Source organism: Arachis hypogaea, chromosome 15 (genome assembly GCF_003086295.3).
Source record: "Arachis hypogaea cultivar Tifrunner chromosome 15, arahy.Tifrunner.gnm2.J5K5, whole genome shotgun sequence".
NCBI classification, from domain to species: Eukaryota; Viridiplantae; Streptophyta; class Magnoliopsida; order Fabales; family Fabaceae; genus Arachis; species Arachis hypogaea.
The window spans coordinates 1,900,236-1,956,143 of NC_092050.1; the positions used below are offsets into that span (position 1 = coordinate 1,900,236).

Here is a 55,908-nt window from a genome sequence, read left to right on the forward strand (position 1 = left end):
TTTGCCTAAACACACGCACGTAATTTGTCGGCGCAGAGTGCATATGCAAGAATCTACATCTAATTTCCCTTTCTTAAGTTTTGAAGAAGGTTCCAATGAACATAATACAACACAAACAATTGGTTTAACCAAAACAAAGTTCTTAAACCATCTGCTGAACTAATAAAAATACTATATCCCATATACTATATACTCCAAGTGTGATGGAACACCATATTCTCATATTGGCAGTGACATAACTAGCATTCTAGCAACTAGCTATTGCTTTATAAACTATAATTGAATTTTTTAATTAAAATTATTATTATTCTATATGGTGGCGACATATGGTCAAAAATTAGACTAATCACTATATTGTTAGTATTTGACCAATTGTCCATTTATTTGATTCTTCACCAATATGAAAAAACTACACGTTTGTGGCTATGTGGCATATGCTTATGTACCTTACTAACCAATGTCCACATCTTTTTATATGAGACTACTGGAGAATATTGTGTGGTCCTTGATAAAAAAAAAAATATACATGGCTTTCATCATGCATGTTTCTTTACAGCAAGAAAATGAAAGGGGAATGAAATTAAAATTGGGCAATTCTTACACACACATAGATATTAACAAAGACTGAAGAGTCCACCAATGGATTGAATTGGATGGCATTTGCTCCGCATGAAATCTACTTAACTCCACACCCTTGATCCCTCATCTTCAAATAGCCATTATGAAGATGCCACGTGGCATGTCAAATATCCAATCTGCATTAGCAGCCTTAAATACTAAATAGTGGTCTCTTAACCTTTTTTTTTCTTTTAAGTTGCAATCCCATTAAAATAAATTCTATTTCTAAAAATATGATTAATTCGACTTAAAATTTATAGTTATTTTTTCTATTGTGAAATTTTTTACTCCTTGCAATTATGATAAAAACCTTTTAGAAAGACAAGTTTATCTATCACTACTTGATCAATAATAATAATAATAGTTTCTATAAGTATAAATTTAATTATTCTCATTTTCTTTCTCCTAATAATAAAGTAAAATATCCTTGCTACTTGTCATTTTCATATTTTCTTGAAAAAATAAAAAATAGTAGTGAGATATGAGAGGACAACTATGCCCTTCTGATGCTGATCAATTCCAATTATCAAATAAACCCATACTTCTGTAGCCTTAGAAGAAGCTACAAGTTTGTCCAAAACAAGGGGTAGTAACAAGAACCCATACACAAAAACAAGATGAAGACACATTACTTTTATTTTTCACTATATTTCTTTTATTTCCTGCCATACATATTCACATAGCCTTTTGTTTTTTCGGATTCAATTCCACCTCTTATTTTTATGTGTTCCATACTTCTTCTTGGAACGTCCCCTATCATAATCCTCAAGAACAAAAAACCCCACATATATAAAAACTCACTTCTTCTCTTCAAATTTCTCTTTAACACCTTTCTTTGTATAGAGAGAGAGAGAGTGGGGAAAGGGAAAGAGTAACAATGGCAACTTGCACTCTCTACTCCACACAATGTTTCAACACAATCTCATCAACCCCATCATCAAAAACACATTTAGGATTCCACCAAAGACAAGTAGTGTTCTACACAACAACCAATAACAAAAGAAGCAGCAACAAGAGAAGCGGAAACAACAATACCGGCCGCTATGTAATAACATGCGCGGCCGGGGACACGGTGGTGATTGGTCTTGCCGCAGACTCAGGCTGCGGCAAGAGTACCTTCATGAGAAGGCTAACAAGTGTGTTCGGGGGCGCGGCCGAGCCGCCCAAGGGCGGAAACCCGGACTCGAACACACTTATTAGTGACACAACCACCGTGATATGCTTGGATGATTACCATTCATTGGATAGAACCGGAAGAAAAGAGAAGGGTGTGACTGCACTTGATCCAAGAGCCAATGATTTTGACCTCATGTATGAACAAGTTAAGGCTCTTAAGGAAGGAATTGCAGTTGAGAAACCTATTTACAACCATGTCACTGGTCTCTTGGATCCACCAGAAGTCATCAAACCTCCCAAAATCTTGGTCATTGAAGGTTTGCATCCAATGTAAGTACATATCCTTTCATCATTTCTAGTTATAATTTCTTATTTTTTCTTATAAATTAGTAATATTTTATTGAAAGTTAGTTCAATGTCTTAGTGCACATGTATATGTTACAGTTGTTTGATATTTTCCCAATAAAGCAAGGTGTTTGTGTGAAGAATATAAGATTAAATTGGGACACGGGTCGTTATGCTGAATGATACCTTATCTATCTCTAGATAGATTGTATGGCGCTCAGGAATTTTGATAGAAAACTTTCTAACCTTCCAAGATATGGTGGGTCCTTGGCATGCATGCCTACGTGGATTTTATGTATATAACTCTCTGGAGTAATTAATACAGTTAGGCATAAAATTTTGAAAGTTTGAATAGTATTTTCTGTTACTGAGATTATCTTTTTTATTAATTTAATATTAATATTAATTAATTATAATAGAAATATATAAAAAATATATAGGATTACTATAAAATATTTTTTTATTAGTTTTTTTATTTAAAAATTTTTAAATAAATAAAATTAAAAAATTAAATAACATTTTATAATTAATTTTATATATTTTATGTATTTTTATTATAATTAATTATCATTAATATTAAATTAATAAAAAAATAATCTAAATAATACTTTCAATTTTTTAACGTCATACATGCCTAAGGCTAATAAAATATCTGAGTAATATATCAGTTATTGTAAATAAAACTATATTAAATTTATGAAAATGATACAATAAATATTTCTTTTCTTTGCTTTCAATTTTTTTTAAAATATGATTCAATTCAAATAGATCAAATAAACAATAAAAGTTTTAGTATAACTCGAGAATCTCTCTTATATAGGTTTAATTATTTTGTTAATCTTTATCGTTTTATTGAATTTTTAATTAGATCTTTATATTTTTTTAATTGAATCTCGTAACTATTATTTTTTTTAATTAAATTTTTATCGTGACAAAATTTTGTAGTTTTAGCAGAATATTATGTTACCAAATTAAAAATACCCTCAATTTTTTTTTTCTAAATCCCTAGTCGTCTCTCTCTTTTATTTTTATAAAGACAAAATTAACCCTCTCATTCCACTTCTTCCACCTGTTTGTCTTTCTCCTCTACTCCCGCTTCTTCTTCTTACACCATCACTCCTCTCACCTTTGCGGCACCCCTCCTTCCCCTTTCCCTTCCTTCCTCTCCAATTCTACTTCTGACGAACTCTCTTTTCACCTCTCGAGCTCAACCTTGATGATGAACACAAGGACCGGCCACCAATAGAACCTTCTTAATCAAAGTGAAGCCATCGGTCCCAACCACATCAATTTTCTCATCACCAACGCGCTTCCAATTAAAGTATTAAACCAAAAGAGCAATGATCAAACTTATTTCTCTAACAGTCAACCCTTTACTGGAGCACGCCTTTCTCCCCAACTCAAATGCAATCAACTTTTTCAATTTCCTTTTTCTCTCAAACCTTTCCGACTTGAAGCTCGTTGCTTCATCCCAATTTTCGGGGTCTGGTGACTGGCCCAACCATTGATGAGGACTATGGTATCTTTTGAGATTTTATAGTCTCCTATGGTGCACTCTTCGGCAGAGGAGTGAGGTAGCAGCAAGGATGTCTTTACTTTTATTGTAGTCATGAGTCCGTCGCTTCGATTTCTTCCTCCCAAAATGTCTGTCATTCCATCCTCATCAATCATTCCATCTCTCCGGCGTTAGAAACTTTTTCTCCGACTATTATCATCTACTCCTGTAGTCTCCTCTCCATCACCGCGTGATCGTCATCAAGCAATCATCTACGTAGTTATTAAAATAATCATCCACATTCCTAGTGAATTGAACATCCAGTACATTTATAAGGTGGAGAGAGTCGAACGCATAAAAACAGAAAAGAAGATCCGATGAAAGAGCAATCACACAACGACAACTTCGACTAGAGGAAAATGCGAATCTGTTTCATGGACTTCAAACCCGAATACGCAGCGGCCAAAGATGGAAAAAGAGAAAGAGTCAAATTGGTAAGAGAAAGGCAGCATCAATCTCAAACCCAATGAGATAGAGAGGATAATGGCGGATACTTAGTTGATGCATGTAAGGGTGTTAAAGAGAGGGATATATATACCATGACTCCATGAGAGAGAGAGAGAGAGAGTGATGATGACAATATCGGTGCATGCCTTGAAGGGAAAACGTGCTGCAAACTAACGGAATTGAATTATTTTCTGACCGTATACTCTCAACAATAACTAAAAAAATAGAGTTTAGAATAAACGAGGACGCACGGGCTGCTGCGACGCGACGTGTAAGTGGTATGTTAAGAGGCTGGGTGGCGTCGGAGGTAGGATGGGCAGCATTGGTTGGGCGGTGTCGGATTGGAAAGCGGAAAAGTGCAACGACGTAGGATGACTCTGATCGGAGATTGAAAATATGAGAGGTTAGCGTGATATTGAAATAAGTGTGCTAACTGTAATTTGATTTAAATACAAATTTTTATTTTTTAAATTTTAAAATATGAAATTAAAAATAATTAATTGATATATGATTTAAATTTTAATTTTTTTTATTCTATTGTTCACGTTGTTTAGTATTTTTATTATTTTTTTATATTTTTTTAAATGATTATATTATGACAAAGTAATTATATTAAAAATTAATTATGACTAAAATTTTAATTTTAAATTTGTATTGATTATGATAAAAATTCTGTAATAAAAAAAAGAATTTATTGATAGAGAGATAGTCGTGATGAAAAAAGAGGATGAAAAAATGACGAAAGACTGTAAGAATAAAAGAAAAAAAAATAAAAATAAATTAATAAATTTATACTTCATAAATATGTTTTAGTGTTTATTTTTAATATAGACTTAATTAAAAAATTTAATATAATATAAAAATTTAATTAAAAATTTAATAAAATTATAATAACCCATTTAATAATTGGATATGTTGTTATATATATGTAGGTTTGATGCTCGGGTCAGAGATCTCTTGGACTTCAGCATCTACTTAGACATTAGTAATGAGGTTAAATTCGCATGGAAAATTCAGGTAAGATTCCCTGGCCTTAACTTATTATATTATATATAATTCTACCTTATAATAAAATAAGTGCTATAGCTTATAATTAATGATTAATTATGTGACATATATTTCAGAGAGACATGGCAGAGCGTGGACACAGTCTTGAAAGCATCAAGGCTAGCATTGAAGCAAGGAAGCCTGATTTTGATGCTTATATTGGTATTACATTGAAAATTTCATATTCTCAGAGATACAAAATTGTGTCTAAATATATAAATTTTATTTTATGATAAATATAAAATTAATAATTAAAAATTATTAAATAATTTTTAATTATTAATTTTATATAAAAATAATTTCATAAAATTTTTTACCTATTTTATTTTCTAGACAAAAAAAGATACCGCTTTATTTGGGTAGACAATTATTTAACAAAGGACAGAATATTAGTCATTGATCATTATGTTTTATGCATACAGATCCTCAAAAGCAATATGCAGATGCAGTGATAGAAGTGTTGCCAACTCAGCTGATCCCAGATGACAATGAAGGGAAGATTCTAAGAGTGAGGCTGATACAGAAAGAAGGGATTAAACACTTTAGCCCTGTTTATTTGTTTGATGATGGTTCCACCATTTCTTGGATTCCATGTGGAAGGAAGCTTACATGCTCTTACCCTGGCATCAAATTCTTCTATGGACCTGATACTTACTTTGGAAATGAGGTATACACATATATACTTATTATTCACTAATCTTTCAAAACTTCAATATATCTTTAGTAAAAACTTTATATGAAAATATTGTTTTCGTGTGAAGTTAATGGTTAAGAGTTGAAAATTCATATACAGTTGACTTTACGTGAAGTTAATACCTAAGAGCCGTTAGATGATTTGACTAAATTTTTATCTAACGACTCTCAAATATCAACTTCACATGAAGTCGAGTTTACCTAAATTTTCACCTGCTTAAGAATTATTAGATTAAATTATCATCACTAATGATTTTTAACCATCAATTTCCCCTAATGCCCTGAGTTGTGACCAAAACTTTATAATGGTCTTTCATAATGAATTTTGTTCATCATCTAACAGTCAATCATTAAGTAATTAGTTAATTAATTAAACTTTTGATGAACAGGTGTCAGTTGTAGAAATGGATGGTCAATTTGACAGATTAGATGAACTAATATATGTAGAGAGCCATCTAAGCAACCTGTCAACAAAGTTCTATGGAGAAGTGACTCAACAGATGTTGAAGCATGCTGACTTCCCTGGAAGCAACAATGGTACTGGTCTCTTCCAAACCATTGTTGGTCTCAAGATTAGAGACTTATATGAACAGATCATAACCTCCAAGGCTGAGACTCCTGTTGGAGCAGCTAAGGCTTAGATCCATTTCATATATATACAGCCATTGAATTTGATGATATCATGAGATGAAATCAATCATTTTCTTCTTCTTCTTTTAATCAATGTTGGCTTCTTGTTTTGGTGAGAGCTTCTTCATAATGTAAAACACTCTTCTGTATGTATCTATCTCTATATATATATGTATGTACAATTATCTTATCTCTTGTAACTCATAATATCCAGAAAATAAAAAAAGTTAAAAACAAAAGGAGCTGAGATTTTTCAGTTATATATGTTGATATGATACTTGATATCCAGTGTACATTATTCATATATATCATACATTATTGGTTTCATTTTTCACATAAACTATGCTTTGACTCAATAAGTAAGTACAAATAACATATGAAAAAATGTCAAATTAAGTTCTTTAGAATCATGGATCTTTAAATTACTAAAATCCACATGTGATTTGAGTAAAATAAGTCTCAAGAACTTAACAAAAGTAAAGAAAAGGTACTAAACTAGGGATGAGCACGGGTTGGAGTAGTTTGGATTTAGGGGGAAATTAGAACTGAACCAATTGAATTATAATTGATTTGGTTTGGTTGGAATTTACGATTTTTTGTATATGTATTTGAATAAAACCAAATCGATTAAGAACAGATTGGTTCGAGTAATTAAGTATCTAATGAAACAAAAATTCATAAAAAAAAATAAAAAAATAATTTTTATTTTAAAAATTTTCCGGTACAATAAACATATAAAATCAATAAAAATAATCTAAACCTATTAAACATCAAATATATTAAAATCTAAATACATTAAATACGGTGGGAATAGTTGTTAGTGTTAGGATAGTGAAAAACTCAAAATTATTAAAAGACATATATATTTTTTAAATTTTTATTTTTTCTTAATTAATATATGATCGGATCCAAAAGTTGATTCGGATTTCACACCTAGAACCGTTACCGAACCAATTACTAGAAAGAAACATTGATTTAGTTAGAATCAAAACCAATTACTCATTAATTCCAAAATCAATTTAATTAATTCAGTTCATGTTTAGTGAGATAATCGGGTATCCACTACCGCGCTCCCTCTAGACTAGACATGGGGAGCAATATCACCCTGCAAGAGAGTCTCAATTCCAGGAGGAGGAGAAGACCACACCTGAAGATCATTCGCACTCTTGGAAGCAAGCTTGGCCAAGTAACCGGCAGCCATATTCGCCGACCGGAAAACATGGCGAAGCTGAACGTTCCACGGCCGTCGAAGCAGCCTCCGAATCTCCTTTACAAGAAGATCCACTTCACCAGACCTCATCACCACACCATCATCAGACTCAGAACACTGAAAGAGACAATGCGCTCGAACACAACCCGTTTCGCAGCATAGACTTCGATGCCCCTGGTCCCAAAGCAAGAACAAGGCCCATTCTCAAGGCACCAAGCTCCACTTCAAGAACATTGGTGGAATCACTGCGAATTGAAAACCCTAGCAGCCATTGACCTGTTTCAGATCTAAGCAATCCTCCACAGCCACTCATGGCATTGGTTTCGACGACGCTACCATCTACGTTGAGTTTCACCCAGCCTGGACTAGGTGGCCACCAATTTAACTCGGATTTCGCTCCTCTTCTGCTAACCTTTGAAGAAGATAGTAAGAACTTTGTTATCTCCTCAAAACTTGTTTTCTCTTTGTTACTCTCCTCTGTATCTGTTTCTGTCTCGTCATCGGAAGTTTCCGATGTGCTTTCGCTCATATCATCATAATCATCATTCTCTTCCTCTTCCTCCTCGTCCTTCTCGTCCTTCTCGTCATCATCACCAGTAGTCCTGACAGAATCTGTCAGAACTACTAGTGATGATGACGACGGCACAGGTGAGGCAAATAAATCAGTGAAGCCTCTGTAGTAAGGACTGCAGGTGTAATATGAATTGGAAGGTGAGGTTGGTGCGGTGGTGACACCCTTGGTGGCGAGTTTAGTGGTCGGAGTACGAGCACAAGTACGGAAACGAGAACGAAGACGAAGACGACGAAGAGGAGTTGCAGTAGAAGATGCTTCAAGGGGATCATCTTCAACATGAAGACGTTCATGGATGTCACGTGAATCGAGGTTCACCGATAAGGAACCTGTAGAACCACCGCCGTTATTATTATTGGTGGTGGTTTTACTGCAAATTCTTTTGAAGCAAAGCATGTGATTCATGTTTTGAAGAAGAATTTGGCAGATAGAGGATGATATAGAGGATTATTGCTTTCTAGTGTCTCCCTAAATAGTAGCTATCGATTCCCCAAGAACAAGGAAAAGCGTTCATATCCATGCTATGCAATTGGAAACGGAACTTCCACACACAACGTTACAAGCTAGGTAGAAACTTATTCTAATGAATTAATTGTGTTTTATATCAGTATGATCCCTTTAAGTGGAAATTTAGGTGCAGTCAACTTCACGTGAAGTTAATAACTATAAACTGTTAAATGATTTGACTGATTCGACTGCACTTGAGATTTGATCGTCGATTTATTATTATTTTTAGTTTAGATTTTAAAAATATTAATAAAATAAAATCTTAAATATTAAATAAATAATATACGACAAGAATATTTATTTGTTGTGAATATACAAGAGATTTTCTCTTTGAGCATTACAATGAATCAACATGTCATTCCAATTATCACAGTTTCCTGTAGAGAATGTCAAAAAAAATTACATTCGTTCATTCCAATGTTAGGTATCTTAGACTTCAACCCAAAATTTTGAAATATGTTTGATTGGAGTTATAAATTAAATAAGTTTCATGCTATATAATAAAATGTGTCATTAATATAGATATAAATGTCTTTTTCCTGTAAACACTTTAGCTGTTTCCTTGATTCCTATACTTAGTACGTACATAGCTTGTGTTTTATAGTTGGGTGAATTTAGAATCCACAAGACTTCTCTAGTGAAACTGTGAAAGTATTATTCAAGTCGATTCAATGATCTTAATCTATACTATATACAATGAAAATATATGAGAAACTTTGATATAGAACTTTTTCTTTTTAAATATTTTTATTATATATAATCTATAAAAAGATTATTTTGTTAATTATAAAAGTTAAATACATGACTTATTAGTTTTAATTTAATATATTTATTGATTAATATCAAATTTATTATTGTTATTATTATTTAATTTATAAAAAATAATTAACAAACATATTAGTATTTTTTTTATCTCTAATCGTTAACTCACTAGTTTGTTCTAATTGATTATTCTTTAGCTTATCGAGATGAGGAATATCATGGAAGACAAAAAAATATTTTTTAATATGATTAAGTCCTGCAACAAAGAAATCCGATCCCAAAGTTCCAGCCGCCCCTAAACTAAAGTTCTTAATTAACACGAGCATGTAATTGTTATAAAAGCAACAATAAATGAACTAAAATTTTTGTTTTTTATTTATTATCTATAATAACAAACGTTTTGGGTGTACTACTAGCATTGCGGGTTCAAATTCAATTGACATATGTGACTACCTTCACCTTCTATTGCTTTGCAAGATGGAACTTCAAACTTTATTCTAAAGATTCCCAATGGCAACAAAGAAAAATAAAAACAATTTGGATCCAAGATGATCAACGTGTGGCTACGTGCAAATAAAAAGTTTGTAGAAAAATCTTTGATCAAATAAGATAAAGAAGCTCAAGTTGTATGGTGGTTTTGGAGGAATATGAACATGCATGATCAAATTATCAAAGATAACCAAATTGTTGATTATGAATGCAAGAAGTGTGTTCAAATATATATGGTTGATGACATGAATGAATGCAACTTATGTGTTTACATGCATATTGTACCAAGTTAAAATTTGTATGTTCACATGAATATGTTGTGCATATTCTTGTTAACTTGTTCACATTAGTTGCCTATATAAAAGCAAAAGTTTAGTACTTCAAAGGGTGCAACTTCACAATGTAAGGCTATAGAATGAAAAAGCATGATAATGAGTTAGAAAACTTCACCATTAAAAACTTATAGATTATTTTGGGGGATTGCTACTTTCTCTTTTGGTTTTGGTTAAAAAAAAAATTGTGTAGACCTTTTTATATTAACTTTATATTGGTAACAAATATTTTATTTTTGTTTACTTCTCCTTGAGAATTGAAAAATATGCATCTTGATTTAGTATTGCAAAGTATTTTATATATACCTAAAATTTAGGATAATGTTTTTTTTTTTGTCACTAGGATAATTTGAGTATTTTATCATCATTTTAATATTTTATTCGAGATTGTAATTTAGGTAGAGTTATTACTTATAGTGTATTAAAACAAATCACGTCAATTTTCTTGTGTCAATCTTATTATTCTACTCTAACATACTATTATGTTTATCTCTTAACAAAGTTTATAAAGTTTGAAGATGACTATATCTACGAATTGTGTAATTACCTACCATTGATAAAGAGACTCTTGACGGTTGTAGCCTTGAAGAGAAGAGCATTTACCATTTTACTTTGACAGAGAGGTGCAATACAACTTTATGTGGTTCTTATCATGGATGGTCAATGCTAAATCCATTTAGGAAGACAAATTTATAGTTTGGAATGTGGTGATAAATTCAGGTCCTATCAATTACCGTGATTTTATATCATATATGAAGTTTGTAGTTTGGCTTTTTACAAGTAAAATAACAAGTATTTGTACAAAATTTCAAGCACATCTGCATCAAGTGTTATATTTTAGAAGAGAATAACCGAATAATAATTATAGGAGTTTGATAAAAAAACAAATTCAAAGCCCGTTTTGATAATCACTTCAATCCTTTAACAACTTTATCACCATCTCTCTAATGTCTATCTTTAAAGATTGGAGTCTATGTATTGATAAGAATGAAAAAAAAATGAATAGTCTGTGTAAAGAGTATCAAGTGGTTGAAAAAAAAAAGAAAAAAAAGTGATTATCTGAATTTCTTTATTGATTGATTATATGAGTTTACAATATTTATAGTACAATCTTCTTTGGCAATAAATTCAATACCAGAAAAACAGAAAAGAGCAGATAATAAGATTCTAACTAATTTTTAACTCATCCGTTAGGCATTATCAGTATGTAATTTATCAGGTTCTTGTAAGATACATGAACTGAATTGCTTAACACATCAACAAACCTTAACTTTTTTTGGTGACTAAACCTTAACTAGAAACAAGATTTTTAATAACAAAAAAATTATATATATAATATAACAAAAATATTACTTGTACATTAAAAATGGTGACCATTTAAACATTTAGGTTCTTGTCTTTTTTGGCTTTTGTTTGTGTTTACCAATTATGGTTGGAATAAATACAAAATATTAAATATAATAAATATATAAAATTATAAACACTAAAAATATGTGGTTGAACAGTATGATTCTTATTTTAAATCTAATACTCTGTTTAGATACCTTATACATGATTGAGCTTGATGCATTTTTCAGACAGTGGCTACTTAATATTAGGTTGAAGTAATTATATTAGTTGTCATTATTTGAAAAAAGTATTTATTTGAAAAAAATAATAAGATTCCTTCATTAACAAAATATGTGGTTTTGTCATTTATTAATTATAAATGTTAATTAATGCATATAAATACATTTTGAAATGAGTTAGAGAGAAGAATAATTTAAAATTCATTCTCTTATGGGAAAATGAATTTTCTCATTTTTAATAACTAAAAATTCTTGTTAAAATCCATTGAATGTTAAATTTTATTCTAAAAAATTATCCAAACACATTATTTTGTCATTAAAAACTTTATTTAATTATTCTACTAATCTTTATAATTTTACTAAATTTACTATTAGATTCCTATACTATTTTTGTTTTTAGTTAAGTTTTTATATTATTTTTAATTTTATAATTAAATTATTTTTATGTTAAAAATATTAAAATTAATAGAATATTTCTACTAAAAATATATGGTCAAAGATCTAATTAGATTCTTACTTATAAATACTTTCAATTTATAAAGAAATATTCTGTTAAAGCTAATATTTTTTATACTCGAAAAGATCTAATCACAAAATTAAAAATAATGTAAAAATTTAATTAAAAAAATTATAAGAACCCATAAAATTATAAAGACTAACAAAATAATTAAATCTAAAAATTTAAATACTGTAAAAAATTATTATTTTTTCTCTTTAATTATCAACCTTCTACGTACCAAAAAGTGAATTTAGATAAAACTATTTAAATAATATAAAATTATTTTATTTTACATTTATTAATTATAAATATTATGTATATAAAATTATAATTATTATATTATATAAAATAATTTTAAATATTATTTCCTTGACATTAACTAAATAATAAATATATTCGGCAATGATACTGTCCCAACATTTAAAATAAAATATAGATTACGTTTTGTCAGAATAAATCAATCATACGGATTATTATCTTCTTATATTGGGGGATAAGGCAGAATAATTTGTGCATATGCATATGGGTTAACATCACCGATTTATTGCCGTGAATATAGCGATTCCATCATTATTACACCAACTTTTTTTTTCCCTATTGAAAAGATTCCGGTAAAGTAAGACATAAACCCCAAAAAGATTAGTCCCTTTCATTCCTTTTTTATATGTTTTCTTTTGCTTTCTACTAATTCCCAATCTCTTTGATGCGTGACACCATCATTGATTTTCATTAGCATGCACCAAGGGACAATTACATAAACCACACAATTTTAAAAATTGTGTGAATCCACCCACTAATTATATACTCTTGTATTAAAGTGAATTTAATTTGATACAAAAAAAATCTATACGTATATTTAACTACTATTATTATATTACGAACGAGTTATATATGAAATGACATAGCCTCTTCGTACTTATACGGAGGTCATGTGAATCCAAGGGCAGAAAAAGAGACACATGGAACTCAAAACGACACAACACAAAAAAACAAAACATATACTTATGTTAACACCAAAACACAACAATGCTATTATGCCACCTTTATCTCTCTAATCCCGAAAGGTCCTTTCTCATTCCCATGTGCAACATGCAAATATTCAACTACTAGCTATAGGATGATAGTGCACTCTAACTCATCATAAACCAACACCCAATTCCTTTTTTTTTCAATAAAATAATCAAAACGGAACCCCAAAGTTTCAATTTTTTAATGACCTTACTCAATTTTTTTTATGTCACTAAAAGTCTAAACTTACAGCAAAGAACCCCACTTTTTCTGCTGTAGTGTGAGTTAAACGAGAATCAGTTATTATTCGTTGCCTTCTTCACCTTCTATTCCCACCACTGTCCTTTGTTTGCTTCCTCAACGCATCGTTATCTTCTTTTCTATCTGTTCTTCTAGTTGCTTCGTTCATTCTCTTGTTGTTGGTGTTTATGTTGTGGTTTCTGCAATGGCTACCTTAGCTGACATTGGTGTCTCAGCACTCATAAACATTCTCACATCATTTGCATTCTTGCTGGCTTTTGCTCTTCTCAGAATTCAACCCATCAATGACAGAGTTTATTTTCCGAAATGGTATATCAGTGGTGGAAGGAGCAGTCCAAGGGGAACAAGAAACTTTGTTGGGAAATTTGTGAACCTCAATTTCAAAACTTACCTTACTTTTCTCAATTGGATGCCACAGGCTCTAAGGATGAGTGAATCTGAGATCATTACCCATGCTGGTCTTGACTCTGCTGCTTTTCTCAGAATCTATACTCTTGGGTATTCATTCTCCCTTTTGTAGCTTTCTGCTTTTACTTTAAAGTTTCAAATTTTATTGGTAATTCTCTTTCTAGATTGTTTATTTCTTGTTTGTCTTCTACTATCAGTTGCTATCTAACCAAAGCTTGGTGCATTATCCTGTGTTGTTTTGAAGTTTCAAACTTTATTGATAATTCTCTTTTTTATATTGCTGAATTGTTGTTTATGTCCTACTATTATCTGCTATTTCATCAAAACTCATAATGGGTTGTGAAAAGTTCTAATCTTTTTGGTTCACTCTTTGAATTTTATATTATCTCACTTTTGGGTGCATTGTCCATTGCATTTTTCTTTTAATATTCTCTTTTGAAGTAAAAGGGCCGTGGAAACTTATCTGCTCTCATGTGATTCTGGAAATTGTGATTTTGTTTGTTGTGAAATTGATGGTTATCATGTTGGAAACTTTGTTGAAGAACAATCTCTAGTTTTTCATGCTTATGGTATGGAGTATTGGAGGATTGCATAATTTTGATTAATAAGTGATATTCGGAGTTGTGCCGTGTGGTTTTCAACTTTCTTTTGTTTAGTTACAGGCTTTTTTCTAAGCCTTTCCGTGGAAGCTTTAGCTTTTGGGTGTGTGTTATCCATGTGAACCTTTTCTGAGTTACCTATGTCTATGTGGGTTGCACATGCGGTTTTTTCTGTTTATTATATTTACAAAGTCCTTGGAATTTCAGAATTATTTAGTTACTCCACACAGTTTTATATTAAATTAGTTTGTATAGATATAAATTGCACCGAAAATGAATTATCAATATGCAGAGGGAGTGTATCTTTTTTGCACATCATGAAAATTAGTAGAAGCAGCTACTTTTATTTTTAAATTAACTTTGTTATTCAAATTATTCTACTGTGCCATGCTTATTCTCAATCTTGTTTATTTTTTCTTATATTTGCAGCATAAAGATTTTTGTTCCAGTGACTGTGGTGGCACTCCTGATTTTGATTCCAGTAAATGTGTCAAGTGGGACATTGTTTTTCTTACGAAAAGAATTGGTAGTGAGCAACATTGATAAACTCTCAATATCGAATGTTCCTCCTAAATCCACAAGGTATGGTTACTGTTTTAATTACAGATACAGTACATATTGCTGGTACTATGATTTAGTACTAATACAGTTACTTGTTTGTTTCAGATTTTTCGTTCACATAGGATTAGAATACCTGTTCACAGCATGGATTTGTTTCCTGCTTTACAAGGAGTATGATAATGTAGCATCAATGAGATTGGCTTTCTTCGCCTCACAACGCAGGCGTGTAGAGCAATTCACAGTGAGTTGCATATCTTAGTTCTGGTTTCGCTTCCCTAATTTGCTTTGAAACTCTATTTCACAGATTCATGTTTTTCATGCTTGTTGCAGGTAGTTGTCAGAAATATCCCTCATATTTCTGGCCACTCGATATCTGAAACGGTGGATAGCTTCTTTCAAACAAACCACCCTAATCATTATATTGGACACCAGGTAATAATTCTCATTATATTCTTCACTCTATAAGTTAATTGATGAGCAATGATGTCAATGATGTAGTTAATTGAGCAAAACATTTCTTTCCAGAACATCATATTCATATTTTTCTGCATTTAATTTCCAGGGGGTCTACAATGCAAACAAATTTGCCAAGCTTGTGAGAAGAAGAGAGAGACTTCAAAATTGGCTGGACTATTACCAGCTAAAGTTTGATAGGCATCCTGACAAGAAGAGACCAACTGTCAATGTATGTGATTCATATGAACTCGAGCAATTTGTCTAGTGACTTTGTGAAAATTTGTTCTGATTCCTGATCTGATATTGTTATCCTGTCTCGATTTATAGACCGGCTTTTTAGGTCTTCTGGGTCGGAAAGTTGATGCTATTGAGTACTACAAACAAGTAATTAAGGACCTTGATACATTGGTAATTCATGTTTTCATTCTATTTTCTTTGCATGTTAAATGTTCATTGATACCTCCTTTCATAGTCCTTTCAGGACTACTTGCATTTTGCTTGTGTTCATTGAGCTACATCTTTTGCAGATGATATCAGAGCGCCAGAGAGTTATAAAAGATTCAAAATCTGTTTTGCCAGTTGCTTTTCTTTCATTCGATTCACGTTGGGGAGCATCGGTCTGTGCTCAAACCCAACAAAGCAAAAATCCCACTCTGTGGTTGACTGATTGGGCTCCAGAGCCTCGTGATGTATATTGGCGAAACCTGGCCATTCCATTCGTTTCTTTGACCATCCGAAAATTCGTGATAACAGCTTTAGTATTTGCCTTGATATTCTTCTACATGATTCCCATTGCCTTTGTGCAATCCCTTGCAAATTTGGAGGGTCTTGAAAGAGTTGCTCCTTTCCTCAGAACTGTGATAGAGTTGTAAGTGGACCTAAGTCTATTACCACCTTTGCATCCTTGATTTTGATTTGTTAATTTTAGTTGTTGAAATGGATCAGAATTCTAGATCTAGTGTTCTCTCTATTATGCCTTGAAGGCATTGAAATTGGCTATTATTCCTTACTTCCCAATGCCTATTCTTTTTCTTATCTTGTTTTATAATCACTACACAAATTTCTCTTAGATAACTTGCTTCTTACTTTGGTTCACAAAATTTTCTTTGGCTTTGTGCAGGAAATTCATCAAGTCATTTCTACAAGGTTTTCTCCCTGGTCTAGCCCTTAAAATATTCTTATATATTCTTCCCACCGTTCTGATGATCATGTCGAAAATTGAGGGGTATATTGCATTGTCAACGCTAGAGCGAAAGACTGCATCGAAATATTATTATTTTATGCTAGTAAATGTTTTCCTGGGAAGTATTATTACCGGAACTGCATTCGAGCAGCTGCATGCATTCCTTCACCAGTCAGCTACACAGTATAACTTCTTTCTTGATTGTTACTTGAGTTTGTTCTGGATTCCTATGTTCTTTTGAATGTTTATACTATATTTGGCAATTTTTCAATTGGAAACCTTTTATAATGTTTCATTCTATTATCAACCTATTATATCAAGGGAGCTACTCAAATGAAGATGTAAAAAACATCTTTTTATGAAGATCCTTTGTATAAAAGTGTGATTTATTGATTTGGCCACACTTCAAATAGAAAGAACACTTTTTTAACATATCAAAATCTAACCCTACAATCCATCATCCAAGGATCAAAAAAAAAAATTATTACATGAAGACAATTATAATATCTTCATTGGAGTACCCACCTTATATCAAACCTCAACAACTTTCAAAGTATATATATGTCTTAATGAAGTCATAATACTCAATGTGACTGATCTTTTCTACTTATTGGTAACAGGATTCCTAGAACCATCGGAGTTTCGATTCCAATGAAGGCCACCTTCTTTATGACATACATAATGGTTGATGGCTGGGCTGGAATTGCTGGTGAGATCCTCAGATTAAAGCCATTGGTTATCTATCATCTCAAGAACATGTTCTTAGTTAAAACTGACAGAGATAGAGGAAAGGCTATGGACCCCGGGAGTGTCGACTTTCCAGAGACTATTCCAAGTCTTCAACTATACTTCCTTCTTGGAATTGTATATGCCGTGGTGACGCCGCTCCTTCTCCCTTTCATCGTCGTCTTCTTTGCCTTTGCATATCTGGTTTACCGCCATCAGGTCGGTGTCTCTATCAATATGATCTCATAACATCTTAAGCTCAGATTCACCTAGTTTTTGGAGTGTCTATGCAAATGCATTGATTCAGAATTCATTCATCATCTTTGTGTAGTTTCTGAGTATAAGTTTATATGTTAATTATTCAGATAATCAATGTGTACAATCAACAGTATGAAAGTGCTGCTGCATTTTGGCCGCATGTTCACAGCAGAATCATAGCAAGCTTGATAATATCACAGCTCCTCCTGTTGGGTCTGCTTAGCACCAAGAAGGCGGCTAAGTCTACCCCGTTGCTCGTTATGTTACCGGCGTTGACATATGTATTTCATGTCTACTGCCGGAGCCGATTCGAGCCTGCATTCAGGAAGTACCCACTTGAGGTATGATATATGCAATAGGCCAATATATTACAACTTGCCAACTAGTCAAGGATAACAAACCTTAGGAGATAGACAAGAATTCTAATGGTTTTTCATTTTTAATGTTAAGGGTAAAGTACTAAATTAGTCCTTACGCTTGGGCATAATTCTGTTTTAGTCCTTAAAGTTTAAAGTGTCCTATTTGAATCCAGAAAAAGTTTCATTTAGCTTCAATTTAGTCTCACCGTGAGGTCAAAGATAAATAATTAACAAAATGTCCTATATGACAGCAGGATAAGAACAAGGTCGATAATTTAAAAAATAAGTACAAGCTCCAGAGGCACAAAATCAACCGTGGATGCATCAATACATGTATTCAACATTTTTTTTTAGTTTTATAGAAAATATTTCATTTTAATTATAAGAAAAACGATAAATAAATGTATTGATACATCTACGGTTGATTTTGTGCTTTTGGAGCTTGTACTTATTCTCTAGATTATCGACTCTATTCTTATGCTGCTGTTATGTAGAATATTTCATTAATTATTTATCTTTGACCTCCGGTGTGACTAAATTGAAGTTAAATGAAACTTTTTTGGATTCACCAAAACAGAATTACGCCCAAACCGTAGTGGATCAATTTAGTACTTTATCCTTAATGTTATTTCCTTTTAGGATTTTGCCAAGAAAGAAACAAAAAATGATAACATCTGTTTTCTGTTCTACACTAAAGATGAAAATAGAAAATGAAAACAGAACCTGAACAAGCCTTGGATTTCCTATATTTGGAAACTGATTTCTATTTCATGTGTATTCAGGAGGCAATGTCAAAGGATTTGTTAGAGAAATCCACAGAACCTGACTTAAACATCAAGGCATATCTAGCAGACGCGTACTTGCATCCGATCTTCCGGTCGTTCGAGGTTGAAGAAGAGGAGTTGGTTGAAGTAAGAGTAGACAAACATGAAACTCATGCAGCTAGTCCTCCATTGATGAGTGAGCATAGCTCCCCTTCTGCATCCCATCATCATCATCATCATATTGAAGAACCTTCTCCACCTCATTATAATGACTATCCAACTTCACCACCTAGTTATTACTACCATGAACCCTCTCATCTCCGCTATGGTTATCACTATCAAGGAGAACCTTGAACTCAGAAACAATATATATGAACTTTGGTATTGGGTTAACTTAGATAGCGTTTGGAAGAGAGATAGAGACTAAGAGATTGAGAGACAGAGAAGCTCTAATTTAATTTGCACAAAGGGTAAAGTCAAAATTAATTAAAGTTGAAATTAATTATTTGAAATGGAGATATTTTAGGTATAAAATGTTATTAAAGTTTCAATCTCCATCCCCGAAAATTTCAATCTCCTGTATCTCTACTTTTTGGAGGTACTGAAATACTGAAATTTTAGAGACATAGACTGAAAATTTAGTACCAGTCTCTAGACCAACAAACATAATACTGAGTCTTAGTTTTCCAGTTTCTGTCCTAGTACTTCAAAACAAACGCTACCTTGGTATTTTGCCATTTAAAGTTTTACCATTGCAACTGTAATTATATGGTTTTTTTGGTTCTTATGTAAGTGATATGATTTCTTTTCAAAATATGTGGTGGCTTAAGTAGGCAGAATTTCACTTGATAATATAGTTTGAAGCCTAGAAAGTAATCATTTTGTACTTTTTCTTTTTTTGGTATTTACTTCTACTTAATCGTCTTGCTGTTGTGCATTGCCTATAATCATTATCTGTAAATAAATTGGATTAGATTTTTAAAAGATTAAAGGATCAATTTGGTTAATTCTAAAAGGATTAAAATTTAAAATGCTTCTTTTAAGAGTAATTTAAAAAAAAAAACTAAAATATATTTTTTTTTGAATTAAAGTTGTTTGAATGAATTAGAAAATAAAAATTTGATTCTTATTTTAGAAGGTTAAAATACTTATTTAGTTAATTTTAAAATATTAAAATATTAAAATAACTCTTTTAAGATTAAGGTTATTTCATTTGTCTTAGAATGAAAAAAAAATCGGAGTTGATTTTAAAACGACTAAACTACACTATTTAGGACTAACTTTAAATGATTATAATGTTTTTTTAATATTAAAAGTGTTTAATTGATTTAAAAAGTATTAAATTTTATTATAAAAGACTAAAATATTCTCTTAATTATAAGTCTTGATGCCATTTTATAAAGATGTCTAAAACGTCTTTTTTTAAAAATATTTTTTAATAATTAAAATTTAACATATATAATAGATTAAATCATATTATTTTTGTTAAAATTAGTCCAGATAAATTAATTTGACCAAAAAATAGTGAATCAAATTTTGAATTGGTCTAAATTAATATTGTTATATAAAAAATGACTACAATATCCTTATTATAGAAAATGATTAAAATACTCTTATTATATATATTAATTTTGAGAATCCTAAATTTTAGTCTTTTTCTTCCCTGTTGATTTAGAGTTTTTAATATATATATATATATATATATATATATATATATATATATATATATATAAGGGTATTTTAACTTTTTTTTATAATAGGGATATTGTAGTCATTTTTTATAAAAAATATTAATTTATACCGGTTCAAAATTTAATTTATTAATTTTTTGGCTAAACTTATTTGTCCGGTCTAATTTCAATAAAAATAACACAATTTAATTGATTATATGTGTTAACTTTTAATTTTTAAAAAGCATCTTTAAAAAAAAAATTTTTTGACATTTTTATTTAAGTGGCTCCTATATTATTTTAACAAAAAGATATAATAAACCTTATTTTTATTCATTAAATAAATAGATAAAAGACTCGATTTTTTTACCACAACATTTTGGGAAATATGAAAGTTTTAGAAATAAATATTACTTTTTTACGCAATGAAATTTATCAAATACAATGATCACATTTCATTACTTATAAAAATTTGACTTTTATTTGCCATTTATTTATAATTAATAATTACTGTTTTATTATTAATAATTTATAAATAATAATTTAGACAAACATATAAAATTATGTAACGATTCTTAACATGCAAACATCTACATATGAGTGCCAGCTTCATAAATTGATTTAAAAACTAAGAGCCGAAAATTTAGGTATGAATTTTAGCTAAGAGTAAAAACTATTAAATTGTCTTAAATAAAAAAGGACAACGTTTTTATCTTTCCACTTTGATGTAATCATTGCCTCTATATTAGTTTTAAAGAAAGAGAGATGTTCTCATAAAGATGCATAAAACGTCTTTTTGTAAAGATATTATGTGTCACATTATTATTGGACGTATTAATGAATCTGTTACTTTTAAATTTTTTAATAAATTAAAATAATACCGATTTTTTTATAGTAATAACAATAAACTCAATTGTTATTAGATCCGATCCAACGAACCAATTTACATAATTCATTAGATCATAATTTTTTGTTTTTTTTAAACAAAAAAGAGATATATTTATTTTTTTATAAAAAAATTTAAACATAATTCGATTTAAATTGTGTAAATTAATCGGATCAAAATAGGTCTAATAATTAATAGTAGGGATAATTGAATTTATTATCATTACTGTAATAAATCGATTTTATTATAGTTTATTAAAAGATAAATTATTAATTGATTTAATAAAAAAATCTAACAATATTATGACACATGTAAACGTCTTAAAGAAAATGTAAAAGCTGGTGCGATATAACAATTCATGCTTATATATTATGTAGTGCATAAATCGTCATGATGAACCTAAATCGTGAGATAAAGAATGATTTTAAATGAAATAGAATAAAATATTTGAGAATTTCATAATTTATGAAGTTGAAGGCCAAAACTTAAAAAATTCCCATGATTTATACAGAACTACAACAAACCATGGATTTTGATATTTAAAGTAAATTTTATGTTCAACTATTCAACTATTTAATATATACATGATGAAGCACCGGCTAGTGTTGATTTAAAAGGAAGATAAAACAAAAAAATATCGATCACCTAACATTTATATATATGCATGTTTGGATTTTGGAATATTAGGATTAGTCTTTTTGGTGTACTCATAATGTGTTAGCCTTTTCTTAAACAAAATATAATTTTTTTATCTTTTAAATTTGAATTGAAAATTTTATATATGTACACATAATTAAGTGATACTACTGAAATTACAAATAATAACTTTTCATTCATATGATTTTTTATAAAAGTCATTATTAAATAAAAAATTTATACTTTATAACATTTAGTCATTTTATTTTTCTAAATAAACTTATCACTTATTACAGAATAAAAAAAATATATTTTTAAAGAAAAATAAGTGAAATAATATTAAAATTATAAATAATCATGTCATGTTATTTTTTTTAAATAATAAATTAAATTGAATAATTTTATTTGAATTAAAAAAGTAAATTATAATAAGGTAACATTGTCATGTTTTGTAATACTGAATTTTAAGTCTTTAAAGTTTAATAGTTCATGTTATAAATAGATAAATTAAAATTTATAATTTAAATTTTGATTTTTTAATCGTGTCAATTATATGAATTATAATTTCTCAATTGTAAAAAAATATATAAAATACTATTATACATGTTTTTTTTATTAATTTATTAAAACTTAAAAATATTGATTTGTTGTAATTTTGTATAAATTATGGAATTTTACTAAATTTTGGCCTTGAACGTCATAAATTATGAGATTCTCAAATGTTTTATTCTATTTTGTTTAAAATTACCTTTTATCCCACAATTTATACTCACTATGACAATTTATGAAAACTAGTATAAAAACAACAATTTATATAAAAAAAAATAAGAGAATAAAAATATTATTCTTTCTCATTTAGAATAATTTGATAGTTTTTGCCCTTATTTGATTTCTTTAAGTAATTTAGCCTAATTGGAGTGAAGGGAATGGTGTTGAAGGTTTGAGTTTGGCTATTGTGGAAAGAGGTCGTTGGTTGAGTAGCAATAAAAAGCAAGAGAGAATAATTAATTTCAAATATTATAATTTTATAACGAAGACTACTTTAATAAAGATACTAAAAATATTTTTTTTAAAGATGTTTATATGTTTATATGTTATTATCGGATATCTTTGTTAAATAAGTTAATAATTTATTTTTTAATAAATCAGAAAAATCGGTTTATTATACCAACAATAATAAACTCAATTGTCTGCATTATAATTATTAAATTTGATTTGATCCGATCCAATTACACAATTTAAATCGAGTATCTTTAAATTTTTTGATAAAAAGATAAATATATCTCTGATTTTTTGTTTTGCAGATATTTAAATCTCTAAAAATTTAAAAATACAATCAGATCTCTAAAAAAATTGGATTTATTGTTATTGTTATAAAAAAATTAGTTTTATTTTAATTTGTTAAAAAATTTAAAAATAATCAATTTATTAATACGTCTAATAATAATACGACACGTAAAAGTCTTTACAAAAACCCGTTTTAGACGTCTTTAGAGAAGCATCCCCTTTAAAAATAACAATTTTAATTTTCTTTTTGAACCACAATAAATAAATGAAATCTGAGTTCCACAAAGCGGGTATGTGGTCCTTGAAGCTTTGCATTGTCACGTTGCTCTGTTTCCTTACATAAACAGTTCACAGTTGCATATAAATATTCACTCAAAGCCATTCAAACATTCTCTCAATTGAACTCAAACCATAACAAAAGCGAAGGAAGCCCAAAAAGAAAACCCCTTTTGGTTCTTTCCCAGTTTCCCTTTTCTTTCTCCTTTCTTCTTCAATTATTCTTCTTATTCTTGAAGTTGAACCAATGGCTGCAAATGTGAACTTTGACATGCCACATAACAGAATAAGCACCACGCTCATCACGTACCCTCATTGGTATTCACCAAAAAATGGAATTTACCGTAGCAAACACCTCTCTTTGGAGCTTCCCAAAGACCCTTTTACGGACCTTGTTTCCTTCGTCTTTTCCCACCGCCATAATGGGGTTTCAGCCCTTGTTGATTCCTCATCTGGGTCTTCAGTTTCTTACTCAAAGTTGCAACCTTTTGTCAAATCCATGGCCTATGGTCTTCACAAAATGGGTGTTTCACAAGGTGATGTGGTTCTGCTTTTGCTTCCAAATTCCATTTACTATCCCATTGTGTTCTTGGGTGTTCTGTGTTTAGGTGCTGTTGTTGCACCATTGAACCCTCTAAGTAGTGTCTCAGAGATACATAAACAAATCAAAGATTGTGGTGTGAGTTTTGCTTTCACTGTGCCTGAAAATTTCAAGAAAGTAGAACCATTAGGAATTCCCATTGTTGCTGTGCCAGAAAATGAGGAGGGTTTGAAGCTTGATTGTTTCTCATGTTTTAGTAACATGATTTCTGGTGAATTTGGTTTTTCGATGAGGCCAGTGATTCGACAGGAGGACACTGCTGCTATATTGTATTCTTCAGGGACAACTGGGGTGAGCAAAGGAGTTGTTCTAACACATAAGAACCTTATTTCTATGATTGAGCTTTTTGTGAGGTTTGAAGCTTCTCAATATGAATACTCTTGCTTGAACAATGTGTTTCTAGCTGTTCTTCCAATGTTCCATGTGTATGGTCTATCGCTTTTTGCTTTGGGGTTACTGTCTTTGGGTTCCACAGTCATTGTAATGAGGAAATTTGACATTGATGAGGTTATCAATGCAATTGACAAGTTTAAGGTTACACACTTCCCGGTAGTTCCGCCTATGTTGACAGCATTGACAAGGAGAGGAAAGGGTGTTAATGGAAGTAATTTGCAGAGTTTGATGCAAGTCTCCAGCGGTGCAGCACCTTTGAATGAAAGTGTTATTGAAGACTTTGTGGAAACATTTCCTCATGTTGATTTTATACAGGTACTATTTATAGTGACACTTTTAAAAGAATGTGAATTGTGAATTATCTGCTATCATCTATCTAATTGCTTGAGTTACTGCATTTCATTTTTGTCTTTTGTGATCATATTTGTGAGCTGAATATAGCAAACACTGAGTACTATTATTGTGCCATTACTTTTCCACATTACTAATATAGCAAATACTGGACCACCCTTTTTATTTATGGTAGTTTTGCTTTTCCAAAATTTTAGGAATGTATTGTAAGATTGTTTCATCTTAGGGTTATGGAATGACCGAGTCGACTGCGGTAGGAACACGTGGCTTCAATACTGAAAAGTTGCACAACTATTTGTCAATAGGATTGTTAGCTCCAAACATGGAGGCAAGAGTTGTAGACTGGAGTAGCGGTGAATTCTTGCCTCCGGGAAGCAGTGGTGAGCTTTGGTTGAGAGGACCTGCAATCATGAAAGGTATAAATCTGTGTTTCCCAAATATATGTAGAATGTAAAGTATTAACCTTTTAAATAGGCTTTAACCTTGTTTATTACTCTGCCATATATAAACTTTTAGTTTGCTTCAATGGGAAAATGCCATCTAAGTTTCATGGACATATTACTCACAATATGGCAATAGCATGTACTTTATGTGTAGTATTCTTCCGGTGAATTGTAAATATGATATCTTTTTCCCCGTGGATTTCCCAGGGTACTTGAATAATGAGGAAGCGACGATGTCAACAATCGATAAAGATGGTTGGCTGCATACTGGCGATGTTGTTTATTTTGATCAGGATGGGTATTTGTATATTTCAGACCGCTTGAAAGATATCATCAAATACAAGGGCTTTCAGGTATAATCAAATTCTCGGTTCAATAAAATATTTAGCAATATTTCCTTCAGCAGAAAATATCAGTAATTTATTTATGCACATGGTAAACTGCAGAAGCTTCTCGTCTTCAAATGTATGGTAGAATGGCGTAAAATGTAGTCAAAACTCAAATAGGAACACCAACAAATAAATGGGGGATTTTGGATGGAAATTTCAATAGAAAATCCACCATCAAACTATACAATCTGCAACCTTTGTCATAAATCATTGGATGCTTTCTTTATATAAAGGATTAGAATATAGGAGGTAGTTGCATATTTCTAAAACTTTTGTCTATAACAGTCTTCATTCACAAAGGATGGATATGAGTTATGAAATTCTTTCTATGCTGCCACTATTTTTTAATCAAATTAATTGTTGTACTATAGATATTCATACATGGTATGTGATATGTAACAGATTGCCCCTGCTGATTTAGAAGCTGTGTTAATCTCACATCCGGAAGTTGTTGATGTCGCAGTTACAGCGTAAGCATGAATACTTGTGTATACTGATTTTTACAAATTGCAAGTATTCTCTCCAATTGTTCCTGAGCAGTATGTTTCAAATGATTGAAATTTTTACACTTGTTTCGATGTATATACATATAAGAAGGTGGTACTTTTCAAAGTTCATTTTTGGCGATCAAGCCTAACGCAGAGTGTTGCGTCGATTTCCATTTCAGTGCCATGGACGAAGCAGCCGGGGAGATCCCAGTAGCATTTGTGGTCAGGAAGGTTGGAAGCATGATTTCTGCAAAGCAAATAATAGATTATGTTGCTGAGCAGGTTCTTCCTTCATAGCACATACATAATTTCTATTATATATGAATTCACATTTACAAATACTTGAATCATTACCCAAATTTTAACTATTTTGTTGCAGGTTGCTCCATACAAGAAGGTTAGGAAAGTGATCTTCATTAAAAGGATACCAAGATCTCCAACTGGGAAGATCCTTCGGAGGCAGCTTAGGAATTTCTCCACTTCTAAACTCTAAAAGAACCCAAAACAAAAAAGGAATTCTTTTAGCAGTGGCTTATCCTCAAATTTTATTCATGTTGATGGAAACCATTCTGTTTTGGTTCTTTTCCAATTTTTTTTGAGAAATTCTTAGGTGCTTTTGAGCTTTACACATATTATGCATACCACTATTGAAAAAAAAATGACATAATCACCTATGAATTTATCAATTCTTGAAGGATAATCCAAGAATTTGTGTACATATCTGAATAAGGATCCTTTGAAATAAGTGGTCAATAGATTCAATTCAAATACTGGAAATTAACATTTTTTAGATGTGAGAATAAAGCTGCATCGCATATCATTAGCAGCTAGTTACCATGCATTCATATAATTGGATGTTTGCCAACTAGTGGCTTCCAATAGATATGATGTTTGTGGCGTCACTCTTATTTGTAATAACCATTCAAGTTAGATAGCTGAGTTTGAACTTTGATGATTACTTTCTTTGGCAAGGGACTTATTTTTCCTTCAAGATAAATGAACATACTCTTTTTGAATAAATGATCAAATTAGTCTCTGAAAGATCACTCTTTTTTTAAATTGATTTCTAAAAGATTTTTTAATTAAATTCGTCTTTTAAAGATTTTAAATTAGTCATGTTAGTCTTTCTATTATTTTCTTTATTGATGGTGTCAAAATTTACAAATATGGCATGTTAAGTGATACTACAATATACATCTAGTAGTCTTAATTGACTATTAACATAATAATTTTATAAAATTAGATCAAATTAAAATTTAATAAAGAGATCCCTCGATTTACGGTTGATTTGATCTAATTTTATAAACTAATTATGTTAATAATCAATTAAAACTATTAAATGTATACTCTGATGTTATTTAACGTATCACATTAATAAATTCTGATGCTGTTAGCAATGGAAGTAACAGAATAATTAGTATAACTAATTTAAAATCTTTAAAAGACGAATTTGATCCACAAAAAAAATTTCGAAGACCAATTTAGATAACGAATAATCTTTTAGAGACATTTAATCGTTTACTCTACTCTTCTTCCTCTTCACCTAGAATTCGTGTTGCAACCCCACACATCTAAATAAAAAATGATATTTCAAAAATTGGAATTGATGGTAATTAGTGGTTAAGAGAAGGAGGATTGGATTTTAGTCCCTTTTTGCTGAGCGTTACTTTCTGCCTTTTGAGATAACTTCAGGAGATTTTTTTTTCTTTTTGTCTCGTAACTAGTCAAGAGACATTTTCTTTTTGTCTCGTAACCAGTCAGGAGATATTTTTCAATTTTGTCTCCTATGCAACAGAATCAGAAATGAAATAGAAGAGAGAGAGAATCACACCAAGAAGTATCCTGATTCAGTTGCTAAGTGCAATGCAGCCTACATCCAGTCTCCATCACAACAATGATGGAATTTCACTATAATCAATCAGATTACAGACACCAATTCTTCTCTGGAAACTACCCTTCCTATCCGAGATAAGTCTAGAATCTATCCCCAATTCTGAACTTGACTTAGTCACCTACCAAACTTTCAACTGCTAAGTGCTAACTCAACTTGTAAAGAAATTCCCACATAATCATGATACACAACACATAGATGTACAAAGGACCTCTAATACACCTATAGCCTTTTCTTTAATTTTGTACACTCTGCCTTTTTTCACTCACTGGTTTTTTTTTACAAACCTCACTGTTTTGCCTTTTTCACCATGAGAACTCAAGACAGACAAAACTTAAAGAAAATACAAAATAGAAAACATTGAAGGAGAAGAACTTCTGTTAGTTTGGGTAGTTATGAGAACTCTGTGCTTTCTCTCCTTATCCCAACCCTTGGCCGTTCACCTTTATTATAGAAGGGGAAGCTTCCAAGGTTAAAACGGTTCAACCGAGCCAACTTCTTCTTCTTCAACATCAAAACCGGTTCGGATAGATAGAAGAGAGAAGGAACCGAAAGCTAAAACCAGCATGCAATTACCTCTCTCTCATCCCTTTTCTTCAAGCTTCATCAATCTGAGCCTTCCATCTTGACTTGGTCCCCAAGAAAGATTTCTGACCCTTGATGAACACTTGATCCTTGACAACTCCTTCTGCTCCACTTCTGCTTCCTCATCTATGTAGTTACCTTCTATGATGGATGAACAAAAAGTAGAGACGAGCATGCCACAGAGATCTTTTTCTCTGACCGAAATGGATTGCTTCCATTTCTAGGTATGGAGATCTTGAGACTTTCTCACCACATTTTACCTTTAGTGGTAAAGATCTCAGTCACGCCATACTTTAGATCTTCCTTTTGCAAGGGTCATTATCACCTTGGCCGCTTGCTTCTTCATAACTTCTATTCTTCTACCTCTGATAGCTTGCATCTTCAAACTTCTTCTCTGTCAGTGAAGTGATCGAAAACTAGAGAGAAAAGAGAGAGGAGAGTAAAAAAGCTTTCGATGGAATTGATGAATGAAATTAAAGAAAGGTGAATGCTATAGTACCTATAATGTGGTGTCTATTTACTAAAAAGGGTTAAAAGTTATTATTTTATTTAAAAGATATAAAAATAAATAATTTTTAAAAAATCAAAACTTACTACAAAAAGTAAGTTAGACAACATTTACGCAAAAATTCATAGGCACAGTAGAATTGGCCATAAAAAAATTAATTTCCTATTCCCCATGCTAAGTAACATGTGAGAGCTATAAAAGCCATCAAATCAATTTTGAAATTACTCTCTCCTATTACCAATGCCATAAAGTCCATTTAAATGAACTTGAATTCCATTCAAAGAGGGGAATAGGTATCTGTGCAAGGCAAGCAACTTTTGCTTTCTTCCCTCTTTTAATTTTGGACCAAGTTTTATTGGTCTTGCAACAAAGATTAAATTCGAATTTATACAACAATTTCTTGGCTCAACTAACATAATAATTCAGCCACATATCATATAGCATTTTTTTGCTCAAAACTAAATATTATTATCATATTAGACTTGTTTAATTTTCGACCCAATCATAAAATTTGTACACAACAAAATTATTAATCAATACAATAAAATTAATAACTTAATAATTTTATAATTTAATTATTTTTAACAATGTTTGATCATTATCATTCTTTAAAATTTTCCAAACTCGAGGAACTCCTAAGAATGATCCAACATAACGATCTCATCAAAATATTGCAATGGGTTCTATCCATCTATATTAAAGGTGTTAAGGAGTTAACCTGAATGGTTGACTATTAATCTAGGACAATTATTTAGAAAAAAAAAATAATTGCAATGGTATACTTACAATCCTTTTGCAAATTTTATAACTTACTAAAATATGATTTTTTATTTAAATTCTTTACAAAAGTAATTACTAGCTATAACTAATTTTTATTATATTAGACTAATTTAATTATAGTTAATTAATAAAATATCACACTTAACAATATTACTTGCGAAAATACATATGAATATAGTATTTGAAGGATATCTAATAAATTAGTGGTGTAATTAATTTCCTATGTTAGAGTTGGCGAAAGCTAGTGCACTCTAGGTAAACTAGGGAGTGCAACACTCTTTAAAAATTAATCTACTATCAAAGGTTATCAGGTAAATTTAATTTATTTATTATTGTTATTATTTTTTTTTGTCATAGGCTGAACAAACAAACCGGCACTAACAAAAATACTAATTCCCTCATTTAACACACGGACGACCTTTGCACCAAAAAATACTCAAGAAAATTTGATTGAATTCCTCCATTACTCTATTATTGTCGATGTGATGATGTCTTCAAGCATTTTCACTGTTTTATTTGTTGGCAGATGCTTCCATTATCGTTCTGACTAATCACAGATTTTAACGCTTTTGAATCCACCACATTCCACATCTATCATAAATGATCTTCAAAGACGCATGTCTGTCGCTGCTGCTGGTTGGCTAACTCCAAACGCAAAATCGATTATGTAGAAGAATCACGGTTTCTATGAAGGCTCCATCAGATGACGACATAGTCAAAGCACAAAATAGATGGCAGTTACAATAAAGTTCATTATCTTTTATTTCAAATTATCCTCAAATTGTACATAATAAAATAAAAAATAAAAATATAATTATATTTAAACAATTATTTGTATTATTTTTTTATTAATTTATTCAAAAAATAATTAAATTTTAAAGTTAATTGGTATAAAATATTACAGATATAAAATTAAGAAAAAATTTTATTTGTATAAGAACGAGCCTAATAAATAATTATTCTATTTAATATATAATTAAGAATATTTCTTTCTTTATCAACGAGTTATAGTTCAAATGACATAATTTTCATTAACTTTTTAAACATTAATTATTTATTTACATGCAATATAGAAATAAATGAATATAATATTTATTAAATAAACGCAATTACATAAAATTTTTTATTGTCATAGTGTTTGAACCAAATAAAAGAAAATATTATTTTAAGAAAAACTAATAATATATTTTTAATAATATTCTTAATACAAAATAATAAATTTTAAATAATTTTTTAAATAATATATATTAACTAAAATAATATAATTATCCAAAATAATATATTATAAATATAATAAAATAACATATTTCAATAAAAAAATTGTTAATAATTTTAATTATATAAATATTTTTTATATAAATTTTTGTTTCGTACAAAATAAAATTATTATATGTTTGTTTGATTTTTATGTTGTATATATGTTCTTTTTAATTAAATTTATATAATACAAAAATTTTTATCTTTTTATTCATATTTAATGTTTTAATTTTGTTTCACACAAAATAAAATTATATATATATATATCACAAATTTTTTTATCATTGTCTTTATATTTAATATTATAATTTTATTTCACATAAAACAAAATTTACTTAAATTTTAATATTATATATATATAACACAAAAATTTTTATCATTGTGTTTATATTTAATATTATAGTTTTATTTCACACAAAACAAAATTTATTTAAATTTTAATATTATATACATAATATATATTTAATATTTTTTTTAAGATTCTAATATATCTTTTTTTTCTGGATTTAGTACATGAATTTTTTAACTTATTTTTTATGTATTATTTATTTTAATTCTAAAGTCTAATAACTTTTTTTTGTACAGACATGTTGTTTTTAATATTTATGTACTATTTTTTATTTTGAACTTCAGCCCAATATCTGAGATTTACAAAAAAAATCTAAAACTTGTAAAAAAATGATTAACCTGATTAACAGGTTGCCTTTTTAAATTTAGACCATTCAAATAAAATATAATAAATAAAGAGTTCAGATTTAATGAATTCACAAGGTGTACAACACTCCATACTTAGCAAGGAGCGTTTAAGGATGAGCCGCTAGAGTTCCCTCTCCCCAGTACCATGGCTTTTATAGTTCTAACCCAATGAACAAGTGAGTTTATTGAATCAAGGATTTTTAAAATAAAAAATTGATAAAATATTAAAATAAAAAATTAATTATTTTTAAATTAAAATAATAATACATATGTTTTATAAAAATTATAAAATTAATAATAATTCATTTTTACTTTACCACTTTACTCATTTTTCTCACTTGAAAGCATCTAAATTCGAGACAACAAAGTTCAAACAACTCTCTCTCTCTCTAACACAGCTATGTACGAATTAAGATCAACATCATCTGAGTATGTCCCACGGATTTATTGTCTTTATACAACATGACATGATAATGGCCAGTAGTAACTCGTTTTTCATAGCCGAAACTTCATTCAACACCCGTCTCCTTCCTTCAATGGCTGCCATCTATCACCGTGACCAATCATTTTTCATTTACTCCTTTTACATGTTCTCAGTGAGACATTCTCTCTTTCTCATTCAATGGCCTTCGTTTCTTCCAAACCTCACAAAAGCCCTCTCCTTTCGCTCACATAAGCCACACCCATCAACTCTTTCTCATTCAATTCCAAATGGGCACCCCAGAAAACACCCAAAGGCAGCAACTTTTGCCAAAACAAGCTGAACCCCCAACTGGGTCCTCCACTTCTTCCCCTTTGATCCGAACTTTGGGTCTTCATGTTCTTAGGCTGCTCAATTGGGTTGTTCCACTGGTTCTCTTCCTCGGTGTTGATTTCTGTTTCAAGAAAGTGTTCCAAGCAGCTTCCTTTGAGTTCCCTAGTGCCTTGTTTGTCATGTTCTGCATATTCGCAGTTTTGATGGTGCTTGATTATGTTAATCCCTTTGCAGCTTTGGCCTTCTTGAATTTCTTTGATCCTGGGGTTATGTTTATTAATAGATGGTTACCTTTGTTCTATGTTCCTTACTTGGTGGTGCTACCTATTTCTGTTAGAGAAATTCCAGCTTCTTCTGCCATCAAAATTTGCTGTATTATAGGTAGCGTTTGCATGTTTTCTTAGTTTGATTATTTATTTATTTTTATAAGTTTTTTAATAGATGTTAATTTAGATTAAGGTTCATGCTGAATCACTTGTTAGTATAATCTAGTGTTTACTTATACTTGCAATTCGTAATTTAACATTATATACACACAGGATTTATAAAATTCAATGATGGATTTGTCAACAAATTATAAATGTAATTAATAATTATAAATGTATAAAGACTTAAAGGTCTAAGATCATTCAGCATATACTTTATTCTCTATTACGTCACTCTTTGGGTTCAGTGCAAACTGCTATGCTGTTTTCATAATCTAGTGTTTAGTACTTTAGTGCATTTTAGCTGGTTATTAAAATCAGAAAATCTGCTCCAATTGAAATCTTTCATTTGTATCGTTCGGTTGACTGGTTAAACTCTTGTTATGGTTAGAATAAGGTTATATCGGGGGAGAAAGTGTGGGGTTTTAATTGGATTAAGGATGGTTGTAGGGTGAAATAAGTATTGAAAAGAACACAGTTTGGACCAAAGCCAAAATTCCTGGTTTCATGTAGATTTGTTTGTGTAATTGATGTTTTTGTTTACTATGTAATGGTGAGAGTTGTTAATGCTGTGCAGTTGGAGGATGGCTGGCTACACTTTCTGTTTCTGGTTTTACAGCTATAGCTGTAAGAAAGGCTGTGAAGACCGAAATGATCGATCCTGAGCCTATGGAAAAGCCCCCTTCATTCTCCTCCATTGAATTGTGGTCATGGATTGCGGTTTTCCTTGTATCGTTCATCATGGCATTGCTTTTCCCAACAGCACTTGGGACAGGTGCCAGAACATGCTTTTTGTTCTATCTTGCATCCACAGTAGTAGGCTACATTGTTGGCTCCGGGTAAATGATTCCTCTTCGTTACTGCATATATATGTTGACTTTGTCTGATGAAATTATATGGCAAAGAAAGCGAGATGTTCCTATAGAAAATGCTATTAGCACTCTACAGTCTACAACATAAACCACTGTTTTTTTCCCTTTTGCAACTTTGTTTCCAGATTGCCATCAAAGGTGAAAATGATCTTCCATCCAGTAATATTCTCCTTAATATTTCCCAATCTAGTGGCTTACGCTTTTGGTTTGCTGTCCAAGCAGGGGTATGATGCTGCTCTAGGTATAGTTGAAATTTTGACAATTCAGATATGTTTGGTTGAAGGTTTAGGGTCCATGGATGAGTTCCCTTTCTAACTTCACATAAATTCATCCGCGAAAACTTCCAGGCCATTTTTACGCCTCAACCAAACATACCTTAAATGGCTTTCTTTTGTTTAGCTGAGTTGAAACTACATAATGAACTAGTTATGTTGTGAATTTGTTATTCTTCTTTCAATATTGCAGGATTTTACCTTACAGAGTCATCATCTGATCCTGGAGCTGGTGACATTCTTTTGGAATTTTTAGGACCTGTTATTCTTTCCTTTGCTTTCTCTATGTTCAAACAAAGAACGGTGACCATCTCAGTTTTCACTGAATAAATCCTATAATGCAACAAAACATTTCAGCATGTTCTTTTTGATATGCAAAAATGAGGAAGCCATCAATTAATAGTTTTTCTAATGTATTTTATTCAGCTTATGAAAAGGCACGCGGCTGAGATTTTCACCTCTGTCATTGTCTCTACACTATTCTCATTGTACTCAACTGCCATTGTTGGACGTCTAGTTGCATTAGACCCATCATTAACTGTGTCCATTCTACCCAGATGTATAACGGTCGCATTGGCACTCAACATCGTGTCACTTTTCGAAGGTAGATTTTCTGTATACACAGTTGCTTGGCCTTAATTTGTTCTATTCAAGCAAAAAGGTAAACAATTTCCAGCTTTGAAATTTTGTCCATGGTATCTGCAGGTGCCAATTTAGCTCTCACAGCAGCTGTGGTTGTTGCAACTGGTTTGATTGGAGCAAATTTCGTGCAATCAGCGCTTAATATACTCCGCCTTCATGATCCAATTGCTCGAGGAATAGCAGCTGCATCAAGGTAAATTCCACAATACATAGATCATTCGGTTGAAATAAGAAACTGCATCTATGCAACTTCATTGACCTGAATAAGTTAATGATCAATGACACTGTTAATGATTCGAGAAATACACCATTCAAATGACTAACTACATTCTTCTTCAATGATATACCTTAATATGGTGCACAAATACTTCAGTTATGCTGCCTTAGATTTTTTTTATATAAGATTGTTCATTCTAACTATATATTCAATATCATGTATGAATATACATTTTCTATTTAATAGATATTTCCGTATTTGTATTTTTACGTATCATAGTGTATCGGACACAATACTATGCATTCGAGCGAATACAATTTAGATGCTTATGTTGCTTGCAATGAAAACAATGTGTACAGTTCCCATGGGCTGGCGACAGCGGCGTTATCAGCAGAGGAACCGGAGGCGCTCCCGTTTAGTGCCATTGCTTATGCTTTGACTGGCATTTTTGGATCTTTATTTTGCACAATTCCAGCAGCAAGACAAAGTTTGCTTGCAATTGCTGGCTCTGGGTGGAATAGTTAGCACTTAGATCATGGATCATACTTGGAACTTCTTGTGCTTATTCCTTACAATGTCATATCTTTTATTGGGAACAAATGTGCTGAGCGATATTATGTGTTGATCATTAATTTGTCTTGTGTATTTAGTCATGTTTGGAAAAATAAAAGTTAGTTAACATATATATGTATATATATCCTTGTGACTCAATTTATGGAACAAAATCAATAAAATGATATTTGTCTCTAAATTTGTAATTTATAGATAGCAGTAATCCTTAATTGAATAACTTTTTTTAACATGAATATAAATCAACTAATGTCCACGTTATAAATTCATGTATACACTACTAAACCGTCAATAAGTTAAAGAATCCAACTCTGTGGTACTTTATTATGCTTAAAATAAAATAGGATGTACTCCAACAAAGAATCAATCAGCCACAGCATGTTAATAATATTGCACAACATTGTGTCTACCAAAAAAATGCCGCTTTGAACAGGCACATTCAACTCTTAACAGTTCCAGCAAAACAAGATGAGAAAGAAATTGCTTCGTAATATTGCTCATTCTACAAAGATTCTTAACATGTGAAAGTGGACAAATGATAAGAGTTAAAAAAGCAACATGTGAATGTGACCACAAATTCCACTTTCTGCAGTAACTGGCAGCAACTTACTATGCTTTCTAACCACAAAAACTCAGTTTCTTCATAACTTTGGCATAAGCTACAGGTACAGTGGCTGGTTTTCTCAATCTGCGTTTTGATTTCTTTGACTGCATTGAATATAACAAATTCATCAATTTCAAGGAAAATGTACTATCCTGATTTCCTGAGATGCAATAATGCACTTGATATGCATAATATAGTATATGGCCACTCACACATCAATTATACCAGATAATCAGTCAAATTGTATCTAGATGTCCAATTATGTACATATACCAAAAGATGAGGGTGATAAATAAAAGAGAACAAAAGAGAAATTTTTCAAAGGCCTTATGTATACCTATTTCAACGTATCAAAGTCACCAAAAATAACTTAGATCATATACGTATATATACATGCAATGGCCCCAAAGTGGAGTGTCTATGCGTTTACATCACCTAATCAAAATGAAGAAGAATTGAGAAACATTGCAATGGAAGAATTGAAGAGAAACAAATTCTTGAAAATCAGGTTCATAAAAAGTACAGATTCTGATCATATCTCACTCTCCCTGAGAATATGAGAGTATAACTCCAGAGCCAAACCAGACTGCTTAAGTGCACCGTAGGGAAACTAAGATCAGAACTTAGGATTCTTAATTGTTATTGAAGCATGGGCCAATTCATTTGTGTGGAGCCAGACCAAAATGCAGCTATGAGGTTTAGAAGCTCAGGTTATTTTTATAAGGATGTAAATGAGAGTTTGGCATTTTGGAGTTATTTAAGAAGAGGGAGTGGAACATTGGAATCCACTCAAAGCATCAAATCTGTGTCCCAGTTTGGTAATCAAAGAGTGACATGAATCCTACAAACAAAATACTGGGTTATCATGTTTTGTTCTACTTAATTCCTTGCCTCCTCATACCATTTAATTGCAAGTCATTCCCTTGTATATGATGGGGAAAAGACTGCACACGCACTTGCTTCTAGCACTCAATCGGCGAGTCTCAATCGGGGAGATTACAGCTCCCATGAGATATTAGGGAATATTGTATACATTGCTTACCATCATCCACCACAAGTACATGCCCACATCCAGGGCTCTGAATGCTTTGATAAAATCACAAGTTTAGCCATGGATAAATGCAACAATATCACAATGACCTATATCCAATACATCATACGTGGGACAAACACCACTGATGTCAATATTCACTATTTTTATATTTTGAAAACTTCATCCCCCCAAACTTTTATGATACATTGACATTATCAAACTACAGTTAATCTCATTGCTCAATCAAATTTCATAACTCTGATTCCTAAGGAAACACAAGCTTTTCTATTTTGTCCTAAAATCTAATGACAAAATTCAATTTACAGGCTCTACTATTTTGTCCAGATATAGTGTTTGAAACATGTGAATTATTTTTGGTCATCTAATTAACACCTAATGAAATGTTACATGTCAATTTTGGGAACGAGTTTTATATTGTTATTTATTTTTCACTAACAGAACAATAGAACTATTGAAGACCCTAACAAAACAACCACAGTCCACATAAGGATCAATAATTAAGGCCTTATTCAAGCTACCCAACTAAATCTTAAAAAATAAAATAAAATAAAATATGCCAACCTTCAAATGAGCATTGTGGCGTTTCCCCTCATGCCAGCGTCTGATGGTTCCATCTTTCAATGTTCGAAACCTCAACTTGTAAGACCTGCACAGCATTGCCAAAAATGACTCACTCACTCCAAACACCCCACAAACGAAAAATCCAAACTTTGAAATTCTAAATTCTAAAGAATATGACATAAAACATTTAAAATAAAAAAAGCACGCACGAATAAGACTTCATCTTAGTTTTCTTAATCTTAGAAGTGACTGGGGTCATTGGCTTTCTCTTCAGCTTCCTTTCCCTTGATGATACATGCCGCACTTGAACCAACTACAATAATAATATTATTAATTATGTGTAAAATAAAAAGAAGCTAATTTCACTGTTGATCATTTAAAACAAGAAAGAAAAAAAAAACATTTTTTGCTGTTTTGTGGAAATGAAAAACTTACGGAGGGAGAAAGTGGAGAAAGACGAGATGGGAGACGAGAAAATGAGAAATGAGGTGAAGACGAGAAATTGAAGAGAGAACGAGAAGTGAAAGTGAGATTGCTGGAAGCAGGGAGGTGGAGGGATTGCAACGGCGGCGCGTGGTGGATGAGACACCGGAAAATTGGTGTAAGTGGCGGAGAAGACTGGGGCGAATTAACGGCGAAAGTACGTAGCTTAGTCAACCATCGCTGCATCATTGTTTGTTGGTGGTGTCACAGAAACGTGATTCTGGCTATGGCGACTTCTACTTCTTCTCTGAGCTGCAACCAAAACCTGCAATGGCGAAACGCTTTTGTTTGTGCCTTTCATTTTGGGGAATTTTTTTTTCCAGCTGATGAAAGAATGGGCCTTGTGGTCCTTATGGGCCTTGGAGGCTTGGTTTAATTGACATCTTATGTGCCTCCCAAAAACCCCACATCGGGCATAACAAAAAAAAACCATATCGGGGTTCAAATATCATTGGTGGGAAAAAAAGAACCCATGTAGTGTAGTGCAATATGCGTGAGTGTGTTGTATTGTAAAAGAGAAAAAAAAATATAAAAAATCTTGTAGTCTAAATTGCCTGCAATATATAAGTCAAATATTGAGACTCAATTTGTAGAATAATATATATCTAAATAAGTACTAAAAAATTTTGCATCGAACACTCTTGTCTTTGAAAAAATTTTATTAGGTTAAAGTCTTTGAACTTTATAAAAGATATACAAGTCTTTCTGTCACAGTTTTAAAGATTTTTTTTTAAAGATAATAGGTTATATTCTATTAATTATTAAAAAATAAAATATAAAAATATTTAAAAGTATGACAGCATAATAAAAGGTGGAGATTTTTCAAAACAATACATTGAGTATTCATCCAACGGTGCTCGAAAAACGAAAAAAATCTTAAAAAAAAATGATAAGTCAAATTGAATGAAACTAAGAGTTTGCCTCATGAAAATGATGATCTAAACTGGGAGTTCTTTGGAGACGACATTGAAGTAGAACCTTTAAAAATTAATTTCAGCAGTTCCAGCAAATGATGGCAAGCAATTGAGGATTACGGTCAGCATTCTTCAACGGGTTAAGTATGTCTGTTGATGCAGTCCACCAAGTCCAAAAGTCGTTAGGAATCTGAGGGGGAAGACAATCATGAAGATAACTTTGAGATCATACTTCTTTAATTCTAGAGCAATCGATCAAACAATGAGTAGTTGTTTTTGTTGCTTCATGACAACAGGGGCATATTAACGATATAGATGGGATGCGGTGATGAATCTGAGTAAACACCAGAAACCGGCCATGGAGAGCTTTTTAGATAAATAGCTTAATTTTGTGAGGCAATTTCAACTTCCATAGATCAATCCACGGCTTTTTCTTCTGCATATAATTTGGGAAAAGCTCCAAAGGCGAATAGTAAAATAAATAGCCAATTCTGTAACCTAAAGTTGTATCATATTGCTTGGATTTGTTCAAAATCCATTGCAATTTGTCCCTACTCTGCTGAATTTTAACTAACAAAATCTTGTCTGCAACGTCTTGCGAAAATAATTCTTGAATGAGATTCTGATTCCAATTCCTGTCTTCCATAATTAGATCTTTAACTATTGGAACCAACTCAGAAGTATCCTGTCTGTTTGGCATGTTAGAAATCATAAAAGGATACGGAGGAGGCAGCCAAGGATCCTCAAATGTTCGGATATTCTCTCCAGTACCCACAACCCAGTTAAGACCTTTTTCAACAATCTTTCGGCCTTCCAGTATGCTCCTCCATCCCCAAGAAGGTAAGACTCCAATTTCTGTCGTTATAGCATTACCATTGCTAAAGTACTTACCTCTTAAGATTTTGGATAATAGGAAATTAGGCTATGTTATGAGTCGCCAAAACTGTTTGCCTAAAAGTGCCAGATTTTGGATTCTGAGATCTTTAAATCCAAGGCCTCCTTCTATTCGTGGGCGAGTCGTAATGTCCCAGCTAACCCAAGCTATCCGCCTTTCAGAACTTTTTTGTCTCCACCAGAACTGAGAAAGTAGAGAGTGAATTTTCGAAATTAAACCATCAGGCAACTTTAAGCAAGACAATGCATAAATAGGAATAGCTTCTCCCACTGCCTTAAACAATACTTGTCTACCACCTGACGATAGAAGATTGCGCTTCCACCCTTAGATTCTTTTCCGAACCTTCTCTTTGATCACACTAAAAGAAGCATTTTTCGATTTAGAGACTGTAGAAGGCGAACCAAGGTATCTATCCTGAGTCCCAATATGATTAATATTCATAGAGCTAGCAGTAGTGTATGAGTAGTGGAGGGAGTGTTGTGGCTAAAGAATACAGCAGATTTATTAAGATTTACCTTCTGGCCACTGATGCTTTCATAAGAGTTCAATAAATGTAGGATGTTTGAACATGCCTCAGGATTAGCCTTAGAGAACAAAATGGAATCGTCAGCAAAGAGGAGGTGGTTGACCTTGGGACATCACCTATGTATTTGAAGACCCTGAATTAGTCTGTTTTGTTCTGCCTTGTATAGGAAGAAGGAGAGACCTTCTACACAGAAAAGAAAAAGATATGAAGATAGAGGATCTCATTGTCGAATACCTCTATTTGGTTTGAAGAAATCATAAGGTTGTCCTTTCACAATGACAGAATAAGAAACAGTTGTCACTAATTCTCGAATCTACATGATCCATCAGGAGTCGAAACCAAACTTCTCCAATATAAACTAAAGAAAGTCTCATTCCACCATATCATATGCCTTACTCATATCTAATTTTAGTGCCATTTCATTTTCGAGTCCCCTTTTTTTGTTCTTCAAGTAATGTATACACTCATGAGCAATTAGGATATTATCAGAGATTAATCTGCCTTTAATAAAAGCACTCTGCGTAGGGCTAATTAGTCTATTCATCATACCCTGAAACCTATGTACAAGTAATTTATAGATAATCTTGTAAAAGACTAATGATAGGCTTATTGGTCTTACCTGAGTCATATCTTTAGCATAAAAAATCTTGAAAATAAGACAGATCTGAGTGTGGTTAAAACCCTTCAAAATTCTGCCCCCTGAAAAGAAGCTCTTAACTGCTCGAAACACATCACCACTAAGTATGTTCCAGAAGCTTTGAATAAATTTTGCTGTCATACCATCATCTCTTGGAGCACTTTGAGGATGAAAGCTAAATGTTGCACATTTCACTTCTTCCATAATCACTGGTCTTTGAAGCCTACAGTTCAAAATCATTAAACAGAGGTTCAGGGTTCTCATGACAAGTGGAGGAGAAGATGTCCTTGAAATAAGATTCAGTCACAAAAACAATACCGTCATTTGAAGTAGCCACTTTACCATCACTGCTAGTTAGTTGCCAAATTTTATTCCTTTGGATTCGATTTCTAAATTTCTAATGGAAGAAAGCTGTATTTTGAATACCAGATTTGAGCCACTTGACTCTAGACTTATCTTTCTAATAAGATTTCTCATTTTGCAATGATTTCTCAAGTTTGTCCTCTATTTTTGAAATGATATCGCCTCCATCAATTCCTGCTAAACGAAATTTCTCTAATTCAGACTGTAGTAAATCAATCTCCACCTTCGAATTAGATCTGTGTTCTTGCTTCTATTTGATAATCTCATGCCGACAACGCTTTGTTTTTTGAGCTAGAATATACATGTAGGGGTGGCAAGCGGGCCTAAATCCACCGGTCCGGCTCGGATAACCCACTAAAAAAGGCGGGCCATACTGAAAAATTGGAAATGTAAAAGAGCAAAAGCTCCCCTAACCCGCACCGCTTAAACCACGAGTTTTGGCAGGGCGGAGCGGGCTTCCCCGCCGATCTTAGTTTTTTTTGTAAGGGGGTATATAAACTGATATTGTACCCACGAGAGTTTTCCTCCGTGTGACAAAAATATCCTATTTTGGTTAAGTGCTTACTTCGTTATTATACGAACCTACGTGGCATCCCAACCCTCCAAAACCCTATACCTCTTCAATTCCATTTCTAATTTCAATCACCTATTCCTCTTTCATGACAGCAGCTTCCTCCTCCTCTGCCGCCAATGCTGCTTTTCCGTTCCTTGGCACCATCGCTTCATCTCCGCACTTTGCTTCCCAAATCCTAACTCTTCCTCTTTTCCAAACCCCCTTTAGAAAGCAGTGAGAAGCTCCAAACAATCACAAAATATCTATGGGGATGGGAAATACCATGCCATGCCTCCATCAAAAGCAAGCTTTGGAATTACTTGGCACTTTTGTCCAGAGAAAAAAAAACACAAAGTGAATGTGAATAATATTACTCTCAAGAAAAGCACTTGAACTCCGAAAGCAAAAACTCGTGTATAAATAAAGGTTGGTTCTGAACAACACAAATACGAACACATATCCTACTACTGTTTCACTACTCTAGCAAATAATAATGGCTTTGCTTAATCTCTTTTCCATCTTCATGCTTTTACCCTCATCATTTGAAGCTTCACTTTCATCAGCATCGAAACCCAAGACCTGAACTCCATGATTGCACAAGCCTGCATGAACATCGAAAACCAAAACTCAAGCCTCGCTAACATCCAAAACGAGTTCGTCAAGATCGGTCCGCAAGCTCCATTTCCGTGTTAAGCGCCGCACTTGGTGAGCAAAGTTCACCACGTTTTCCGTGAGTAACCACGAGCAACTAGCCATAGAAGACTGTAAGGAGCTTCTAGACTATTCCATTTCGCAGCTAGCATGGTCCATGGGAGAGATGAGAAGAATCCGTGGCGGAGATACATGCGCGTAATAGGGTTGATAGATGGTGTTAATTTTGCGGAAAGTCGAGCGCGAGAAATGGAGAATGGTTTGAAAAAGAGGGAGAGTTGGGAAAGAGAGCGTGAGGATGAGACGAAGGTCCAAAGGGACGTAAAAGCGGTGATGACGGCAGAGGAGGAGAAAACTGCCGCCATGAAATAGGGATGTGTGGTTGAAATTAGAAATGAAATTGAAGATGGATAGGGTTTTGGAGGGTTGGGGTGTCACTAAGTTCGGATAATAACGAACCAAGCACTTAACCAAAACAGGGTATTTTTGTCACACAGAAGGCAACTCTCGTGGGTAAAAGATCAGTTTTGATCTATCATGGGTACATATGTTAGTGTTATCATCTTTCATGGGTACAAATGGTCATTTATTCTAAGAAAAAAAAAGAAGAAAGGATGTAGATGAGGAGCCAAGTGGGAGTAAAAAGTAGAGGACCAAGATGAAAAGAATTTATCAAAAAGGTCACTGTCGTTATTGTGGTAAATCAGGACACACCTAGAGAAACTGTTCAAAGAGAACTGCTGATGAGGATGCTGCTGTTGCCCAACCCCCTGCTGCTAATGGTGGTGAAGCCACCCTTGTCCCACAACTCCCCACCAAAATTCAGCTTGAACTCAGTCAACTACCGTTGTCACAAACCGATGACTCTCAACAGGTACACAAAATTAGATAACATTCAAGCTTATTATGTGCATGTTCTTATGCACTTTTACTAACTATTCTATATGGCTTCACTAATAGGTTTTGTCTTCTCTTGTGAGGCCACCAAAACTCCCTCCCAAAAGGAAGTCCTCCAGCAATCAAGCAGCAACTACCCCACCTGCTGCCACCCCACTAGCAACCAGTCAACCTGCAACAAATCATACAAATCATTCTATGCAAGGTGCATCACAGGGGACCGTTACAAGGCTTGCTAACTTCATGAAGTTTGTTCCCAATCTTGGATTCAGACAACCCAGAAACAGAAAATGAAGACTAGGATTATTATGTTTAAGAGAAGATTATTTTGTTTAACTATTTTGATGAAGCAATGTGCTTTTTGAATTTTGAACCCAAGTGTTAGGAATTTTAGTTTTCAAAACTTGTGTTCTCAATATGTTGAGAACTTTTGATATACTTTTTGAATATTTTTCTGGCTCTGTAATGCCTATTTTGAATATGTTTTCTGCATTATGAATACATGAATATGGATTATGACTTTCTTAAATTGAGCTGTGGCAGATTTTTGGTTTCTTGGTCTCTGATATGCAATTAACATTAATTCCATTAGATGATTCCATTAGTAGTGCAGGAACAATTATTTACATATAACCTCTTGTTTATTCAAATTATAAATTATTCTTGCACATTCATGTCAAACAGTTTAATCTGCATTTCTTTCAACCAAAAGGACAAGTACAAATACATAAACAGAACAACATATGCATATCTCATGTCACTTATTTTTTGGCTAAATACAATTGACTCTGTTGCCTATCCAACCTTAAGACAAGTACAACAACTGTAATCAGCAGCAGCAACATACATGCAAACACCAAAATTCTCCCCCATTTTAAGAACTCTAATTTCATACTATAATCTTCCAAACTTCCAAGCAATCTTCATCCTCCATTCTTCGTTGTCATTTGAAGAGCTTGTTATACCATCACATGTTACCGTATCTTCTTCCAAAATTTTGTCCACCCACAGAAATAACCCACACCACCTCTTACCTGTAGTCTGCACCCAGGAAACTAAATCAACAAAGTTTACATCCAGAATTACAACAAACAACATCATGAAACACTTATATTGTAGTTTGGGCAACCCACGAACAGTTTTCTTAGATTAGAATCTGTCGCTGACCATCGCAACACTGATCTCGACCTGCACCTACACCATTTTTCTATTTATTCTCCTCGTGATACTTCCAAATGATCGTTGGTTGTTGGAGCTCGCAACTGTGTTGCTCGCGCTAGCCATAACGTGTGGTTTTGGAAGATGGAGAAGTCACTGCTGGTGCGACGGAGAATAGAGGAGAAGAGAGTGTGCGATGGAAAAGAGAGGAGAAGAGAGTCAATTGGGGGTTAGGATTTTTAACCTAAAATTAGAGACCAAATTGAGTCAAAATAGTTTACGACGCTACATCAGCTAGTCGTTGTGCTGCCAGCGTGTCACCAACGGCTCTAGGTCAACTTTTCAATTGCGGCAGTTGGACAAAATTGGTTGAAAGGACGACTCTGAGTTTTGGAGTGCAACTTCAGGGACAAATACGACTAATCTTTAACTTCAAAAATTATTATAAAATTCGAGAATAACTTCAGTGACCACTTTAAAACTTATCTCATCTTATAACTATCCATTTTGGCTTCTTGTTTCCGAAATTTTTATTAATTGAGAACGTATCATTATTTCACAAATACACTTATATGAAGGCCGAAATCAAGGCTGCGCCTAAGCAGCCGGCCGCCGTGCCATATAGGTTCAGCCAGCTAGACACACCTTGCCTTATTGAGAATTGGCTTCTCTTCAGGGATGGTCCGGTGAAGGCGCGAATCATTAGTCCTAGGTGCTGCGTGTGCGCCGCGCTAGCCACCGTGCTGGCCGCAACAATGCCAATAATGTACGGAATGAAGATGGCTGTGGATTTGAAGAATCCGGCCGGCAGGCAGAAGAAGACGCCGAGGCCGGTCGCAGCCGCCGTGATGAGCTTTGGGAAGTGTCCGTCAAGGTGGAAGGACAGGAATCCTAGGATTGGAACAGCCAATGCCAAACCTGTAGCCCAACCAATTGATGCCCATTCCAAAGCAGAGTAACTCGATCCACCAATTGTTTTACTTGTGAGCTTGATGTACCTGAAAGTCGTTAGATAATAATTTAGTCAAAGCTATCAAATCAAATTTTTACCATAGTTTTTGAAATGTACTATTTTACTTAAAGTGAAATAGTTGTTAGAAGATAGTACTGTACCAGAAGATAAAGGGAAAATAAAAATAAAAGCGTGAAGAGCCGTTTGAGTTTGTTAAAAAGTTATATGTAATGGAAACAGTTTCATGTTGTCGGCACTTTAAATTGCATGCTGTAATATAAAATAACAAACAAAGCGAGAGATAAATGGCGACAATCACTCCATACAAATTATTTAACGAACCAAGTGGCCTTCCTCATTGCTTTCAAAAAGCCAAAAAGAATTCACAAATTGCAACTTCATAATTAAAGCACCTACTTTAAATTTTTTTCCTTCCATGCCTAAGAAAATAAAGTGAAGTACCATATAATAGTGTATATATATATAGTACTTTTTAATATTATATGCTCGTATTTTATACTAAATTACTAATCTTAATTAAGGTTAAGTTGAACATAAGTTTACCGTTGTGGACACTATTTTTCATCATAAATATTCAAAAGGGTACCCGAAGACTTTTGGGTGAGTCCGACAAAGGCTTTTAAACTCCCTAGGTGGAAAGCATAGATTTTTTACTCCTTTTATTTTTCTCTCTCTTAATTTTTCTTTTTTATTTTTTTTTCCAATAATATGGGTTGGGAAGGGATAAGACTTAAGAGTAAGACATAGCATGGTTCTGTTTTTCTTTGTGCATCAAAGGGTGGAGATAGAAGCATAGTTAATAAATAAGGTTGATGTCCGGTGGATATGGATATGAAGGGTACCCATTTGATAGAAAGAAAAAAAAAAGGAATCTTAACCCTTGAGTGAGAGTAAAGTAACATTGTAAGAGAGCCACAATAAGGACACGGCTTTTCATGATTGCGAACTATAATGGAACCGGACCCAAAAGAATTAAAAAAAATAAAAAATAAATAAGCACTCTAATGGAACCCTATGCTTGGTTTATTATAAAGCTTGTTTTCCTAATAGTTTCTTTTCTTTTTTCCTTTTTTTTTTTGAGAAAGCAAAACCCCAAAAACAAAAAAATTCCTTTTTTTTTTCTTTCAACCTAACCCCTCCTCTCATTACCATCATCCATAACCACCAAACCCATTTGAAATTTTTTGAAACACCCAAGACTCATAACCTAGTTTAGATCAAAGACTGCATAACATGATACACAAAAGCAACCCTTTTTTTTTTACCAACTAAAAATTAAATTAAAATCTACATATTGTACTTCTACTAGGAAAAAAAAAAAGAAAAAATAGCAATTATTAAAAAAAATGAAATTAACTTTTGCTAGTGAAATGTTAAGCTATAAAAAAAATTCTAGAAAAACTTAAAAAAGAAAAAAAAAACTTGACTTTAAAAACATATAGGTACTCACAAGTGAAGTTCCTTTTGGGAGCAGTGTAGGTCTTGGTGGTTCTTGTTCCATTGTTGGAGTGAGTTAGTTGGCAAGTGTTGTAGCTGGCTTATTATGAGTGGGAAGAGAATTGGAACGACAACGGTTTGAACAAAGTAGAAACAGAACTCATAAAGATACCATCCAAACACTTCAAATCTTGATGGCTTCTCTCCAACTTCCTCATAACTACTTCCGTTATTGTTGTTGGTGTTGTTGGAGTTGTTGTAACCGTCTCTTGCTCTCAGAATCTTCATTGCACTGTTCTGAAGGTCTGGCCTTGAAGACCCGCTTGTAGTGCTACCACTCCTTCCTCCTCCACCTTGTGCTGCTCCTCCATGGTGACCTTCTGCTTCCACTGTTACTTCTTTCATGAGGACTAGTGTGAGAGAAAGAGAAAATGGTAGTAGCTGAAGAAGAAGATGGATGTGTCAGAGAAAGTAAATAATGGGGGTTAGGAGAGAAGAGAAAGAAGAGAAAGAAGAGGGAAGTGGGGTGTGTGTGTGTGGTAACAGAGGTGACAGTAAAGAAGGGTTTGGAAAACAGCTATAATAGTTTATAGACTAATAATAAACCCTTCTTGTAGGGTGATAAGAGGCTTTTAAAGGGGTCTTGCTAAGCAAAAACAAATTAACAAACAAAAATTAGATTATATATCCAAACAGGGGCTAATTTTTTTGGTAATGGATTAGAGGAATATATCATGTACAATTATAAAAAGTTGGTGTGTTTTTATGGATGTAAAGATATTTTTTAATTAAAAACTATAAATAGGAGACTTAAATTTGAGTGAGAGTAGAAAATTGAGGGTCTGATTTTGGGTGAAAGTAAAAAATTAAGGATCGATTTTTGGCGGGGTAAAAAATTGACGGTCGATTTTGGGTAAAAAACAAAAATAATTCAAAAAATTCAAATAAGAGGGACTGATTTGCGTATTTAAAATAAATTTTTAGTGTTAAAATATAAATTTGACTTTTAAATTTGTAAAATTTAAAAAAATACACATATCTGACCCTCAAATTTATAGTATTCATACAAAATAATAAAAGTTAAAAACATAATAAAAATGGTTTGAAGAAGACAAAAATGTCTAATACAAAATTTTTTAATAACCTATTTAAATATATACTCAATAAATTATATAATAAAAATATTATATGTATAAAAAAATAATTGTATATATTAAAATTATGTCATCAAAATTAATTATTAGTATAAAATATATACTAAAAATAAATTAAATAACACATTTACATAGTAACTGATTTTGTAAAAAAAATGTTATTAAATTTATTATTATATATTTACATATAAATATATATTTTTTATTTTATTTTAAATATATATTTTATATTTTAATTGCATTGTATATATATAACTGATTTAGTGATGAAAACAAACTTTTTTTAAGTTAAATAATTAATAAATATTTTTTAAATTAATTAATTTATTTATTATTTTATTGACTAATTGTTTCTAAAAAAGTATGATAATAAATCGTGTGAATAAGTAATAATTAAGAGAAAATACAAAAAATGAAAAAAGAAAAACATTATCTGACTGAAAAAAGATAGTTCATTGTCATTATTCACTTCGCATTTGCTTTTGTCTTCTTTTTAGTTTCTTAGGGGTAAAACTTATTTATATGATATAATACGAACAAAAGTAATTAAAAAAGTTAGGCAGGGAAGAGGACGTTAGCTAGTATTAATTACAATGGAGAGTATATGTACGGGTAACATATAAAATATTGGGAATTTGCTACTTAATTAAAAGTATTGTTAATGTATTATCTTTGTGTATATTTTTTATATTAAAAATAATTGATGAAAAAAATTAACAAGATACATAAAAAATACAATATATATATATATATATAATTATCCAAATACCATTTTTTTAATTAATATCTTATAAACAGGAAAAAAAACTTACAATATTTTTTAGTTCAACGTGCACATTCATGAATTACTGTACCTCTTAAACTATGTTTTTGGTTAGTTGTTGTCATTGGTACAAAAATACACAGGGGACACAAACTTATATTTAACTATTATTTAAAACTTATTATAAAAATGCGATTACTAAATTTGCTTATCTTTTATGAATATTTTTTACAAAAATATTATTCATATATTAAAATTAATCATTAATATATATATATATATAAATATATATAATTTATTTATTTTTAATATATATTTTATATTAATAATTAATTTTAGTAATTAATTTTAATGTACAAATAATATAACCGTAATGCTAGAATTTGATACTTTCATATAGAGACAAATTTATTTATTACTTTACAAACTCTTGCTTTGATAAAATGTTTAAACTAAGGACCTTATGGTATAGGTGTGTGCTTGGGAAAATGTGCATATTAATTAACTTTTGTATATATTTTATTATTATTAACAAATTAAATTGGCATGAACATGTATTGTATTCATTCATGTGTTATAGTGATTAAGTACCAGCGGTAACCGTCGGCTTGTTCGATATAATAAATTAATAACAAATTAATAATGATTAACGTGGTATATGGTGCTACCTAGATTCTGTCACATTGTGCAATGTTGCATCATTTTTCAGATTCCATTTTAATTAATCTCACTTGATTGCTTGTTGACAAATCCTAATTTGTAAACCAACAAAAACAACCTTAGCTTGGTCGTAAATCAAATTAAACCTCAAAATAATTGTGGTGCCAGAAGCCAGATTCTGTCACCTTTGTCCAAAGTTTGCAGCACGGGCATTGAGATACAGTTCTACTGTTCTAGCCAGTTGCATGATTAAGAAATTTCAGTTAGTTGGTGATAATAATATATGATGAAAAATAAAATAAAATAATACATACTAAGCAATGCAAATAGGCTAATTTTTTTGGTTATGGAAGAGGGACATGTGTTCTACGGGATTATGGAATGTGGGGATGTTACACCGAATTGTGAAAAGGAAGAAATTGGACCCTCCGAGTTCTTTGTTTTGAAAATTTTGTAAGCAAATCGGAGGGTCCGTTTTGCTTGTATACAAAATTCACATGGGAGAAAACGGACTGTGCGATATGTCTTCATCAAAACGGAAGGTCCGTTTTCTTTGTTGGTTTTTTTTATTTTTATTTCGTTATACTAGTCGGTGGGTCCGATTTCTGCTTGAGATGAATTTTTTTTTAATTTACAGAAAATCGGAGAGTCCGAATTCCCATCAACAATTCACAGGATTTGATTACTGTGTTCCTGACACCACAGTCTGGTAAAACTTCCCTCCTCTCCATATCTGCGTCTTACACTAACGATGGCTCCATAATAAAATTAATTTCTGCAATAATAATGGTTGTTTATTTGTTCCGTTGCATATTAATTGTTTTAATAAGACTAAAGTGATGACTACTCCTAAGAAACTTAATTAGCTTATTTGCATATTAAGGTACAATAATTATGTTTGTTATGAAGTGATCAAATTAATCAAAGTCACAGTTTGCAGAGACAACTGACTTGATTTGAAGTTTGCATGGTAACTTTGATGTAACTCCACCACAAGAAGGTTTGGCTATATATACATAATAATAAACTACATATTTTCCTTGATTTCACACTTGACCTCATTTGAAGGATGCATATGGTAACGTTAATCAAACTCAACCAGGGACCTGAATGCATAAACTATATGTTTTATTTTTGTTTATTTTGCTTCTCTGCTACGGTTTTGAAAGCCTCGCTATATATAAATACATAGACTCAACAAGTGTACGTTTATGTACGCCTTGTGGTATTTAATTTTGTGTTTATTTCAGTTAAGTACATTTGTATTTAGATATTGTGATTAATTAGGATCACAAATAATAAACAAAAATATATGATTAATAAAACTCTCACTTGTAAAAAAGTGTAAATCACTCTTTTAATTTAATTAACATAATTAATTTTTTTCTATAATTATATTTTTTCATTTAATTATATCAAAAATTAATCTCAAATTTAAGGTTTGTTTGGATAAGTTCATGAGTTACTTTTTTTTTAATTTTTAACTTATAAAAATATACAGTATTAATGTTTGGTGTAATTTTTAAAACTAACTAGTAACTTTCTAAAAAATTATTTAAGTGTTCATAAAAAAGTTAAAAAAATGACTTTTTTGTAATAAAATTTTTTTTATCATATATTTTTTTAAAATAAGCACTTTTAGAAATAAAAAACTAAACACAAAATAATTTATATATAAGTTATTTTTAATATAAACACTTATTGATTAAACTAATTTTTAAATTTTTTAAAAGAAACTTAATTAAATTTTTTATTCAAACTGAACCTTAATATGAATCAAATTCCAAAATATTTTCTCTTATTCACAATTTTATAATTTTTTCAAATAAAAAATCTAAATTCTTATATTATTAATAATCTTAAAAAATATCTCAAATCACCTCAACACATTTTACAAAAAATCAAAACATCTTAAATTGTTAGTTTGTGACTTGAAACATAAAATAATACATAATAATAAATCATTACCAACTCATTAATGATAGATATTAAGTATTTAAAATTATAAATATTATACATATAAAATTATATATGTTAAACTAAAAATTTTAATAATTTTTACTATATAACTCATATTTTTATATAAAATATCATAAAAAAATAAAAAATAAAATATAAACAAAAATTAAAAAATAAATTTTTAAAAATAATTATTAGGTCATGATATTAAAATCAATAAATAAATATACATGATAAAAACATATTAGAGCAAAGATAAAGATTATTTTTTTATGAATTTAGGTCAAAATAAAGGTACATATCAAAATTATTATTTAAAAATTATAAAAATATTTAAGGCTTAATTTTTTAATGTATTTATTGCATATTTATTAAAATAAAAATAACAATTTTCATTAATAATACCTTAAAATACCTTCATTTTATTTTGTATTTTTTCCTTTTTTTGGACGGCAGAAACATGAATTTAAAGCTGGTAATAATTGATGACAGAAACTATAATAGACATGTGATGTGACTGACGTTGAAGTTGGTCAAATTCTTCATATCTAGTATTGGCCCAAACTCATTTATTTTGGGCTGCTGTGGATTTTGTGACTAAAAAATGCAGATATATTATCGCAGACCCAAAAAACATTGTTTATTTATTGTAAAATATATGACTTTTTAATGGTAGAAAAAAAAAATCTAACTTGGATTGATCGAGTGGTCAGCTCATTCGTCACTTTAAGCAAGTGTCGGGAGTTCGAGCCCTGCGTTGCATGCAGCAAAGGGACTATTTTGTTGAATAAACGAAAAAAGGACTGTTTATACTTTATAATGGTTTTGATTATGCGATTTGATTTATCATAAATCACCTCTATTTATTTTTCTCCAATTCAAGATTATTTCAATAGACATTGTTCCTAAAATGTCATGAATATTATGTTACTTGAAAGATTCTTTATGCTGTTTAATTAAAATGTGGGTTAATTCCATAATGCTTGAAGATACATAACAAATATTCTTTTAGAGTTAAAAATCAGGTATTCATCTTGTTTGTTGTTCACGAAGTACTTGGATAGAAATCGAATTGGACTAGATTTTTTGAAGTGTAGGAATATTAAACCATACTTGACAAACAAATTACTTCTTTTTATATAGTAGTTTGTCTAATGGGAGTTTACTTAATTACTTGTATATTTATCCTTATTTTTTTCCCTTAGTTTTTAGAGGTTAGATAAACCTAAAAGTTTTAAATTTTCGAAATTCAATAAAAATTGCTCTTTGTTGACATTTTTTTCCGTATTGAAATAGGATTTAAAAAATCTAAAAAAGAAACAATTAAAATTAGAGATAAACGCATATTAAAATCGGATCAAGTTCGCTCCAATCCGCACAAATATCATATAATCGAATCGGATTTAATATCCACTTTTTTTTTTTAGCTTGGATCCGATCCAATCCGATCAGCACATGCGGGATCGAATATCGAATATATTCGTAAAACATAAAAATATTTTAAAAAGTTTATTTTTATTAAAAATATCAATAAAATTTTATTTTTTTACTCTTTTAAACATGTTTACTCCTAAAATATTATTAAACATATTTTTTAAATAATAAAAATAAAATAATACAATATATATGATAATTATTAGTTGAAATAAAATATAAAAAAAATATTTATTTATTATGGATATGCAAATACTTACTTAAAATTCGCAATTCGGCACAAGGCAGGATTCAAACCCCCGACACTTACTTAAGCGGACGAGTGAGCTAACCACTCGACCAACGGATTGAATCTAATCCATGCATACTCCTAACAAAAATTAGATACAAACTACTAGAGATAAAGGAGGCTCCTCTGTGATCTCATAAAGGATTCTGATTAGCTCTGGAGGAGGGTTATTCCAAAATAAAAAAAAAAGTTCATATAATTCTAAACTCTTTTTTGCCTACCACTTGACATATCTATTACCTTCTCTAAAAATCTGAAAAAACAAATTTTCAAGCATTCTTTTTTAGCGCAAAAATTCTTTCTTCTTGGACCAATTAGTGAAATTCCCGTGTTCGGGCCTAGGGTTAAGCCCATAACACTAGTGAATAATAATCATAAGGTCAGATTGCTCCATGCACGAATGTTTTCTATGATGTTTGTGCTCAAAGGAGAGCTCTAGTTCCAAGACAAAAAAAAAAGGAGAGATCTAATTTTGGATGTAATTGAAAGAGACAACAGAAAAAGAATACAATATTTGGAGCATGAGAAAAAGATTACAATAAATTGTTATCCATATATGATATGAATTGATGATGAGTACAATTATCCCGTTTGCAAAAATGGGAATAGATGCAATAATAATAGCTATTGAACCTAGACACACACAATAGCTAGTTGAGAGGATGATATCATGTGTTGAAGGATAATTTGTTGAGACTTGAGAGTAATAATTAAGTAATTTATCTAGTTGTTATAAAAGTTAGTTATCTTACTCATTGTTTTTTTATTGAAGATAAAGCGATTCGAATCTGCGATTTCTTATATGAGTATAGAGAGACTATGTCATTTGAATATAATTCATTGGCTAGTTATCTTAATCACTAAAACAGAAAGATGATTCATGAAACTATAAGGAGTGGTTAGGTGTGGATCCTTTTTGTTATTAATGACAATACCGGAGATGATAATGGAATAAGCATTACTGGTATTAGGAGTTGGCTAGTTTGCTTTATGGTATACTCTGGATCTTGTGTTTCTTTTTGCTCCACTTGATGTGTTGAACTTCTCTCTTTCAAAAAAAAGAAAGATGATTCACAATTATAAATTTATAAAGAAAAAATTATAGAGAGCCAATGGAATATTTGTACAATATATACAATAGAGGTTTAGGGAATATACTATTAGTGTTACTTTTTTTCATTAGCTGAAGTTTTTGGGATGAGTGGTATCATGACATGTGAGATGTTTATTTTTTCTAGTACTCAGATGGTTATTCTGAATAGTATGGATGATGTTTATTTTATATAACTCAATAGTTCATTGTACCATTGACTCCCTAATAGTACTCATTCAATTGAGTCTTGTATAAATAAATTATAAGGACATGAATTTTAGCTGAGATGTTTTTTTTATTATTTCGTGTATTTTTTAAAATTTTTATACAGATTTCATTAGAATTGCTTTCTCTAAATTAGTTTCTTTGTAGTTTTCTTCTTTATTTTTTGGACTTTTATACTCCGGTGTCTATAAAAAAAATCAACCAAGTCAAACTAAATTGGATCAAAACAAATTAAATTTAATTATACCATAAACAAATCGAACCAATCAATTGGTTCTGTTTAATGCTGAAACCTACTAGTTGGTTTAAACAATATAATGTACACGCAGTGAACCTTAGTTTGACAAGAATAATAGACACCGGTTTTGGCATGTGATCCCACCGTCACCCCAACAATGCGATCCATATTTGGATTGTATATTGCAATGCATAAATACTTGTTATATACCAATATAGAATCCAACTGTTCCCTAATAATATGTAGATTCACCAACATAGTTTGTCTCTTTGCAATTTCCAAATGTAATAATTAACACAAAGTAAATAAATTAAATTAAATAGGAAAGAAAAGAAATGAAAAGTAATTCATTTTTTTTTCACTAATTGAAATTGATGAAAAACTATTTATTCACGTTCACACAAAAGTGAACAGAAAAATAGTTTGTTTATGGAGAACTACCAACTATCCACACAGAAATTATTTATATCCATGGAACAAAGCGGTGTTGAAGAAGATATATATTTCAGTCGGATAAAACCCCAGA

The 55,908-nt window shown here is 31.4% G+C and overlaps 6 protein-coding genes and 1 pseudogene across 7 annotated transcripts; 4 read left to right on the top strand and 3 right to left on the bottom strand.

Moving 5' to 3' along the window:
* The first annotated feature begins 474 nt into the window (after positions 1-474).
* LOC112747475 (phosphoribulokinase, chloroplastic-like) lies at positions 475-6,641 on the top strand. Its single transcript, XM_025795511.3, has 5 exons — positions 475-2,064; positions 5,014-5,098; positions 5,206-5,290; positions 5,551-5,795; positions 6,211-6,641. The coding sequence occupies exons 1-5, from the start codon at positions 1,496-1,498 to the stop codon at positions 6,460-6,462; spliced, it is 1,236 nt and encodes a 411-aa protein (XP_025651296.1). The 5' UTR covers positions 475-1,495; the 3' UTR covers positions 6,463-6,641.
* A 789-nt stretch (positions 6,642-7,430) lies between these two features.
* LOC112747476 (uncharacterized) lies at positions 7,431-8,945 on the bottom strand (annotated as a pseudogene).
* Positions 8,946-13,398: 4,453 nt separating this feature from the next.
* On the top strand, positions 13,399-19,786 carry LOC112747477 (CSC1-like protein At1g32090). Its single transcript, XM_025795512.3, has 11 exons — positions 13,399-14,156; positions 15,095-15,247; positions 15,332-15,467; positions 15,557-15,658; positions 15,789-15,911; positions 16,010-16,090; positions 16,210-16,550; positions 16,803-17,048; positions 17,486-17,810; positions 17,957-18,190; positions 18,991-19,786. The coding sequence occupies exons 1-11, from the start codon at positions 13,843-13,845 to the stop codon at positions 19,324-19,326; spliced, it is 2,391 nt and encodes a 796-aa protein (XP_025651297.1). The 5' UTR covers positions 13,399-13,842; the 3' UTR covers positions 19,327-19,786.
* Positions 19,787-23,700: 3,914 nt separating this feature from the next.
* On the top strand, positions 23,701-27,350 carry LOC112747479 (4-coumarate--CoA ligase-like 6). 2 transcript variants are annotated; one of them, XM_025795513.3, is made up of 6 exons: positions 23,701-25,036; positions 25,299-25,488; positions 25,723-25,868; positions 26,307-26,374; positions 26,572-26,674; positions 26,772-27,350. In XM_025795513.3, exons 1-6 carry the CDS (start codon positions 23,975-23,977, stop codon positions 26,883-26,885), a joined length of 1,683 nt encoding a protein of 560 aa, XP_025651298.1. In that variant the 5' UTR covers positions 23,701-23,974; the 3' UTR covers positions 26,886-27,350. The 2 variants fall into 2 exon arrangements, with proteins under 2 accessions (XP_025651298.1, XP_072073546.1); XM_072217445.1 differs by having other exon boundaries at positions 26,572-26,623.
* Positions 27,351-32,459: 5,109 nt separating this feature from the next.
* Positions 32,460-36,042, top strand: LOC112747480 (plastidal glycolate/glycerate translocator 1, chloroplastic-like). Its single transcript, XM_025795514.3, has 7 exons — positions 32,460-33,244; positions 33,866-34,127; positions 34,286-34,401; positions 34,626-34,735; positions 34,859-35,036; positions 35,138-35,267; positions 35,651-36,042. Exons 1-7 carry the CDS (start codon positions 32,821-32,823, stop codon positions 35,814-35,816), a joined length of 1,386 nt encoding a protein of 461 aa, XP_025651299.1. The 5' UTR covers positions 32,460-32,820; the 3' UTR covers positions 35,817-36,042.
* A 179-nt stretch (positions 36,043-36,221) lies between these two features.
* Positions 36,222-38,906, bottom strand: LOC112747481 (uncharacterized). The gene is made up of 4 exons (XM_025795515.3): positions 38,516-38,906; positions 38,290-38,393; positions 38,081-38,165; positions 36,222-36,569 (listed from the first exon to the last, which is right to left on the bottom strand). The coding sequence occupies exons 1-4, from the start codon at positions 38,750-38,752 to the stop codon at positions 36,480-36,482; spliced, it is 516 nt and encodes a 171-aa protein (XP_025651300.1). The 5' UTR covers positions 38,753-38,906; the 3' UTR covers positions 36,222-36,479.
* Positions 38,907-45,624: 6,718 nt separating this feature from the next.
* LOC112747482 (uncharacterized) lies at positions 45,625-48,175 on the bottom strand. Its single transcript, XM_025795516.3, has 2 exons — positions 47,581-48,175; positions 45,625-46,155 (listed from the first exon to the last, which is right to left on the bottom strand). Exons 1-2 carry the CDS (start codon positions 47,970-47,972, stop codon positions 45,726-45,728), a joined length of 822 nt encoding a protein of 273 aa, XP_025651301.1. The 5' UTR covers positions 47,973-48,175; the 3' UTR covers positions 45,625-45,725.
* Between the last annotated feature and the right edge of the window lie 7,733 nt (positions 48,176-55,908).

Bases quoted from the DNA above. Each gene is read 5' to 3' on its own strand.
- LOC112747482 (XM_025795516.3), bottom strand. From the start codon at position 47,972: ATGAAAGAAGTAACAGTGGAAGCAGAAGGTCACCATGGAGGAGCAGCA. The intron at 46,156-47,580 runs GTGAGTACCTAT...AACGACTTTCAG, and splicing joins TCCCAAAAGGAACTTCACTT to GTACATCAAGCTCACAAGTA.
- LOC112747481 (XM_025795515.3), bottom strand. From the start codon at position 38,752: ATGATGCAGCGATGGTTGACTAAGCTACGTACTTTCGCCGTTAATTCG. The intron at 38,394-38,515 runs GTAAGTTTTTCA...TTATTATTGTAG, and splicing joins TTTCTCCACTTTCTCCCTCC to TTGGTTCAAGTGCGGCATGT. The intron at 36,570-38,080 runs GTTGGCATATTT...TATTCAATGCAG, and splicing joins GCCACAATGCTCATTTGAAG to TCAAAGAAATCAAAACGCAG.
- LOC112747480 (XM_025795514.3), top strand. From the start codon at position 32,821: ATGGGCACCCCAGAAAACACCCAAAGGCAGCAACTTTTGCCAAAACAA. The intron at 35,037-35,137 runs GTAGATTTTCTG...TGGTATCTGCAG, and splicing joins CATCGTGTCACTTTTCGAAG to GTGCCAATTTAGCTCTCACA. The intron at 35,268-35,650 runs GTAAATTCCACA...CAATGTGTACAG, and splicing joins GGAATAGCAGCTGCATCAAG to TTCCCATGGGCTGGCGACAG.
- LOC112747479 (XM_025795513.3), top strand. From the start codon at position 23,975: ATGGCTGCAAATGTGAACTTTGACATGCCACATAACAGAATAAGCACC. The intron at 25,037-25,298 runs GTACTATTTATA...GTTTCATCTTAG, and splicing joins CTCATGTTGATTTTATACAG to GGTTATGGAATGACCGAGTC. The intron at 26,375-26,571 runs GTAAGCATGAAT...TTTCCATTTCAG, and splicing joins GTTGATGTCGCAGTTACAGC to TGCCATGGACGAAGCAGCCG.
- LOC112747477 (XM_025795512.3), top strand. From the start codon at position 13,843: ATGGCTACCTTAGCTGACATTGGTGTCTCAGCACTCATAAACATTCTC. The intron at 15,912-16,009 runs GTATGTGATTCA...CTCGATTTATAG, and splicing joins AGAAGAGACCAACTGTCAAT to ACCGGCTTTTTAGGTCTTCT. The intron at 16,551-16,802 runs GTAAGTGGACCT...GGCTTTGTGCAG, and splicing joins CTCAGAACTGTGATAGAGTT to GAAATTCATCAAGTCATTTC.
- LOC112747475 (XM_025795511.3), top strand. From the start codon at position 1,496: ATGGCAACTTGCACTCTCTACTCCACACAATGTTTCAACACAATCTCA. The intron at 5,099-5,205 runs GTAAGATTCCCT...CATATATTTCAG, and splicing joins AATTCGCATGGAAAATTCAG to AGAGACATGGCAGAGCGTGG. The intron at 5,291-5,550 runs GTATTACATTGA...TTATGCATACAG, and splicing joins TGATTTTGATGCTTATATTG to ATCCTCAAAAGCAATATGCA.